The 72,089-nt window shown below is 50.9% G+C and overlaps 1 protein-coding gene across 1 annotated transcript; it reads right to left on the reverse strand.

Moving 5' to 3' along the window:
• Positions 1 to 18,548: 18,548 nt before the first annotated feature.
• Positions 18,549 to 40,086, reverse strand: LOC142490550 (uncharacterized). Its single transcript, XM_075592963.1, has 3 exons — positions 39,967 to 40,086; positions 39,624 to 39,722; positions 18,549 to 20,245 (listed from the first exon to the last, which is right to left on the reverse strand). The coding sequence occupies exons 2-3, from the start codon at positions 39,710 to 39,712 to the stop codon at positions 19,255 to 19,257; spliced, it is 1,080 nt and encodes a 359-aa protein (XP_075449078.1). The 5' UTR covers positions 39,713 to 39,722; positions 39,967 to 40,086; the 3' UTR covers positions 18,549 to 19,254.
• Positions 40,087 to 72,089: the final 32,003 nt, after the last annotated feature.

Consider the following 72,089-nt stretch of genomic DNA (forward strand, 5'->3'; position numbering starts at 1 on the left):
TTCATTCCAATCCCCTGAGTAAGTGTTACCTTCTTGTGTGTTATTTGTACTGTCTGCTGTGTTCACCTATCTAAGGAATATATATACTTTATTATATCTAAAGTCGTGTTCAGTTCAACCCAGTTATTTGGTGTATATTTTAACCTGTCATAAGTTACCGTGACATGCTTATAATAAACTGGTGGCAGTGGCGGGATTGAACTGAACCTGTATTACAGTTTACTGCGGGACTCTGTAATACAGTGGGAAGTCGAGAGGAATTGCGAGTTCCTAAGGCCAAAGATATTGAACACGCAACATATAACGCAAGTTGTAACACCACCAAGTCTTCCAGCCTTGAACCATGAGTGAGGGTGCCGGCTCATCTAATATCCAGACCCGAGCTCAGCTACGGGAAAAGTGCCGAGAATATGTACTGCCCTGGGAGAACCAGAAGGTCGCGCAGATGATGGAGGCAATCAGAGAGCACGAAGCCAGGCTTGCAGAGCCTCAGGATACGACTCAGCTTGTCCTTTTGCAGCCGCCCGGAGAGCAGGGAAGGAACCCAGTTCTGGGGCGGCAGAATCCCGGGGAGGGAGCGGGAGCACCTTCCGCGAGCAGTGCAGCAGGAGAGGTATTGGTCGCTGCGGCTACCAGTCCGTTCACCCCTGAAATGATGGCACTGATCACTGCGTGGGGTGACAGAGGGACACCGGAGGAGCGGCTGCAGTTCATCACTATGGCGGTGAACCGGCCCTTTTATTGCCCCCCTGCCCACCAGGACCGAGATACTCTCAAACTGGACCATCACAGCCTCACCAAGTTCGTGGAAGGTACTGATCAAATCAACAGTTTCTTAAAGAACTTTGAAACACAGTGCCGGCAGTACAAAGTGCTTCCCCAGCACCGGGTCGCACGTTTGGTCCCCTTGCTGTCCGGCTTGGCTAAGTAGACCATTATGGCGCTTCCAGAGGAGTATGCTGATGACTATGATCACTTAAAAGAGCTGTTATTATTTCAATATGATCTCACCACTGAAGCCTACCGGGCAAATTCCAGCTGGAAGAGAGACAGCCCCTGGAGTCCAATGTGACCTACGTTACCCGCATGGCATTGTACGGGCTCAGATGGGTGGAGGGCTATGAGGCAAAGACTTACCAACTCCTGCTGGATCTGATTTTCTAGGAGCAGCTAATGCAGCAGTGTCCACCGGCGGTGAGAGCTTGGGTGTACGACAAAAAGCCCAAGACTTACCAGGAGGCAGCGAGGCTTGCGGATGATTATATCGCCAGCCGGGTGCTGATGCCCGCCAAAGCAGCAGCCAAAGCGGCGGTGGCGGCCCCAGCTAAAAAGACTGTCAGTACTCCCCAATGGACTCAGAAGCTGCCTGCGGGCAGCAGTCCACAGAAGGCGGGAGAGCTCCGGCACAAGCGCCGGTGCTACAACTGCAACCGCACTGGTCACATTAGACCAGATTGCCCAGAACCCCTGCGTTCCAGCGGACCCCATCAGGGGCAATGCACCCCAGCAACGAAGCCGGTAGCCCGCGTGCGGGTGGCTTCCACCAAAGAATCCGGACCACTCATGGAAACAACTCCCAGCGAGACGTCCCATGCAACGCCTGCCCCGGTTTCATCGGTGCCTACAGCCAGGAGCGGAGGACATCCCAGCACAGCTCTACAGCAGACGGATGGCTGGAGAAGACACCTCACCACGGTCACAGTTGGTGACCGGCAAGCAATCGGCTTGATGGACTCAGGTGCTGCAGTAACCCTGGTCTGACCTGATATGTTCCGGACAGAGGAATTGCTCCCAGAACCTGGGATGCAGATTACTGTGGCCGACGGAGAGCCACGTTTCCTGCAGGTGGCCCGCATCTTTTTGGATTGGGGGGAGGGACAGGGTGTGCGGTAGGTGGGGTTTTTGTCCGGTTTGGATGCCGAAGTTCTTCTTGGCAACGATCTGGGACCGATGACCTGCACCTACAACCGGGTACCAAGACCCGCTGCGGTGGCGGCAGTCACCCGGAGCCAGACCGCGGCGATGGCGGCGGCTCCAGTCCCCCTGCCTTTGGGACCTACGTTAGCGGAGGGCGCTGAGGAGCCCAGGGAGGTAAGCCAGGATTAGTTGCAACCACAGACTGACTTACTGTTCCCTCTTACCCTGTCCCCTTCCCCTGACAATGACATGACTGGGGGGTGGCCAGAATTAGGAGCCCAGTTTAGGGAGGCAGTGAAGACAGATCCAACCCTGGCCGGCATGAGACTTCGGGCATCCGAGTCTCAGGCAGGGGAGGGCACTGATCACTGCCTATGGCACCAGGGACTCCTGTACAGAGAAGCGGGGATCCTGGGGATAGAGGAGGTATTGACCGGTAAGCGACAGCTAGTAGTGCCCCAGGGGTACCGACAGCAACTGTTACGGGTAGCTCACTCTATTCTCTTAGCGGGACATCAGGGGGTCAACAGAACGCGAGCCTGGTTATTACAGCTTTACTACTGGCCGGGGGCATCCCAGGATGTGGGCACGTTCTGCCGCTTCTGTGATGCCTGCCAGGGGGTAGGTAAGGCGGGCGATCGTGTGAAGGCACCCCTGAACCCACTCCCGGTAATAGGGGAACCCTTCCAGAAGGTAGCGATGGACCTTGTAGGACCCCTCATGATTCCTAGCAGGTCAGGGGAGCACTACATCCTCACAGTGGTGGATTTTGCCACCCGGTACCCTGAGGCGGTAGCGCTTGGCACCATAGATGCCAAGACAGTGGCAGCAGCATTGCTGAACATTTTTTCTAGGGTAGGTTTCCCTAGTGAGATCCTAACCGATCAAGGGTCGCAGTTCATGAGTGAACTGTTACAGTGTCTCTGGGATGCATGCGGTGTACAGCACTCGTGCACTACCCCTTACCATCCCCAGACAAACGGATTATGTGAGAGGTTTTACAGTACCCTGAAGCAAATGCTTCGGACCTTTATAGAGGCGGAGGGGAAAGACTGAGAGATTCATTTACAGCACTTGCTGTTTGCCTACCGAGAGATACCGCAGGAATCTACAGGCTTCTCCCCCTTCGAGCTACTATATGGCCGCAGGGTACGTGGACCTCTGGACCTATTACATGAGGGATGGGAAGGGGAGGCTACTGCTGCTGATGCTTCAGTGATACAGTATGTAGTATATCTCCGAGACCGGTTAGAGATGCTCATGGGGGTGGCCCAGGACCACCTCAGGGCTGCTCAGACCAAGCAGAAGCAATGGAATGACCAGCAGGCCTGTAGCAGGGAATTCATCCCAGGACAGCAGGTGCTTGTTCTCAAACCCACTCGGGAGAACAAGCTGATGGCTGCCTGGTCCGGACCATACCCGGTTATCCGAAAGGTGAATGAGTACAACTACGTTGTACAGGTAGCACCTGAGAGGCACAAGACATATCACATTAATATGTTAAAGGAATACAGAGCACAGAGTACGGGAGCAGTGATGGCAATTTGTAGCCCACTGCTGGAGGATCCGGCGAGCAATGCTCTGCTTGATCTCCTAGGGGAGGCTAGACAGGGAAACACTGTGGAGCAGGTAGAGATAGGGGCACAGTTGAGTGCAAGGCAGCAGGAGGAAGCCAGGGACATGCTAGCTAAGTATAGGGCTCTCTTCACTGACATGCCAGGGACCACCCATCTCACCAAACACCCAGTGCACACAGGGGATCTGCAGCCTCTGCATAAGCATGCTTATAGAGTGTCAGCAGAGGTCAAGACCAGTATAGAGAGGGAGATAGAGGAAATGCTGACCCTAGGGGTAATTACCCCATCCCAGAGCCCTTGGGCAAGTCCGGTAGCCCTAGTGCCTAAGAAGGACAAGACCACCCGGTTTTGTGTGGATTACCGCTTGCTCAACGATGGGACGGTTTCAGATGCCTATCCCATGCCCCGCATGGATGAGTTACTGGATGAACTCGCAGGGTCAAAGTATCTTACCACCATGGATTTGAGCAAAGGCTATTGGCAAATCCCACTGACCCTGGAGGCTAGAGAGATGTCAGCATTTATCACTCCAAGTGGCCTCTATGAATTCTTAGTGATGCCATTTGGGATGAAGAATGCCCTGGCTACCTTCCAACGCCTGGTCAATCATTTACTGGAAGGGATGCAGAGCTATGCCAGGGCTTACTTAGATTACATTGCTGTCTTTAGTAACTCCTGGGAATCCCACGAAGGACATGTAGCTGCGGTGTTAGCTAGGATTAGGGAACCTGGGCTTACCTTGTAGCCTACCAAGTGTATGGTAGGTATGGCAGAGGTCCTGTACTTAGGGCATAGGGTGGGTGGAGGGCACCTCAAACCAGAGCCAGCCAAGGTAGAAGCTATAGTTCAGTGGCCTGTTTCAAAAACCAAGAAACAGGTCATGGCATTTTTGGGCAGCGCAGGGTACTATAGGAAGTTTGTCCCACAGTACAGCGCCGTGGCCAAACCCCTGACTGATTTGACTAGGAAGCAACTGCCTGTGCTTATTAGAAGAAACAAATTTAAAGTGCGCAAAAAACCCTCTATTGTGAAAGGGAATATGCCCCATACACCTCAGTGATATAATTGTAATGGGTATTCCCTCTAGTATGACCCACCCAATCTCATATTGGCCCCTGTGGTCTATCCAGCCCCCATTACATGGTCGTGTCTGGTGGTGCACCTGTCGGCAACAGGACTCCTGAGTCCCCCGCATGATGGTGTTCGGGGATTGTCAATCCAGTCAGGCAGCTGAGGTAGTGTGTGAGAGTCCTACCTATATCACGTGCAGCGCCTCCACCTCATCAGGATCTCTGCGTCCGCAGGGAGATGGTCCTGATGAAGAACTCCTTCTTGGTGGTGACTTCCACTGGAGAGTAACTTCACACTCACACAGTGGGGTTGTCTTTGAACAGGGCATCTTTATTGATGACGGTATGGACAGACTGCCCCTTGCAGCGTGTAGCTCAGCCATACATCTCGCCGTACTGTCCCTTGAAAAGGTACGCCCTCCCAATGGAGTGGGATCCCCTCTCCCCGCAGGGAGATCACCCCTGTGCCAGGTCCCTGGACACAGTGTGGCCTTGTCAGGCTTGATGTAGAAACGGGCCACTAGTTACTGCACTACTTCATTTCCCAAGTCTCAACACAGACTTATTCCTTCAACTCTCTCCAACTCTCTCCCCCCAACACACTAACTTTGGGCAGTGCTGTGCCTTACATATCTCAGGAAACAGGCACATCTCTGATGTCACTGACTGGGGACTCAGAGTATGTAGCCACTCCCATCCATACATAGGGCACCTCACCAGGGTGTGAGGGCAAACCTCCATGATCACTGCTGGCATCCCTGTAACTTACCAGGTTTACTGCCAACAGGAGAGACAACTGCAGACCATTTTACAGCATGGCTACATAAGTATAACACAACCTTAAAAGGTTTATGGTCTGCAGCTGTGAACAAAGGAGTGAACAATCACCCCAGGTGCTGAAAAAGAAAAAAACAAGCGCAAACGCAAATGGTGAAGTATGTAAAAAGTGATTATAATATATAAAAGGTATGATATCTGCGTACTGCACCGACACACTTTATTCGAGCAAATACCCGGTATGTACCTGGCAGATACCTGGAATGCGCCGCTCCTCACCTCTGACAAGCCCCGTTGCATTTGCCTTCCCAGCCTGGGTTCATGCCTGGCTGATGGGCGGCTGATCTGTTAAATGATAATGATTAGGATTTAATAGGCTGCAATGCTTCGCGTGTCTACCAGATGGCATAAATTCATGAATTGTAATGCAGTATATATATATATATATATATACTGTGCAGTATTGCAGCCAGTGGGAATAAAATGCTTCAATCCCTGCCTGGAAAATAACTCAATGCACTCGGGCAGAAAACAGTCACAAACCTCAATACACCCGGGTATACCCGAATTCGTGGGACTAGCCGAGCTCGAATAAAGTGTGTCGCCAGTGTACATCAATGTGATCAAAAGTGGGCATATCGTGCACTTAGGTTAACAAGTTACCCGGCACCACCAGAAGCACAGGAACCGTTGAATTACAGCACCCGCCGTGTCATCCAGGTAAGTGGAATAGGGCTTATCCTCTGCCGTCTTAGGCCGTCACGGGTTGTCTTTAAGGGACCCTCCTTCTGGCTGTATAGAATCCACGAAGACGTCTCGGTATACCGTGCCCGCTGGAGCCGCCATCAGGCTCGTCTCTCTGGAGCGCCGTGCAGTTTTGCGGCTACGTCGCGACTTGCCGTAAGGCAATCACTGCCGCAAAAGTCGATGACGTCGCACGAAAAATAGTCCGGGAGAAAGTCTCTTAAACCTCACTTCAGAGGTGATATAAACAGTGATATAGGACTGTAGGGGCTATTCAATAAGTTATCCAACGCGTTTCATAGCAGAAGCTACTTCATCAGGGATAAATTGCATCTATAAAATCACAGGATATGTACCATAAGGCTGCAATTCAGCTTCAGTCTGAGCCAATACGATCTACGTATGGCAAACAATCACATATGTGTGAATAATGGAGATCTTAATTAAATCCCAGTTGTAGTAGAATTAACCCATCATGGGCAGCAATAACTATAAACATATTAGAAACCTACATAATAAACCTTTATTAATAAAATTAACAACACATATTAATAAAATGTGTATGTTCAAGTGAATCTCTGCAATAGAACAAACAAAAAATTAGTACATAAATTAAAATGCTTAGAGACAATACTTGCTTATTTATCATAAAATAACCAAAGCTCAGGGAATTCATGCACATAGAAAGAACCTAGCAAATTCAGTACAGACACCAAATATCGATATTATCATTCGGACCATTTATGCCAAGCGTCTCAAGTTTTTGTATCCAGAATGTCTCCTGAATGGAGACATCCTTTAGTCTATCTCCTCCCCGTCTATTACATGGAACATATTTAACATCCTTTAAAGGTCAAGGATGAGGAATCCTTGTTATGATGAATAGAAAAATTGGCGACTAACAGTGTGGGTTTGTAGAGCATTTTTTATATTCCTCACGTGTTCTTGAATACGAAGTTTTAAACTCCGTTTAGTGCGGCCTACATATTGTAGACCGCACGAACATTCCAGTAAATACACTACGTGAGTCGTGTTACAATTAATAAAATCAGTGATATCATAGATTTTTTATTTATTCCGTGATTTGAAAGTTTTTCTTTCAGGGTGAAGAAATTTGCATATTGAGCATTTTCCACATTGATAGTTACCTATTGGTTTTGACCCAAGCCAGGTTTTACCTAAGGTACTGTCCGAAACCTTCCCTATGTCACTTGGGGCTAGAGCATCCTTTAAACTCCGTGCCTTTCTATAAATGAATTTCGGATAGGGGGTAAGGTGACCATTCAGAATCGGATCAGGGGAGAGAATACCCCAGTGTTTCTTAATAACTCCCTCTATCTGTTTATGCAGAGTTATAGTTGGTAATAAATGCAACTTCCATCCTTCTAGTTTCGTCTAATTTTGTCTTTTTAGGTATTAGCATGTTTTTCTGTTCTATTTTCCTGACTTTCTCTAGTTCTACCATAAGCTTTTCATAGTTTTATCCCCGTTCCATAAATCTCAGAAACAGGAACTGTGCATGTTCCTCGAAATCTATTTCGCTCGTGCAGTTCCTCTTGACTCTCATAAATTGGCCTCCAGGTATGTTGTTTATCCATGATTTTTTATGGTTGCTGGAGGCCAAAAGAAGATTGTTAGTGTCCACTTTTTTGAAGAATGTGATGGTACGTACCCCAAATTCCTCTGAGGCAGACAAATTCAGATCCAAATAGCTGACATTCTCTGTGTGTGTGACATGAGTAAAGACCAGATTATACTCATTGTTATTTAGATATTCCAAAAATTGGTTCACAGACTCCTCATCACCCTCCCACACACAGAGAATGTCATCTATATAGCGACGCCACACCACTATTTATTCTTTAAATGGATTATTGCACCAGCTGTGAACCTCCTCCCAGTTCCCCATGTACAGGTTTGCGAAACTGGGGGCAAAACGTGTGCCCATTGCAGTTCCGCAAACCTGCAAGAAGAACTGGGAAAGAAATAGAAAGTAATTGTGGGTCAGCACAAATTGTATAGCTTTAGTATTGAAATTCCTATTTAGATCCTTAATTTGAGAGTCTTTCCTCAGGCACTCATCAACCACCGCCAAAGCCTTCTTATGAGGAATACTCGTATACAGAGCCTGTACATCGCATGTGAGCCATCTATAAGTTTTTTTCCACTTGAAATCAAAAAACAGGTTCAGTACAGCGGACGAGTCTTTCAAATATGAGGGTAATTTCCCTACCAAGCTCTGTAAGAAATAGTCCACATATTGTGAAAGGTTTGTGGTTAGTGAAGATATGCCCGAGACTATAGGTCTTCCTGGTGGGTTCAACAGGGACTTGTGCAATTTAGGGAGATGGTAAAAAAACGGTATCCTTGGTCAGTTTGTATATAGGAATGAATATTCCTTCGGTGTAATTACTGTCAGGGATAGTGCTTCATCTAAAAGTACTTTTAGGGAGGAAAGAAATTGGTTCGTCGGATCTGATGCTAATTTCTTTTAAAAGACAGGGTCACAAAGGAGTCGGTGTGCCTCTTGTTCATAAACAGAGCGATCTTGAAGTACCACACCTCCTCCTTTGTCAGCCTGTCTTATAATAAGTTGTTTGTTTTCTTGTAGAAATTTTAATGTGAGACCTTCTGCTTTGGTGAGGTTATGTTTGAACTTCCCCAGAGTTCCACTCTCAGTCAGGCTATTTAAGTCATGGTTAACCATGTTGAGGAATGTGTCAACATGGTTACCCTTAGACTGATAAGGATAGAATGCTGACTGTGCCTTAAATGAAGTGTGTACACAACCGGATTCTTCTTCTGTTATTGGTTCTAATTCAGGGGTTTCGAATAACGTGGATGTTGATTCTTTCTCTATTTTGAGGAAATGTCTCTTAAGTGTGATGTTTCTTACAAATTTATGCAAATCTTTAAAAAGTTGGAATGAATTTGCTCCACATGATTGAGAGAAGGTAAGTCCTCTGCTTAGGACTTTCTTCTGGTCACTCGTGAGGATCACTGAAGAGAGATTAAAGATACCTCTATCTACTGATACCGTTTGGTTCTTTAAAATCCTCTTCTTTTGGACCCTGGATCCTCCTCTTTGCCCTCTTCGGGTAGAGGTCTTTTGAGTTTTTCTCCCAGAGTCTCCTGTCTGAGGCTCTCTGTTTTTTTCTTTCCTTTCTCTGGAGTGCCATGTCTGTTCCTCACTAAATCTAAAAAAGAGGACTGGGAAGAAGAGGGGGGAGCAGGACGGACTATACATAAATGGTCAGGGACCCTAGCAGGTGCCCATTGGGGTTCGCTATGTTGATACTGTTGATATGATTGTTTCCTTCTATTGTAACTATAATTTTCATCATAGTTCCTTCCCTTATAATTGGGGTTCCTATAATGTCCTTCTGTCTGAGGGATGTCTGGATGACACGGCGGGTGCTGTAATTCAACGGTTCCTGTGCTTCTGGTGGTGCCGGGTAACTTGTTAACCTAAGTGCACGATATGCCTACTTTTGATCACATTGATGTACGCAGATATCATACCTTTTATATATTATAATCACTTTTGACATACTTCACCATATGCGTTAGCGCTTGTTTTTTTCTTTTTCACTGCCTGTGCTTATTACCTGGACTCCTGCCTGTGAAGCTGCGTTTCAGGCACTGAAAACTGCGCTTGCCCGTGCCCCCATCTTGGATGCCCCCGACTACACCAAACATTTTCTGATACAGACTGATGCCTCGAACTTTGGCATTTGGGCGGTGTTGAGCCAGGTGGGGGAAGACGGCAGAGAGCACCCCGTGGTGTACCTCAGCCGCAAACTGCTCCCCAGGAGGTGGCTTATGCCACCATTGAGAAGTAGTGCTTGGCCATTGTGTGGGCACTCAGAAAGCTCCAACCTTACATGTATGGGAGGGCTTTCACGGTCATCACCACAACCCCCTGAGTTGGCTACAGAGGGCATCATGGGAGAATGCCAAGCTGCTAAGGTGGAGCTTGGCCTTGCCAGAATTTGAGTTCACTATCACAAATCGGTGATAGGCTGGCAAGAGAATTCCCATGCGCTGATTGGTTGTAGTAGTTTCTGAATTGGACTCCAAAACCTATAAGAAACCTTGCGTCCAATCAGGACCCCAGATTCCAAGCGCCAAATTCAAGTTACGAAAAAGATGCTCTGTGAGAAATAGACGCGAGCCGTCTTCAGAGACTTTTACTCAAGAAATTCCGCTTTTCAGGGACGTAGCGGTCGCGCCTGGCATTGCATGCTGAATTGCGTTCCAGGACTTTCATGAGTACCTCCCGGTCACTGGAAAGAGCTCCTACAGAAGTCGGTTGTTAACATTTTGTTCCAAGGAAGATTTATTTTGTTAGCCCCGTTCCCAGTAAGTGTGTTTTCAGTGCAAATTGTGTTACATTTTGTGTATGTCTAATCGTGGAATAAATTACAATTTGTCTTGGTCAATAAAATGATCCCGGTATAAAAGGTGTTAATAACCCTGGTCTCCCGTGACAAGCTTTATTTTCTGGTGTTAGGAGTGGGATCTATTGAGCCTATGGTATAAAATCCTGCGGGGTCTTGTAACAGAGCGGGAAACGCGAAGAATGTGAGCTCTCAATACAACCGTTAACGTACACACGTTTCACAAGGCACGGAAAACATAGGTTCTCTTTGCCCCTTAGCTTAGGGCCCTCAGAAGAACATGGATAAGCGATCGGGTCGGTACCGGTACCGGTACCAAGATTGTTGCCCGGTGTGAAAACTATGGGTTGCTGACAGACGGTCGGTCAAAGACTTTACTGGAGGAGGACTTGGAAGCTCATGAAGCCCGCATTGCTTCACCATAGGGGAACATACACTCAGCACTGATCACACTTCAGCCAGGAGCGCAGGAGGTTATTCCAGCCCTGGAGGTGGAGGAAGGACATGGGGAGGGAGCGGGTACCAGCGTGGACATTGTTGGGGAACCGGTTTGAGGGAGTGCGGCTGTGGTAGCCCCAGTGGCTAATGGACTTGCCACCGGCGGAATCACCGCTCTCCTTGTCTCGTGGGGAGAGGGAGCGCCCCAGGATAAAAGGGTCCGGCTTCTTACAGCAAGGGACAGCAGCCCCGCACTCCCACCTTGTTAACGGGGAGCAAGCAACCCCCCGAGTGGACCACCACAGCTTCGGGAAGTGTGTGGATGACACGGCCAAAATTGATGGGTTTCTGCGGAACTTTGAAGCCCAATTTCGCAGGTACCGGGTGCCAGAACGGGACTAGGTTTTACGGCTTTACCCGTTATTGTCCGGCACGGCCAAGGAGACACTTCAGGGAATTCCCGCTGAGGATGGCAATGACTATGGACATGTAAAAGCTTCCTGCTCACCCAGTATGCCCTCACCCCCGAAGCATACCAGGGCATGTTCCGGTCAGAGGAAAAGCATCACCAGGAGTTTTACATACTCTTTGCTTCCCGGCTTTTCACAGAACACAGTGGGTGGAGGGGTATGTGTGACGGTGAAATGGGTAACCAGGCTCAATAATAATGGTTAAGCCCACTTGGTTACCCCTGATCCGTGTGCAAATGTCCTAGAGTGTCAGCTCTAGGACCCAGCTGTCGTTTATGTATCACTGAGACTGTATAGAAATGATGCGACAATTCAGTATTTTCTGTATTTTACCTTTCCTGGGGTGCTGGGCAGCGGCGCTCGTGAGGCTGAGAGTTTCAGGGTGGGTTTTGCGGAGAATCTTCAATCAGCTTGTTTCTATGAAGCGGGGTTCCCGAGTTATGGGACACCCCAAAGATGTACCCGGGAATCAGGTAAGATTCTCGCACATTTAAACACAGGGCTCCAGCAAAATCCCACCCTGGAAACGTTCTTGTGACTCACCGCCAGGGTTCCCTGCTTCAGCACAGGCTGGAAAAATAAAGTGAGCATGGGGATCAAGGTATCCCCAGGACGGTCCCTTGGTTCCTAGTATAGGATTTCCCAAAAGTTGGATCCGGGAATCGAGTGAGATTCTGGGATACAGCAAAGCACATTACTCCGCCAAACTCTGACCCTGAAAACGTTCTTACGACTCACCGCCAGGATCCCTGCTGCAGCATCATCCAGACCAGGTAAAGGGGCATGAAGGGGTTAATATAAACCTGCAACATACAGGGGGATCCTTAGTCTAAGGAGGGGTGCCCAGATACATGCCCAGGTACCCAGAACCTAGTATAGGGGTTCAGGGGATGCTCCAGTGAAGTGATAAAGCTGAGAGTGATTGTGTGTAAAAAGTTTAAAAGTTATTTCTAGAGTGTGCCAAGAATGAGGCGAGTGACTGTAGGCAGTTATACCCTAACTCCATCCCCGACACCGGAACGGGACTTACACATTTTATCACACAAGATACAGGACACGGTATATTTTATTAAAGGGATATGTTTAATAGGTATATATATATATGCTGATAACCTGTGAATGAACTGTGGGATTTCCAAGTCCTGGGTTCCGAGGGACCACGTGGCTACCAAGCTTGGTGCCTCTGGGTCTGTGCAGAGTCCGGACTTGGAAGCCTCAGGGATGCCAAGGAGTTAGACAGGAGGGGTACTGCAGTTCTGCCTGAGTACCCACATCCTGGGCTAACACAGGGCTATCCGGCCACCATGTGCCAGAACCCAGACTCTGTGGAGCCTGGCCAGCGGGTGGGCTCAATATGCAGAGAGGCAGAGGTGCCAGGTTGGCGCATGCCCCTTCAGAGACTGAGAAAAGGTGCCCTCCCGGCTTTACAATACCAGGAAATCGGTGATTGGCTGGCAGGAGAATTCCCACGCTCTGATAAGCTGTAGAGGTTTCTGAATGGGACACTAAAACTCATAAAAAGCATTGCAGCCAATGAGAAGCGCAGATTCCAAGCCCCAAACAGCAGCAGCAATTTCAAGATCTGACAAAGATGCTCTGTGAGTGTAAGGAATCGGGGAAAACGTCCCCTGCGGCGTGTTCCCGCCTTACCTGCATCTCAGTCCCCCGCTCTGTTTACAGAGCGCAAGCGCACACGCAGCTTTTCTACCCGTACAATGGAGCTTGGCTCCGCCCCCCGGTCATGTCGGTCATGTGATATCGTGCACCGCTCCCCAGCTGCAAGCAAGTACACACACCTGTCTCCTGTGCCTTGCAGCCAATCTCTGCCTCAGCAGAGGCCGCACCTCTGCTCCGCCTCTCAATCCCAGTCATGCACCTCTCCTATTTAAACTCTGCTCTTTCTCTTCCTCATTGCTGAGCATAACCTGTGTAGCCTTGTGTTCCTGCGTTCTGTTTTGCCTTGCCTTGTGCCTTGTTGCTTTCTCTCCAGTTGCTTTCACGTGTACCGAACCGGATTGACTATTGGACCCTCTCTTGATAACGACCCCGGCTTGCCTCTGACTACCCGCACCTCTCAATCCCTGACCATGGCTTTTGGACACGCTACTACTCTCCCGGCTCCAACCCCAGACCACGGCACAACGGACATCGACCATTCTAATGGCTCTGTCCCCGGACCTCGGCAAGAACTGTATCTGGACTAACCCTATCTCTCCAACCCAGACCCGACTACGCTGACTATCCACCCTCCAGGCGTGCCTCCGACTGTTGTGGGTGTGCAGATTCGTACTTTCCCATCGTAGTACCGGGGTCCCGCCTTGTTCATGGTGAGCGCAAGCGTTACAGTGAGAAACAGACGCGAGCCGGCTTCAGAAATTTCAACTCAGAAATTCTTCTAAGTCCCACTTCTGAAGAACGTAGCGGTCACGGCTGGCATTGCACGTCGAAATCAGTTCCAGGACTTTAGTGAGTACCTACCGGTCATTGGAAAGGGCTCCTACAGAGGTCATTTTTGTGAAGTTTATTCTTTAGCCCCGTTCCCAGTAAGTGTGTTAACGGTGTAAATTGTGTTACATTGTGTGTATGTCTTTTCCTGAAATAAATTACAATTTATTTTACCTCCTTGTTTTGCTCATTCAACGATCCCGGTATTAAAAGGTGTTGATAAACCTGGTCTCCCGTGACACCATCCCAATAGATTTGCCGTGTTGAGTGAAGATATTGGAAGTGTCGGGGCAGAATGTGCAAGGCTGGGGGAGACTAATTCCTCTAGCAGCCAGGGGAATAGTTCCTCCAGCACAGAGGGGACTCAGGATGCTCAGATACCAAGAAAGATTGTGGTGGTAGGGGACTCCATGGAGCAACAAAAACTTGTCAAAGCAAGTGGAAAAACCCCTATAGAATGAGCACTCACCTAAACGAGAGCTGATAAGTAAATTAAAACATAACCTTTAATGGTTGTATAATAAAAAAAATGGGATAGGACAAACCACAGATAACACACAACACACTAACGAATAGTCATACTTGGTGACCTCAGAAATTAAAAAGCGATTAAATTGGTCCTCTCAGATAAGGTCTCTAGTTATAGGTATAAGCACAGTATGAATATAATACCCTGCACCTGAACTATGGGAATGTGATGATTAGGTTAGGCAGTATCGCCTCCTAGTGGCTACAACATGAGCTGTAATGGAAATGCAAACCGAAAATCCAGCCGATTGACTAATAATTGTAGCCAAACTGATACATTTTGGTGAACCCCCAGTAAACATGTACACCAGATTAGTGCATATAAATGGTAAACACGAGATATAACGTGTCACACTATTTGCCCTTTGGACCCTGTATATAGTGTTATAACACCTTAGTATCCAGTCACGGAGGGTTGGCTAGTAATGCAGATGGGATAGAAGTATTGGTCGGAGCTTCCTATAGATCTAATCAGTATTAAATATTCCCTGTGAGAGAAAATGGATAAACGTAGTAACTGGCGACGCGAGTTGGTCAATCTTGATATAGATCAAGACAGAACCTAAATGTAGCATAAGGCTGCGGTCCCAGTGCACGCGCGCCCGGCGGGGGGGGGGGGGGGGGCGGCGCGTGCACAGTGCTGCACCCGCGCACTTGGTCCTGGGAGGGAGAAGTTGTGACGGAAGGGGGGTTGGGGGGGGGGTTGCAGGGGTGTGGCCATGACCTCACGCGGCTGGTTCGCCCTCATTGGGTGAACCGCCGGCGGGGGCGTGGCCACACCTCCGTCGCCAGTTCTAAACTCAATTTCATTGAGTTAAAAAAACACTGCCAGTACGGCGCGGCTGCACCTTCAGCGGGACATGAGTACTGGGCCCAGCCCCAATGAGGGGCGGCGCTTATACGCACAGCGCACGCCGAGGTCTGTGCTGTAGCAGTAAGTGGGACCGCAGCCTAAGAAAAGAATGGTGGCTAATTATAATGCTAATTGGTTAGCACCTGGGGTGTAATCATACAACACAGGTAAGTATTGTGATCCAAGCCCCTTTCTTCCGGGTCGTCATTGAAACCCAATTTGAGAAAGACACCAAACACCTTGATTGCACAGTCCCATATATACGTATAGACTGTGAGCATTGGACACTTGTGGTTAGAGCTATATATTATTCACATATAGTGTTAGTCACTAAATCACAGCGGCCTTTTAGTATGAGGACACACGAGTCTGTGTAAAGGAAATGCTGTGGTCAGCGGGCGTATTCATGGACATCTCAAAATGGGAGGATTCGCCATTCGGGTGATTCTGTCCCCTTAACCCTCACCGATCTGTCTGGGGCGAAGGGCGCTCAGAGAGGGCATCCTGGCAGGGGTTCCCAAGCGCGGACATTCGCGGGCGGCGCACGGTCGGTTTCCCAGGTTGTGTCCTCCTTCAGCAGAGAGTTGCACGGTGCACGGTCCCCGCGGTCCCCTACTGGTCCCGCCCCTCGTTCCCGTTCCGTCTCTGGACTCCGCCCCCACTCTCGGATCCGAAATGCACGACGCGGCGGGCATGACCGGGATTCCTGCCTCCCCTCAGGTCCTGCCTCCGGTCTCCGCCCCGACACTGACGCGGGTGCCGTGGCGCGTACGCGGCTCGCGCGACCGGATCGCCCTTCAGTTGTGCAAGTGACACGCCGTGCGCGCACAGGTCATTAGTAGCCCCACCTCCACTTACAAGTGGGCAGCTCAATAGGACACACCTGTGTATCCAGCAGCCTACCAGGGAAGGACTTCACTTCCTGCTCACCTCCCATTGGTGGGAGGCCCTATTTATACCCTGTTGGTGCAGTCAGTCATTGCCGAGCATAACGTAGGTGCCATTGATTGCCAGAGGAAGCCTTTGTAACTGCAGAGGTCTGCAAGGCTATAATCAAAGCCAGGAGCGGATTCCTTACAAGTAGGCATTTTGCCTGGGTACCAACCGCAGGAGCTCCGGCTAGTGTAGAGGACGCAAGAGTCCAGGTAGTGGTCCCATGGAGTCATGGGGAAGGCTCAGAGGAGCAAGGAAAGACAGCTTCCCAGCTTGCAGCTCCCCAGGGGCAGTGGAAGCGAGAGACGTTAGGGAGAAAGAGGCTCCCTGCTATGGATGAGCCAAGCAGGACCCAGTGGACTGATCGCCCGGTAGACACAGGAGATCAGCAGCCCCACCATCAGACTGATTACAGTGTCTTGATGGGGAGAGAAAGGTTAGACAGGGAGATCAGAGATGTGCAGCAGTACTCTAGGGATTTAGTGACTCGCTGCAGTGTCCTGACAGACCCCCTGATGTAGATGACTGACCAGAGGGCATTGGTGCTGGCAGCCTGGTCCCAAGATGATGGACCGGCATTTCCAGAACTACAACCCAGCATTCAGCAGCCCCAAGCCCCTGCAGTCTTTTGTGACCCCAGTTGTCATACCCAGGGATAGACACCTCGGTTGGAGGGAGGGGACAAGTGTGTGGTCACACCGGAACAGTGCCCTGATGGATGTGGACCATGGAGGGAACAAGGACACCCAGCAGGCTGAAGGACTGTATCAGCCAGAAATACTTTGTCCTACCTCAACAATCTCGTCTTTTGTCAGGTTTATCAAGCCACCGGAGATGGTGACTGTGCTGGAGCCTTCATCTTGAGGGGGGAGGTGGGATGGTAGCGGGTAACCTAGCAATCAAATAAAGGTTTAAGCCCATTTCAGTTACCCGTGATCCGAGTATAAGAGTTCAAGAGAGTTAGTTCTCGAGCCCGGTAACATTGTTTCTCGGATAAATTTAGGGCACATTGTCCCGGCAATAATTCCCCTTGAAAACATAAGCGCGACTCATCACTAGTGTTCCCTGCTTCAGCACAGCCCAGAAAGGTGAATGGGGCACAGGGATAAATAAGTGTCCCTGTAGCTGAGGGAATCTCTAGGTTAAAGGGGGGTACCGCAGCTAGTGCCCAGGTAGCCCAGAACCTGTATTGGGTTTGTGGATGCTCCAATCGTATATAAGGTTGTGAGGGGACTCTTAGAGTCCAGAATAAGTCCAATGTGTGGGGAATACAGGCTGATGGGAATAAAAGTGCATCTTTCCATTCTATTCTTCATACCCAGAGACTTAGGGAAGTATTAAACTATATTTTAGTAATTCTGTAATGTACTGTTGTGTACTGTAATGTGCTGGGACTTTCGGAACCGATGCCTGAACAGACTGTCTGGGCTAACCCATAGGCGCCAGCAAGTCTGCTGGACATCGGAGTTCAAAGTGGCCAGAGATGCCAAAGGTGTGAAAGTCATCTGGGCAGCATGGAAGGGCTCAAGTACCCAGGTCTGGAGAATAATGGCAGCCGTCCGGGCTGCCTTTTACTCTATCAGACATAGTGGAGCCTGCCCCAGCGGGTGGCATTGAGATAGCCAGGGACGGAGGGGGCAAACTCGCGCATGTCCCTTGGCAATTTCATATGTCCCACTAACCTGGCTATTCAGACCGGCTTGGCTCTGATTGGCTGCTGAGAAAGGTCCCACGCGATGATTGGCTGCTGAGTTTCATGAATGAAACTCCAAATACAATAAGAAACCTGTGAGCCAATCAGGTTGGGAGATTTTCTAGCGGTAGAGCGCGGGCGGGCTTTTCAAAGTTGCTCTTGCACAAATAGCAGAGCAACCGGCTTCTATTTCACGCCTGAAACGCCTGCCCGCCAGATTCTATGTCCCGACTTTTTGTGGCCAAGATCTCAAAATCGACCGTAGTGGACGTGGCTGGAAATTGATGCTGATTTCCATTCCAGAGGATCGGTGGTAGCTCGCAGTCAAAAGAGTCCAAGTTCTCAGAAGAGAAGGGACGCGGTGGCGTGTGGAACTTCACGCCAATTTGGGTACCAGGAGATTTCGGGCTAAGTCCCAGTCAGGGTAAAACTCTTATTTAGAGTTCCCTGCACCTAGGAGAGTCTAGTTTCCAACCCGCAGTAAGTGTGTTTTTTTTGTCTGTATTTTGTGTATAAGCGATGTTGTGCGAATAAACTTCAATTTATTTCATTATCTTGTTTTGCTCAGTGAATGATCCCGGTTAAAAAGGTGTAAATTGCTGGGTCTCCCGTAAGTGTGTGTACATTATTGTGTGTGTGTGTGTACTGTCACTGTGGGTGTAGAGGTGTGTGTGGTCACTGTGAAGTAGGAGAATACACAAACTGATGCTGAAATGCTGTTTTATTGCAAAGTAAAAGGGAAAAGCAGCGTACAAATGATCTTTGTGATTATACGGTTACAGACAGAGGAAGAAACCCTTCTCAGCACTGACAGTGTGACACAGACACAGATATTAGGTATACTGTCAGCACACGCATGGTTATTAGTAGCATGTTCTTCTCATGTGTATGTGTGCCACATGCTGAGTCTCACTCACTAAAGCACACACTCACATTAGTGCATGTTAGTACTAGTCACGTCAGTGACACTAGCGTGTGCTAAATCTCTGGCGTGGATTAGTGAGGGAGACCCTTTTATCTTCATTTTACAGTCTGTCTTATTGTAACAGTGATCTCTCATTTCTATCATTATTATTTAATGGAGAAAGCAGGAAATCAGGAGATTTAGGAAACCCCATAAAAGCAGCGTGAGATGTATATTGTCCTTATACAGAGAGCGCAGTGTTACAGGACATTGTCCTTATACAGAGAGCGCAGTGTTACAGGACATTGTCCTTATACAGAGAGCGCAGTGTTACAGGGCATTGTCCTTATACAGAGAGCGCAGTGTTACAGGAAATTGCAAAGCTCACGTGTAATGCGCAGAATTTATTAACGCCCCAGGCCCAACCTCCCAAGAATATTATCAAGTAAAGGACTATCTCTGGAGTTTCTATAGCAATCTAGTCCAGTTTCTTTGATCAATGTGTTCAAATTCGCCAAAACTTTTTTGGAATTGTTCTGGCCTCTATATCAACTGCCCGTGTCTCTCGTACCCCATACAATGGATTCCATGGAATAGCATCATCGGAATCTCTGGTCTCTATATCATCTGCCCGTGTCTCTCGTACCCCATACAATGGATTCCATGGAACAGCATCATCTGAAACTCTGGTCTCTATATCATCTGCCCGTGTCTCTCGTACCCCATACAATGGATTCCATGGAATAGCATAATCTGAATCTCTGGTCTCTATATCATCTGCCCGTGTCTCTCGTACCCCATACAATGGATTCCATGGAATATCATCATCTGAATCTCTGGTCTCTATATCATCTGCCCGTGTCTCTCGTACCCCATACAATGGATTCCATGGAACAGCATCATCTGAATCTCTGGTCTCTATATCATCTGCCCGTGTCTCTCGTACCCCATACAATGGATTCCATGGAACAGCATCAACTGAATCTCTGGTCTCTATATCATCTGCCCGTGTCTCTCGTACCCCATACAATGGATTCCATGGAATAGCATCATCTGAATCTCTGGTCTCTATATCATCTGCCCGTGTCTCTCGTACCCCATACAATGGATTCCATGGAATAGCATCATCTGAATCTCTGGTCTCTATATCATCTTCCCCTGTCTCTCGTACCCCATACAATGGATTCCATGGAACAGCATCATCTGAATCTCTGGTCTCTATATCACCTGCCCGTGTCTCTCGTACCCCATACAATGGATTCCATGGAACAGCATCATCTGAATCTCTGGTCTCTATATCATCTGCCCGTGTCTCTCGTACCCCATACAATGGATTCCATGGAACAGCATCATCTGAATCTCTGGTCTCTATATTATCCGATAGCGTCTCCCGTGTGAGAAGAGATCGTACTTCTTCCAGGAGACCTGCCAGTCTCTTCATGCGATTTCCCTGCTCATTCTCCTCTCTCTTGGTCTCCAACATCTGATCTTCTTCACTAGAGAAGAAGACAACAAACTGATGTCAGAAAATGTCACCCGGGGAGTCAGGGGGCAAATAGTTCCCACGCTCAGATTTAACCCATTCACTGACACAGGGGCAAGTAAAGAACTGCAGAGCATTGTAACTACACGCAAAGAGACATAATAACATGCAGAGATATATAATAACACGCAGAGCGATATAATAACAAGCAGAGAGACATAATAACAAGCAGAGAGACATAATAACATACAGAGATATATAATAACACGCAAAGAAATATAATAACACGCAGAGTGACATAGCACGCAGAGATATATAATAACTTGCACTTGCAGAGAGATAAATTAACATGCAGAGAGATATAATAACTTACAGAGAGATGTAATAACTTGCACTTGTAGAGAAATATAATAACATGTAGAGAGATAATAACACGCAGAGAGAGTTGATAACACGCAGAGCGATATAACACGCAGAGAGATATAATAACACACAGAGAGATATATAACACGCAGTGAGATAAAATAACACACAGAGAGATATTATAACACACAGAGAGATATAATAACACGCAGAGAAAGATAATAACACGCAGAGAGAGATAATAACACGCAGAGAGATATATGTCACGGTAGCTAGTGATAGGTTATAATATACACCAAATCTCTGGGTTGAATTGAACACGACAGCCCATAGCCAGGCAACAACAGTGGGGCTCTAAACTGAGAGACCCCCTGAGGCTCTGCCAGGGTAATGGGGAGATCTGGATGGCTCACTTGCTGCCTTCCCTCCCCGGTTCCCACTGGCCCACCCAACCCTCTACCAGGCAATACTACCCTAGAGCTGGGTGCTAACGGGACTAGCCCTTCTCCCTGAAGCTGTGTCCTCATTACCGGAGGTGAGCTCAGGGTTGCTGGTGCAGATGCACCTACCTTAGCTCCTGGTCGGTAGGTAACCCTGGGGTGGTCTAACTTTGCCACAACCCCTAATACCTCCAGCTCATAGCAAGGCTGCAACAGTGGGGCTTGTGACGATAGCCTATGACAGGTTGCAATTTACACCAAAAATATATAAATATATATATAACTGGGTTTGAACTGGGACGAGACTTAGATATGATAAAATATAATTTATTCCTTGATAAAGGTGAACACAACAGATTATACAAATAACAGGCAAAATATGGACACTTACTTAAAGATGGAAATGATGAAACAGTCACATCTGGACTGGCAGTTCATACAGCAATCTTCATCACGCCAAGACATTGCATAGCATTTCTCTCAGCAATCAAGATGGTATAGAAGAACACAGGATAAAGGGTGGACAACAGTTTATAAACCTTTTGTAACCCTATCCTTAACATTAAGTACAGGTGATTGGTTTGCAATTACCTCCAGCCAGTCTCAAACGTGGGAACACATTTTGATACATGCCCCCCTGCTAGTTGGCACAGGCGCAGTAGAACTCTGGGGTCTCATTTCTGCAACCCCACATTTGCATCAGGAGTGCCAGCCAGTCTACTAAACGAAATTCCTAACAGGAAACCCCTTGTTGTAAGGTGTGAAATGGGAAACTTAAAGCCTGCTCTGGTTTGGGTCGTCTCCGCCCTCAGGTAAACAGTGAGGGTGACAAAATCCTTTGAACAATACTTAAGTCCTAGACATTGGGTCGCCTCTCGGACCATATGCTGTCCTGGTATGCAAAGGAATTTCCTCTGGTTCCTGTCCATACCTTGGGACACAGTATTAAAGATAAAATACAAACCTATTAAAATATCTGGTTCCGTTGGGTCCAAACTGGGTCCAAACTTCCCAGTTCTCAATGCCGGAACTGGGACACCCTATGGTCCAATTTGTGACTTGCTACGACCTTCGGAACCGGAGTTACACGAATACACTTTAAACCGTTTCTTATTTTATTATAAAAATCTCCGCTAAAAAGAAATCTCAGCGTTTCACTAAATCCCCATTGAAAACAACGGGCTCCGCCGCCGTGGGTTTCAATGGAGCAACTCCGCCGTTGTAGTCAATGGAGTTTCCTGCGATAGACTTTCAATGGGGAACCGCCGCCATTGAAGTCTATGAGAAAATCCACAAATCTTTACATTCGTCCACACTCCGTCTGGTTGGTCTGAGGGGGCTGGGAAGGGGCATGCATTAAAGCCGGAACCTTGGCTACATGCCACCCAAATCCCATCCCTCTGGGCATTCCGGAACCGGAGATATGGACTTACACTTTTCAACATTTTACACTTAGTCATTTTTCCACCACGCGGCTTTTCCCCCATTAGAATCAATGGCAAAAGTCCCAAACTTTCAAGGGGGTCCATACTCCGTCGGGCTGGTCCAAGAGGGTCAAGGATGGTTCTGCAGCCATGCCGGAGCAGTGCATACAGGTACCCCAAATCCTGGCCCTCTGGACCCTCCGGAACCGGAGATATGGATTCTTACTTTTCAGCTTTTTACACTTAGCCGTTTTCTTGAGCTGTTTCTGCCGCCGCCATTGGAACCTATGGCGCGACCCGCTCTTCTCGGTTCGATCCTTATCGGGGGTCCAGGATTCAGGGACCCGATTGTGGTCGAGTGGGGGGAAGTCTAGGAACTAGGGGCAAAAATAATTTTATTTCTAGGTGCTCTAGAACTGTTTATTCCCACGCCACTTGTCGTTGAACTTGGCTAATAAGTGATCAAAGCTCTCTTTTAGAAAAAGTATCCGCTTTGCGGTTTTGCGGTTTGGACGGCAGCCAACTCGTTCCTGGAAATCTCCTTCGAGGAACTTCCATTGAAGTCAATGGGCCCATTGACTTACAATGGGAAACCGCCGCTCCTCCTCTCGGACGCCACCTGCTGGTCTTCACAGGAAACAGGACCAAAACAGCAAGATTCGCCATTAGAATGCACTGAGCCCTAATGGCGGCCTATGGGAACCTGCAAAATGGTGCCTGAAAAGGCGGGAAAATGACACAAAGGGCTATAATCATTAAAGAACTATTAACCCTTGTACTCCCGGATGGATCCTAGTGTGTGTGTGATGCCGACACTGATATAACAATAAAACAGGGGAACAGGGGAATATACATTTTCATGTTATAACAAGGGTTAAATCACATTTCTGGACCTCAGCCCAGTTAACCCCTTGTCTCCCTGGTGAGGTCAGGGGGTGGCCAATTGAGGGGTAACCCCTTTAATCCCGGGCCAAATCCTCTCCATCGTCACAGGGCTCTTAACTGAGAGTCCCCTTGCTGCTCCGCCAGGGTAATGGAGAAGCCTAGCTGCCCTACAAGCTGCCCTTCCTTCCCCTCCCCTGGTACCCGTATCTCCTGCCACCCCCCGGTCACCCCTATAGTGAAACAACAGGGTACAGTCATAGGAAAAAATAAGTCAGGGTCAGTCTGCGACTTGGTCTGGCTTACCTCGCTGGTCCCCGCAGAGACCGCCGCCTTCGTTGGTCCTGATTGCAGGGGGACTGGAGTGGCCGCCGCCGGCATCAGTTTAGCCGGGAAGCAACGGGCAACTGCCGCAACAGCTCCCGGGTTTGGCACAGGTAAAACGGTGCAGGACAAGGGTCCCAGGTCCTCCTGGAGAAACACGGCTCCATTCAAACCCGGTAACATTACCCCCTCCCGCAATCCCTGTCCCGCCCCCGACTCAGAAAGGGCTCCGGCACTTTGCCGGAATCGTGGCTCTTCCGCCGCCGCGGGCCAGCCCCGGGTAGCTGCCGCAACAGCACCCGGCATTGGTACAGGGTCGCTGGAGTGGATCGTGGGGCTCCGGTCATCGCTGGGAATCGCCGACTCCGCCAAACAATGTGAAACACCCACCTCCCGCACACCCCAACCCTCCCCCCAAATAAAATTGCCGTTGGCAGGATGCCGGAATTGCGGCTTCTTCTCCGCCGCTGTCGGTTCTTTGCCGGGATCAGATGGATGGCCGCCGCTCTCCGCCGCTGTTGCCGATGCAGCCGGCCAGGTTCTCAAGGGGACGTCCCATGAAGGGTTGTTGCCTCGGCTGGGTGGGAGCTATCGGAGGATGCCGTTAACGGGGTCATCTTTTCCGCAGCTCGGGAGCGCTGGCCCTGAGGGGCTTCTTCACCCGACCGCGCTTGGTCCGGGCACCAGGCATTATTGTGGCCCGTTTGTTGGCAGTGCCGCAGCACCTGCCAGAGCTTCTCCGCTGCCGGTGGACTACCCCATGCAAGGGGCTGCTGAGTCCAGAGTGGAGTTGCAAGAGCGGCGGGTTCTGGGAGGGGGTAAGCGGGTCAGTGCTGCACCAACGCCGTGAACTGGGTCCACTTCGCCAGGAACCACATCTTGCCCAACGCACACACCAGTGCTAGCTCTTTCAGGGAAAATGGACGGGCCGCCGCAACGGCCGTTACCTCTCCTGGTGCAAGACTTCCGTGGTCTCCGAGACCACCCGCTCCCTCCCCAAGTTTCTGTCGTCCCGGAGCTGGGTCCATTCCCTGCTCTCCGGGCGGTTTGATAGTTACGGCGGCTGCAGCGGTGGATCTTTGCTCAGCCTGCCGGGTTTCATGCTCACCGATCGCTGCCTCTCTCAGCCTTGCCGGCTGCTGGTCCCCGCACCGACTTGATGCACTCCTCCGGTCTCGGTGCCCGGCTCCAGTCACACGGATGGCCGGCACTTTGGTTCTGGAGGCAATGCTTCTCACAAGTAGGGGAACAGTGAGGAGGTGCCATATCTTGTGTTATATGTTGTACACTGTGTGTCCAATATCTTTAGCCTTAGGAACTCACAATTACTTTCGAGTTCCCACTATATTACAGAGTCCCGCAGTACACTGTAATAAAGGTCCAGTTCAATCCCGCCGCTGCCACCAGTTTTATTATACGCCTGTGACGGTAACTTTGTGACAGGCTATAATAATACACCAAAAATACCTGGGTTGAACTGAACGAGGCTTAGATATGATAAAATATAATTTATTCCTTGAAAAAGGTGAACACAACAAGATAGCACAAATAAACAAGATATTGACACTTACTTCAGATGGAATGATGAAACAGTCAAATCTGGACTGGCAGTTCATACAGCAATCTTCAAAATCACAAAAGACACGAAAGACATAGAGCATAGGCTGAGCCTCATTTTTATACCATCTCAAACCCATCTCTTAACCCTAGGCGCCTAGCTGGCTAGCAGGCTCCTTTGAAGTAGAATCTTTAAGTGTGAAGTATGACACTTACAAACCACTCAACTCCTTTGTTCCTGGCCCTAGTGTAAACAATCAGGACGGTTAACCTTTGATCAGAGAGCTTAGGCTAAACCATCCGGCTGCCCTTCCTGACCTATTAGCATAGCAGATGGGAACTGCATCCTCATCTCAGATCCAAAATACTATACACAGTTTAATATCTTCACATATTAATAAGTTCCGTTCTGGTGGGCTCAGTGGGTCGAAACCTGCCAGTCGTTTATGCCTACAGTGACTCTACATAGTGGCCAAATTTCAACTCTCTGCGACCCCCAGAACCGGAGATACATAAATGCACTTTAAAACATTTTTAAAATACAGGATTCGTCCCTTTAAAAATGAATCTCTGCTTTTCACTCTTTCCCCATTGAAAACAACAGGCTCCGCCGCCATAGGCTTCAATGGAGCAACTCCGCCGTTGCAGTCAATGGAGTTCCCCGCCATAGACTTTCAATGGGGAAACCGCCGCCATTGAAGTCTATGGGAAAACCCACAAATCTTTACATTCATCCATACTCCGTCTGGTTGTTCGGAGAGGGTTGGGAAGGGCCATGCATTAATGCCGGAACCTTGGCTACATGCCACCCAAATCCCAGCCCTCTGGTCCTTCCAGAACCGGAGATATGGACTTACACTTTTTACTATTTCACACTTAGCCGTTTTACCGCCACGCGGCTTTTCCCCAGTGGAATCAATGGCCGGCGCCGCCATAGACAATGCATGGGCGCACGCCGCCATTGGATTCAATGGGGCCTCCGCTCAGCCATTAAAGTCAATGGCGCGACCCTCCTTCTCCGCTCGACCCTTTACGGGGGTCCCTCATTCCCGGACCCGGTGGGGGTCGTGTGTGAGGGTCCCTGGGGGCAACAAGAATTTTATTCCCAGGTGCCCTAGAACCCAAGATTCCCACGCCAATTGTCGTTGAACTTGACCGAAGTGATTAAACTCTTTTTCAAGACATTGTATCCGCTTTTGCGGTCTGCGGTTTGGATGGCTGCCAACCTGTTCCTCGAGGCCGGCGTCGAGGAATCCTCATTGAAGTCAATGGCCCCATTGACTTACAATGGGAAACCGCCGCTCCTCCTCTCGGACGCCACCTGCTGGTCGTCGCTGGAAAACAGGTCCAAAACCGCTACTTCTGCCATTGGAATACATTGAGCCCCAATGGCGACCTATGGGACTCTGCAAAATGGTGCCTGAAAAGGCGGGAACATGGAACAAAGGGCTATAAAAACTGAGTTAACCTTAACCCTTTCCCTCCCGCATTAATCCCAGTGTATGTGTTGGTGCAAACACAGGAACAGAAACAATACATTTGAACAGGGGAATATACATAAGGATGCTGAAGCAAGGTAAAAACACATTACTGGACCACAGTCCAGTTAACCCCTTGCCTCCCAAGTGAGAGCAGGGGGTGGCCAAATGGGGCGTAACCCCTTTAATCCCGGGCCAAACCCCCTCTCCCTTGACACACCACACAGCTATATACCCAGCAATAAAGCACATCCCTACAAATCATCCTCACACATCCTCTTTCTATCCATGCTTCTCGTCCTTGCTTCTGGGGATATCTCTCCCAATCCTGGTCCCTGGCTTATTCCTACATGCGCTCGTCCTCGCCTGCCAATTGCAACCTCTACTCCTGGTGTCAACCCCTCCAACCTCATACCCATCCCCTGCCACCCTCCCTCCTCTCTCCCTTTCTCATGTGCCCTTTGGAATGCTCACTCCCTTTCTAACAAGTTCCTCTCTGTGCATGACTTCTTTCTCTCTCACTCTCTGCTCCTATTTGCTATAACTGAGACCTGGCTCACTCAGTCTGACTCTGCTCTGGAAGCTGCCCTCTCCTATGGTGGCCTTTCCTTCTCCCACACTCTGCGCACTGATGGCAGGGGTGGAGGCATGGGGATCCTGCTCTCCTCTCTCTGCCGTTACCGAACCCTTCCTATTCCTCCATCTCTTGCTTTTCCCTCCTTTGAGGCTCACACTGTCCAGATCTTCTCTTCTCTCCCTGTCCATGTGGCGGTCATCTATCGCCCACCTACCTCTACTCATCCCCCTTCTGCCTTTCTCTCTCACTTTGAATCCTGGCTCTCTTTCTTTCTCTCCTCAGACTCCCCTTTTCTTCTCCTTGGGGACTTCAATTGCCACATTGATGACCCCTCTCTCCCTTGGGCTTCCCGCTTTCTTTCTCTAACCTATTCTTTTGGCCTTCAACAGTGGACTGCAGCCAGCACCCACAAGGATGGCCACTACTTAGACCTGGTTTTCACTAAAAACTTCTCTCTCTCTGATTTCTCAATTTCCCCTTTTCCTCTCTCTGACCATCACCTCTTCTCATTCTCTCTATCTCGCTTCTCCCCTTCTCCACCTCCATCTACCCCCCGGCTCTGCAGAAACCTGCGCTCTATTCACTTACCTGACTTTGAGTCCACTTTACGGTCTTCCCTCGCCTCTCTCAGCTCTGCTACAGACCCTGACACCCTGGTCATGAACTACAACTCTGCCTTATCCTCCTCTCTTGATCTACATGCCCCGCTTTCTCTCTGCCACCCTCGCCCTTCTAACCCTAGACCCTGGCTAAATTCCCACACGCGCATGCTGTGTTCCTCCACTCTTTCCTCTGAACGCCTCTGGAGGAAATCTTATACTCTCGCAGACTTCCTTCACTACAAATTTATGTGTAGCCCCCTGTAAACAGCATGGGCTACTAAATGTTCCTGCTACTGTGGTAAGTCCTGTTAATGGCAGGCCCCAGTAGTAATCATGGGTTTTCCCCCTTGAAAGCCCTGCCTGCTTGATTGATGCAAGCCTGTCTCTGCTGTAGGCCTATGCAGAGGGGAGGTCTTGCTGATGTCATGAGGGACGGGGCTGACCAAAACTTAGTTGCAGTTCCTGTGTGCTCTGGAGTCAGTTGCTCTGGGTGTGTCAGTTGCTCAGGAGTTATGCTTTGGAGCTGAGTGGTGCTGGAGAGAGCTGAGAGACAGAGAGACAGAGAGAGAGTTAGCTAGGTTCCTGAGGAGTAGGGCCTAGTGAATTATAGGTGGACCGATGCCTCTCACCCTGCTTAGGGGGTGAGGAAAGAGCTAGCCCCACCCTGAGCGCCCGAGGCTGAGGGTGGAGGCAGGGAGCAAAAGACACCCTTCAGACCATCCTGAGGAGAACGATCTGGTGGGAGAGGAGAAGGAGGCAAAGCGTGTACCTTGTACCTGTGTTGCTGTATACTGTGGCTGCTATTTACTGCACTGCCCAGAGTGAGTACAATAAAGACCCTGTTGCTTTTACCACCTGCGCTGTGTGATTCTGGAGCATTCACCCCGGGACCAAGGGGGTTCTTCTATAAGGGTCCTTTCCCACATCCCTGGGAATTATAGGAGATGGAGGCACTGCACCACTAAGATATCATGGAGGCCAATACCCCAGAAGCCTGGTCCTGTCTCCCCAATAACACCGCGGGACGCTGAGGCCCTCCTGTTCCTCACAGGTATGCACCACCCACAACCATGTAATCTGCCCTCACGCACCCTAGATACACCAGTTGAGTCTAGGGGGGGGGGAATACGGGTTACATTTGGAGGTGCTGCTGAGAGGCCAGAACAGGTCAGGCTTACAGCGAGGCGGAACGGGCAGAGTGAGATGCACTCTCCGTGCAAGTGCTGGAGAAGGAAGGGCGCAATTGCACAAACCGGGGGTAGTCAGGGGAGCGGAGACTCTCGCACAGTACGCCCTGGGCACCCTTAGGAGGTGGCGTTAGGAGGGGTGAGTAGCTATAGCTGTTCTAGTCCCTTGAGGCAGATAGCGTGAGGCAACTGGGGGGGTTAGCCTGGTAACCAATCCGGGGACCATGGCCCAGGGTCCGCGCTATGAGTGGCCAAAAGTAGGAGACGCCCGTACCGATGGAGATGCTGGTACCTAGCTATCACCCACACAGACGCACAACAGAGCACTTGCACAGTAGACATCGAGTACAGTGCATGGAGGAGAGGAGTTCCGCTAAGCCTGGGGTAGAAGCCACCTCATTTTAGTGAGTCACAGTATGAGAATGCAGAGCACACATTTGGAGGAAAGTCAGTGTTTAGGTACGAGATACCCGTTAGACATTGAGAGTAGGGCACATGCACATTTGGAGCGAGTATCCAAGATGGCGGCCATCCCTACATGTGCTCCGCGGAGCAGGAGAGGCGATCTAAAATGGCGGTTCCCGCCAAGCCTGGAGTGAGCACGTGAGTTGTGCAAAAGGACCGTGAGAGACATGTGGCGGGAAATGTGTAAGAGTCTGGCGCCAAACCCAGATTTCTTGCAAAAGGAGCGGTGCGAAAGCCGAAAGCCCACCCACCTGTGCCGTGACTGGTCAGAAAGCCAGGCCACGTCACCGTGAAGGAGAGAAGGCCCCGCCTCTGGATTCCACCAGAGGGAAGAGGCCCAAGGAGAGCCAATCAGGAGTGTCCTCCCCAGCGAAGGGAGGGACCGGAAGCCAGAGCGAAGAGCGTCACTTGTGTCTGGCATTCGAGGAGCACGGAGCTGTAACACTGAGCTGTTCCAACCCTGAGAGAACTATGTCTGAGCTGAACACTTCTGTCTTCCAAGTACCCGGCGGCCTGCTGGTAATTGAGATCGCGGAGCAAGAGTACCTGAGGTGCCTGTGCGTCCACTGTGGGGTACCCGGCGAGGTACCGAGCACCACGGCACGATGCTCCCTGTGTGGCACATTCTACTTATAGCCTACCGAGCCGGGGCCAATGACCGAGACCCCACGGGGTGCCTCTCCGGGAATGATAGCAGAGGTGGCGGAAAGCACAGAGAGAACAGCCCTGGTTCCCCGTTACAAACAGGCGGGAAGAACCCAGGCCCAACCGGTTGTCGAGCCGAAAGAGCCGTCGAAAGAGAAGAGCGCGACCGCAGTGGAGGTACCGGAGCACGCCAGCTTCGTACCTATACCCACTGGTTGTATCGCAGAAGAACCCGGTGACTCCCGAGCGGAGGAGCCGATCCTGATATCCTCGGAGGAAGAGGTTGGTGTGCCATCGGTGGCGATGCGCCTACCGGCGAACCACACACGCGGCATCAAGGAGGAGCAGCCGAGCGCGGACACCGTCCGACAGCGAGCGCTGGTGCAGCCGGAGGCCCGAAGCAGTCCCACGGCCGTGGTGACTCCCAGTGCGGAGGAGATGGCGATCGGTGCGACCCTCGAGGAGCCTGATCTCATCAAAGAGCAGCGCAGCGGTAAGGAGACTCCACCACCCCCTTATCCCCTCCATGAGGAGACCGCAACCATGGCGGACGAGAAGGAAAGGCTTGAGGCCTACTTGTTCGGCCGTGCACCGGATGCTCCGCCAACGCCCATGCCGGTCCTCGACGCACTTCCGGTGCGTGACCATGGAGCGGATGGCGATTCTGCGGGCACACCTGATTACGTCGTTTCCGGTTCCACCGGAAAGAGAAGGCCGAGAGAGCTGTTTTCTTCACGAAGTATCGATACAGCCCTTGCCCTGGCCACCCTACGGAGCCGAGGCCCATCAAGAGAAGCGAGAAGCCTGGCGGAGAGAGAGTCAAAGAAAGCGTCCATTGGTCGCGAGATTGCCCGCTTGCTGGACATTGAGTTGGACTTTCCCCCAGCCCCAGCCCATAGCTCCACTGCCCCGGCCACTGCCCCTGCCCCGTCACGAGTGGTACCACCGGGACCTACCAGGGATAAGTTGTGTAAATTCCCCAAATACTCCAAGGACTTGCGGGATTGGAAAGTGAGCGATGAGGGATCTGATGGGGAGATACCGTATTCAAGTGTTATACCTGTGCCTAACCCTGTGCCGTTTTCTCCTGCAGCTAGAGGGAGAGCCCGGGGGTCACACACTCCAGTAGAGGCTGGGCCTTCCAGGAAGGTGGTTCACAAGATAAACCCTACCGTGTACGTAAATGCCAAGGAAAGGAGAGATTGCTCGCGATCTACTGATGCGGGTATGTCCGGTGTATCATCTCAGGTAGAGTCAGAGGTAGAACGCACTAGTCATTCCACAGAGTACGAGCACCGTGACAAGTGGTGGGCACCCCTATTCACCGGCTACCACGAAGGGATGGACCGTACGCGGTTCCTATTAATTAAGAATAATGTTGTTGACCATTGGTGGGTGGCTGGTTCTTTCACTCAACAGGAGGTGGAGGATGAATTGGATCAAAAGTACAGGGAGATAGAGCAGAAACTCGTTGTACCAAGAGGCCCCAGTATTTTGTATGATGAAGTAGCTCCGGAAGAGCCTGTGTGTTGGGTACTGCCAAGCAGGGCGGGTAACAGAACGCTCACTAAGTTGAGTAGAGCTGACAGAGCCATAGTGGCTAGATACCAGCAGTCACAGGGCTATGAGTACCCTTATGTGCCTGAACCTATCATGAGAGAGATTGAAGAGAACCGAGACAGTTGGTTAAGGGAGGCCGTCCAGGAATACTTACGAACAAAGTTTGGTAAGGCGGGCTACCACAATGAAGACAAAATGAGTGAACTGGTTCGCATATGGAGCATAGGTAGATGTATCTACATGCATGGTGTAAGCTATCGACCATAACATGGGTCGGTCCAGTCCTTTTCTGTAACGATCACGGATTATAATGGCAGGAGAGTAAGGAAGCCAGATCCCAAGCATTATTACTAAGTTCTCCACGTTGGGAGTAACTGGTTTCAGTTGCGTAACAATACTACCTCAAAGATGTTATGATAATATGTGTATAACCTGTGTTTGTTCCCCAAGTTGTTCACTGCAGGATGATACTGCCAAAGCTAGGTCCAAGTGGGGACCATTGGATTCCACCATAGGGAGAATGTAGCCCCCTGTAAACAGCATGGGCTACTAAATCTTCCTGCTACTGTGGTAAGCCCTGTTAATGGCAGGCCCGAGTAGTAATCATGGGTTTTCCCCCTTGAAATCCCTGCCTGCTTGATTGATGCAAGCCTGTCTCTGCTGTAGGCCTATGCAGAGGGGAGGTCTTGCTGATGTCATGAGGGACGGGGCTGACCAAAACTTAGTTGCAGTTCCTGTGTGCTCTGGAGTCAGTTGCTCTGGGTGTGTCAGTTGCTCAGAGTTGCTCAGGAGTTATGCTTTGGAGCTGAGTAGTGCTGGAGAGAGCTGAGAGACAAAGAGAGAGAGAGTTAGCTAGGTTCCTGAGGAGTAGGGCCTAGTGAATTATAGGTGGACCGATGCCTCTCACCCAGCTTAGGGGGTGAGGGAAGAGCTAGCCCCACCCTGAGCGCCCGAGGCTGAGGGTGGAGGCAGGGAGCAAAAGACACCCTTCAGACCATCCTGAGGAGAACGATCTGGTGGGAGAGGAGAAGGAGGCATAGCGTGTACCTTGTACCTGTGTTGCTGTATACTGTGGCTGCTATTTACTGCATTGCCCAGAGTGAGTACAATAAAGACCCTGTTGCTTCTACCACCTGCGCTGTGTGATTCTGGAGCATTCACCCCGCGACCAAGGGGTTTCTTCTATAAGGGTCCTTTCCCACATCCCTGGGAATTATAGGAGATGGAGGCGCTGCACCACTAAGATATCATGGAGGCCAATACCCCAGAAGCCTGGTCCTGTCTCCCCAATAACACCGCGGGACGCTCAGGCCCTCCTGTTCCTCACAGGTATGCACCACCCACAACCATGTAATCTGCCCTCATGCACCCTAGATAAACCAATTGAGCCTAGGGGGGGTGGGGGAATTAGGGTTACATATGCTATCCTGTCTAAACTCTGCCCTCTCGCAAGCTAAACAAGCCTACTTTTCTTCACTAATCAACATGCACAAGTCTAACCCACGCCGACTGTTCTCTGTCTTTGATACTCTACTCAAACTACCCTCAGCTGCCTCTCCTTCCTCCATCTCCGCTCAGTACTTTGCTGACTATTTTAAGGAAAAAGTGGAATCCATACGTCAGAACATCCCCTCTGTTTCTTCCTCCCATCCTACACCTCTTCCTAATTCTCCTCCTGCCTTCCTTGACTCTTTTTCCATTGTCTCAGAGGAGGATGTGTCGCTGTTGATTGCCTCTTCTCCCTCTACCACTTGCCCTCTTGACCCCATTCCCTCCCATCTCCTAAAACCTCTTGCTCCCACTATAATCCCTATGCTCACACACATTTTTAACTCCTCTCTCTGCTCTGGAACCTTTCCATCCTCCTTCAAACATGCAACAGTCATACCATTACTCAAAAACAGCAAACTTGACCCTACCTGTCTTTCTAACTATCGACCTGTCTCCCTCCTGCCTTTTGCTTCTAAACTCCTTGAACGTCTTGTATTCTCTCGCTTGCTCCATTTTCTCAACACCTATTCTCTCCTAGACCCTCTACAATCTGGCTTCCGCACTGCTCACTCCACGGAAACAGCCTTCACTAAAATAACTGACGACCTCCATGCTGCCAAAGACAGAGGTCATTACACTCTGCTCATATTACTCGACCTCTCTGCAGCATTTGACACTGTGAACCACCCTCTTCCCATTCTCCATACTCCTTGTATTCGGAACAAAGCTCTAGCCTGGATCTCATCCTACCTCTCCCATCGTACTTTCAGTGTCTCTTCTGCTAACACCACCTCCTCCTCTATTGATCTCTCTGTGGGGGTACCCAAGGGCATTGTCCTGGGACCTCTTCTCTTTCTCTGTACACACTCTCTCTAGGTGACCTAATAACATCTTTTGGGTTTAATTATCACCTCTATGCTGACGACACACCAATATACTTTTCAACACCCGACCTTACACCTGCTGTACAAACCAAAGTTTCTGAATGTCTCTCTGCTATATCATCCTGGATGGCCCTCCGCCGCCTTAAACTCAACATGGCTAAAACAGAGCTCCTTATACTTCCTCCCAAACCTGGCCCTACTACCTCCTTCCACATTACTGTTGGAACTACAATCATTCACCCAGTAGCCCAAGCACGCTGTCTAGGGGTCACATTCGACTCCTCTCTCACATTCGCCCCTCACATTCAAAACATTTCTAAAACCTGTCGATTTTTCCTCCGCAATACAGTAGCGACATCTTTTATTAGACTAAATGCCGGCGGCATGCCGGGATCTACCCCGGCTGCCGCCAGTAATAACCGCGCGCCGCCGCGTTTCCCCCACGCACCCCCCCTCCACTTCGCGCGCAATTTACCCCCCCTTCCGGACCCCGAACCCGGCTCCTGCTCTGCCCCTCTGCTTCCCCGCACCCCCGCTTACCTTACTTTGATCTCCAGGGGTGTCGGGGAAGCCTGGGGAAGCCGGGGAAGCCGGGGAAGCCGGGCGCGCATGTGACTGTGACGTCACAGTGCGCCGCCACGCGCCGCGGCTCCCCGCTTCCCAGACGCATGCAGCCGGCGGCTTTTACTCGAATAAAAGCTGCCGCTGCTGTATAACTAAGATACGCCCTTTCCTCTGTTGCTCGACTGCTAAAACTCTGACTCAGGCCCTCATTCTCTCCCGTCTTGATTACTGTAACCTCCTGCTGTCCGGCCTTCCTGCCTCTCACCTGTCTCCCCTACAATCTATCCTAAACGCTGCTGCCAGAATCGCTCTGCTCTTTCCTAAATCTGTCTCAGCATCTCCCCTCCTGAAATCCCTCTCCTGGCTTCCGATCAAATCCTGTATCACACACTTAATTCTCCTCCTCACTTTTAAAGCTTTACACTCTTCTGCCCCTCCTTACATCTCAGCCCTAATTTCTCGTTATGCACCATCCAGACTCTTGCGTTCTTCTCAAGGATGTCTTCTTTCTACCCCCTTTGTATCTAAAGCCCTCTCCCGCCTTAAACCTTTTTCACTGACTGCCCCACACCTCTGGAATGCCCTTCCCCTCAGTACCCGACTAGCACCCTCTCTATCCACCTTTAAGACCCACCTTAAGACACACTTGCTTAAAGAAGCATATGAATAGCACTGTGGATATTCTGAACACATGGCACACAAAGCTTGGCCCCCTGCAGACGCACTTACCAGAACTCCCTCCTACTGTCTCTGTACGTTCTCCCTACCTACCAATTAGACTGTAAGCTCCTCGGGGCAGGGACTCCTCTTCCTTAATGTTACTTTTATGTCTAAAGCACTTATTCCCATGATCTGTTATTTATATTATCTGTTATTTATTTGATTACCATGTGTATTACTACTTTGAAGCGCTATGTACATTAATGGCGCTATATAAATAAAGACATACATATAATAAAAATAACACACAGAGAGATATAATAACACGCAGAGAGATATAATAACACGCAGAGATATATTAACACACAGAGAGATATAATAACACACAGAGACATAATAACAGGCAGAGATATAATAACACGCAGAGATATAATAACACACAGAGAGATATAATAATAAGCAGAGAGATATAATAATAAGCAGAGAGATATAATAACATGCAGAGATATAATAACACACAGAGAGATATAATAATAAGCAGAGATATATAATAACACGCAGAGATATAATAACACACGGAGAGATAATAACACGCAGGGATATTATAACACGCAGAGATATAATAACACGCAGAGAGATATAATAACACGCAGAGAGATATAATAACACGCAGAGAGATATAATAACAGGCAGAGAGATATAATAACATGCAGAGAGATATAATAACATGCAGAGAGATATAATAACACTCAGAGAGATATAATAACATGCAGAGAGATATAATAACACGCAGAGAGATATAATAACACGCAGAGAGATATAATAACATGCAGAGAGATATAATAACACGCAGAGAGATATAATAACACGCAGAGAGATATAATAACATGCAGAGAGATATAATAACATGCAGAGAGATATAATAACAGGCAGAGAGAAATAATAACATGCAGAGAGATATAATAACATGCAGAGAGATATAATAACACGCAGAGAGATATAATAACATGCAGAGAGATATAATAACACGCAGAGATATAATAACACGCAGAGAGATATAATAACATGCAGAGAGATATAATAACACGCAAAGAGACATAATAACACGCAGAGTGATATAATAACACGCAGAGAGATATAATAACACGCAGAGAGATATAATAACACGCAGAGATATATAATAACACGCAAAGAGACATAATAACACGCAGAGAGATATAATAACACGCAGAGAGATGTAATAACACACAGAGAGATATAATAACACGCAGAGATATAATAACACGCAGAGAGATATAATAACACTCAGAGAGATATAATAACACGCAGAGAGATATAATAACACGCAGAGAGATATAATAACACGCAGAGAGATATAATAACACGCAGAGAGATATAATAACACGCAGAGAGATATAATAACACGCAGAGAGACATAATAACACGCAGAGAGACATAATAACACGCAGAGAGATATAATAACACGCAGAGACATATAATAACACGCAGAGACATATAATAACACGCAGAGCTGCTTAGCTCGGTACCAGAGACTCAGCAGCCGGACACTGAAGTTAGGCCGGGGCCAACTTCCAGAGCTGGCTGAGTCCCAAGCAGCCATCGGGCCCAGGACTGTGGTCCCGACTCTCTCCTCTTGGTGGCGCCCTGACAGCAGTCACCCCACCTCCCCTAATTGGGCTCTCCTTATTGGCTGCTTAGCTGTAAGGGCTTATTCATTATTATTATTCATAGCTGCTTAGCACTAATGTTCCTTAACCCCTGAACTAAGTCACACTCTGATACACACACTAACTAATAAATTGATACACACCGACACACAATAAACACACTTTAAAATACTGGTGCAGTGTTTAATAAGAGCACACTGATACACATACAGACACACTGATACACTGGCACACATATAGACGCACTGATACACATACAGAAACCCTGATACACTGACACACATACAGTCACATTGATACACATACAGACACACTGATACACATACAGACACACTGATACACTGACACACACAGACACGCTGATACACATAAAGACACACATACAGATACACTGATACACATACATAAACACTGATACACTGACACACACAGACACACTGATATACTGACACACATACAGACACACTGATACACTGACACACACACATACATACACTGATAAAATGAAACACATACACACGCTGATACACATACAAACACACTGATACAGATACAGTAACACTGATACACTGATACACATACAGACACATTGATACACATACAGACACACTGATACACATACAGACACACTGATATACATACAGACACACTGATACACATACAGACACACTGACATACATACAGACACACTGACATGCATACATAAACACTGATACATTGATACACTGACACACACACACACACACACACACTGATACACATACAGACACATTGATACACATACAGACACACATACAGACGCACTTATACACTGAAATACAGGCACACTGACACACATACAGGCACACTGACACACATAAAGACACACTGATACACATACACTGACACATATACTGACAAACTGATACACATACAGACACACAAATACACTTACACATACAGACACACACAGACAGACACACATACAGGTACACTGATACACATACAGACACACTGATACACATACAGACACACTGATACACTGACACACATACAGACACACTGATAAACATACAGACACACTGATACACATACAGACACACTGACACACATACAGACACTCAGATACACATACAGACACACTGATACACTGATACACATACAGACACACTGATACACATACAGACACACTGATACACTGACACACATACAGACACACTGATAAACATACAGACACACTGATACACATACAGAGACACTGACACACATACAGACACTCAGATACACATACAGACACACTGATACACTGATACACATACAGGCACACTGATACACTGACACACATACAGACACGCTGACACACATACAGACACACTGACACACATACAGACACACTGACACACTGATACACATACAGGCACACTGATACACATACACTGAAACACATACAGACACTGATACACATACAGACACACTGATACACATACAGACACACTGATACAAATACAGACACACTGCCACACATGCAGACACACTGATACACATACAAACACACTGATACACATACACTGATACACATACAGACTGACACACATACAGACACAATGATACACATACAGACACAGTGATACACATACAGACACACTGATACACATACACTGATACACATACAGACTGACACACATACAGACTGACACACATACAAGCACATTGACACACAAAGACACACTGATACACTGATACACATACAGATACAATGATACGCATACACTGATACACTTACACACATACAGACTGACACACTGATACACAGACAGACACACAGACACACTGACACACTGATACACATACAGACACACTGATACACATACAGACACACAGACACACTGACCCACATACAGACTGACACACTGATACACATACAGACACACTGATACACATACAGACACACAGACACACTGATACACATACAGACACACAGACACACTGATACACATACAGACACACTGATACACATGCAGACACACAGACACACTGATACACATACAGACACACAGACACACTGATACACATACAGACACACTGATACACATACAGACACACTGATACACTGACACACATGCTACCAATTACAGCGCTTTAGATAATAACCTGCTCTAATTCTATCATTGCCCCCGTTACTAGTTTTACATATCTGGGCATTTGGTTTGAATCCTGTTTAACATTTGGGTTGCACATTAGGGCTTATTCATAGCTGCTTAGTCCGAATGCCAAAACTTGATGCTCTTTAACCACTGCACCAAGTCACTAACACACAAATATAGACAATGACGCATTGATATATACAGTACATACACATTAACACACTGTCCTCAGACACATACAAATGCACAGTACATACAAACTAACACAATAATACACACACACATTTCTAGTCTCATTCACACAGAGACACACCGATACACACATAAGGCTGCGTATGGAACAGGCACAGGAGGGTTAATATCAGTTATAAGGTTAATATCAGATACGCATCACATGAAGGATCCCCAGCTACAATCCTACACACAGCACCAATAAATCTCTATTCCTTTCTCTGTCCCACAAACTCCATTTCTTACGTCTCATATTTGGCCGATTCCACCAATGTGACGATGGAGATTATCCCCAGGAGAAGCGCGAGCAGCAGAGGTCTCTGGGAGAGAAGCATCTTTACAGATCTGTTAGAGAATGTTACAGGTTATCACAGGTGTAATAATACGCTCAGCACGGGACAGACCAGACATATCTGGGGGGCTGCACCCCAGGGATACAGTGTTACTTACAGTATAGTATCTAGTTATTACACGTGAGGAGTATTAGTGGGGTTTGTAGTGCAGAGAATATTTATAGACATTACATATAAAAAGATCAACGTAGTAAAAATTACAGTTAATATATAACATTAGAAATAATTGTACTTACAGCTGGGTGGAGATGGAGCTGAGATGAGTAACCTGTGAATATCACCTGGTCTGTGTTACTATGGAGGGTGAGGTGAGTGTTATATACAGAGCCTGATGGGAATATGTCACTATAGAATCAGCAGACTCTGTGTGAGAAAGAATTCACATTATTTTATGGGTAAATATTTCATTTCTCGGGCAGAACATTTCATGTCACATTGTTGAAACCCAGTGACTTAGCCCGGCGCTAAACAAACAGTGTAAAGTGGTTAAGGTGTTAAATACACATAAATGGTGAAATAAGGTGTAACATAAAACGAATTCTCAACCATCCTATGGGGAATCTGTATAGCTTCCCCTCAAGGTAATGTGGAAGCAGGTATTTGGAAGGGAGCGATTTGTAGCAGGAACACCCCAAAACAATAAAAATACAAAAAAAAAATACCTCTTGTACTGTAAGTAGGCAATTGATAGAGCCAAGATCTTCTCTGTATCTGACTCCTTACCATTATACTGCACAATATTTGTTTGTATTTTTATTGTTTTGGGGTGTTCCTGCTACAAATCGCTCCCTTCCAAATACCTGCTTCCACATGTCACATTGTTGGAAACTAACAAATATCAGAGTTTACTGACTGCCTCATGTGATAAAGAAGGTGGAAAATCTAACTTTTGTTTACCGCAAATTGTGTGTTAATTCTTTCTCAGCCAAAATAACCCACAGGTCTGTGTGTGCAGCAGGGAGACGTATGACACAGGTGTGTATGTGCAGCAGGGAGACGTATGACACAGGTGTGTGTGTGTGCAGCAGGGAGACGTATGAAACAGGTGTGTGTGTGCAGCAGGGAGACGTATGACACAGGTGTGTATGTGCAGCAGAGTGACGTATGACACAGGTGTGTGTGCAGCAGGGAGAAGTATGACACAGGTGTGTGTGCAGCAGGGAGACGTATGACACAGGTGTGTGTGCAGCAGGGAGACGTATGACACAGGTGTGTATGTGCAGCAGGGAGACGTATGACACAGGTGTGTGTGTGCAGCAGGGAGACGTATGAAACAGGTGTGTGTGTGCAGCAGGGAGACGTATGACACAGGTGTGTATGTGCAGCAGAGTGACGTATGACACAGATGTGTGCAGCAGGGAGACGTATGACACAGGTGTGTATGTGCAGCAGAGTGACGTATGACACAGGTGTTAGTGTGCAGCAGGGAGACGTATGACACAGGTGTGTGTGCAGCAGGGAGACGTATGACACAGGTGTGTATGTGCAGCAGGGAGACGTATGACACAGGTGTGTGTGTGCAGCAGGGAGACATATGAAACAGGTGTGTGTGTGCAGCAGGGAGACGTATGACACAGGTGTGTATGTGCAGCAGAGTGACGTATGACACAGGTGCGTGCAGCAGGGAGACGTATGACACAGGTGTGTGTGTGCAGCAGGGAGACATATGACACAGGTGTATGTACAGCAGGGAGACATATGACACAGGTGTGTGCAGCAGGAAGACGTATGACACAGGTGTGTATGTGCAACAGGGAGACATATGACACAGGTGTATGTGCAGCAGGGAGACGTATGACACAGGTGTGTGTGCAGCAGGGAGACGTATGACACAGGTGTGTGTGCAGCAGGGATACGTATGACACAGGTGTGTGTGTGCAGCAGGGAGACGTATGACACAGGTGTGTGTGTGCAGCAGGGAGACGTATGACACAGGTGTGTGTGCAGCAGGGAGACGTATGGACACAGGTGTGTGTGCAGCAGGGAGACGTATGACACAGGTGTGTGTGCAGCAGGGAGACGTATGGCACAGGTGTGTGTGCAGCAGTTAGACGTATGACACAGGTGTGTGTGCAGCAGGGAGACGTATGATACAGGTGTGTGTGCAGCAAGAAGACGTATGACACAGGTGTGCGTGTGTGCAGCAGGGAGACGTATGACACAGGTGTGTGTGTGCAGCAGGGAGACGTATGACACAGGTGTGTGTGCAGCCGGGAGACGTATGACACAGGTGTGACGAAAGGGGGTAACCAGGCTCTCGAATTAAGGTCATACCCGTTTTGGTTACCCCTGTTCCGTGTATAAGGGTCCAAGAGAGTTAGCTCTTGGGCCCAGTAACATTGTACCATTCCAATGTACAGTCTGTAATAAAAGTATTTCCTGTGTTTTCCCTTTCCGGGCACGCCAGCGAGCAGGGATTGCTGGGGGATGAGTTTCCGGGCGTGCCAGCGAGCAGGGATTGCTGGGGGATGAGTTTCCGGGCGTGCCAGCGAGAAGGAATTGCTGGGGGATAAGTTTCCAGGCGTGCCAGTGAGTGGGGATTGCTGGGGGTTGAGTTTCCGGGTGTGCCAGCGAGCAGGGATTGCTGGGGGATGAGTTTCCGGGCGTGCCAGCGAGCAGGGATTGCTGGGGGATGAGTTTCCGGGCGTGCCAGCGAGCAGGGATTGCTGGGGGATGAGTTTCCGGGCGTGCCAGCGAGCAGGGATTGCTGGGGGATGAGTTTCCAGGCGTGCCAGCGAGTGGGGATTGCTGGGGGATGAGTTTCCGGGCGTGCCAGCGAGCAGGGATTGCTGGGGGATGAGTTTCCGGGCGTGCCAGCAAGCAGGGATTGCTGGGGGATGAGTTTCCGGGCGTGCCAGCGAGCAGGGATTGCTGGGGGATGAGTTTGCGGGCGTGCCAGTGAGCAGGAATTGCTGGGGGATGAGTTTGCGGGCGTGCCAGCGAGCAGGGATTGCTGGGGGATGAGTTTACGGGCACGCCAGCGAGCAGGGATTGCTGGCGGATGAGTTTCCGGGTGTGCCAGCGAGCAGGGATTGCTGGGGGATGAGTTTCTGGGCGTGCCAGCGGGCAGGGATTGCTGGGAGATGAGTTTCCGGGCGTGCCAGCGAGCAGGGATTGCTGGGGGATGAGTTTCCGGGTGTGCCAGCGAGCAGGGATTGCCGGGGGATGAGTTTCCGGGCTTGCCAGCGAGCAGGAATTGCTGGGGGATGAGTTTCTGGGCGTGCCAGCGGGCAGGGATTGCTGGGAGATGAGTTTCCGGGCGTGCCAGCGAGCAGGGATTGCTGGGGGATGAGTTTCCGGGTGTGCCAGCGAGCAGGGATTGCCGGGGTATGAGTTTCCGGGCTTGCCAGCGAGCAGGGATTGCTGGGGGATGAGTTTCAGGGCGTGCCAGCGAGCAGGGATTGCTGGGGGATGAGTTTGCGGGCGTGCCAGCGAGCAGGGATTGCTGGCGGATGAGTTTCCGGGCACGCCAGCGAGCAGGTATTGCTGGGGGATGAGTTTCCGGGCATGCCAGCGAGCAGGGATTGCTGGGGGATGAGTTTCCGGGTGTGCCAGCGAGCAGGAATTGCCGGGGATGAGTTTCCGGGTGTGCCAGAGGGCAGGGATTGCTGGGGGATGAGTTTCCGGGCGTGCCAGCGAGCAGGGATTGCTGGGTGATGAGTTTGCGGGCGTGCCAGCGAGCAGGGATTGCTGGGGGGTGAGTTTCCGGGCGTGCCAGCGAGCAGGGATTGCTGGGGGGTGAGTTTCCGGGCGTGCCAGCGAGCAGGGATTGCTGGGGGGTGAGTTTCCGGGCGTTCCAGCGAGCAGGGATTGCTGGGGGATGAGTTTCCGGGCGTGCCAGCGAGCAGGGATTGCTGGGGGATGAGTTTCCGGGCACGCCAGCGAGATAGGGATTGCTGGGGGATGAGTTTCCGGGTGTGCCAGTGGGCAGGGATTGCTGGGGGATGAGTTTCCGGCCGTGCCAGCGAGCAGGGATTGCTGGGGGATGAGTTTCCGGGCGTGCCAGCGAGCAGGGATTGCTGGGGGATGAGTTTCCGGGCGTGCCAGCGAGCAGGAATTGCTGGGGGATGAGTTTCCGGGTGTGCCAGTGGGCAGGGATTGCTGGGGGATGAGTTTCCGGGCGTGCCAGCGAGCAGGGATTGCTGGGGGATGAGTTTCCGGGCGTGCCAGCGAGCAGGGATTGCTGGGGGATGAGTTTCCGGGCGTGCCAGCGAGCAGGGATTGCTGGGAGATGAGTTTCCGGGCATGCCAGCGAGCAGGGATTGCTGGGGGATGAGTTTCCGGGCGTGCCAGCGAGCGGGGATCGCTAGGGTATGAGTTTCTGGGCGTGCCAGCGAGCGGGGATTGCTGGGGGATGAGTTTCCGGGCGTGCCTGCGAGCAGGGATTGCTGGGGATGAGTTTCCGGCGTGCCAGCGAGTGGGGATTGCTGGGGGATTAGTTTCCCGGGCGTGCCAGCGAGCAGGGATTGCTGGGGGATGAGTTTCCGGGCATGCCAGCGAGCAGGGATTGCTGGGGGATGAGTTTCCGGGTGTGCCAGCGAGCAGGGATTGCTGGCGGATGAGTTTCCGGGCGTGCCAGCGAGCAGGGATTGCTGGGGGATGAGTTTCCGGGTGTGCCAGCGAGCAGGGATTGCTGGGGGATGAGTTTCCGGGCGTGCCAGCGAGCAGGGATTGCTGGGGGATGAGTTTACGGGCACGCCAGCGAGCAGGGTTTGCTGGGAGATGAGTTTCCGGCATGCCAGCGAGCAGGGATTGCTGGGGGATGAGTTTCCGGGCATGCCAGCGAACGGGGATCGCTAGGGTATGAGTTTCTGGGCGTGCCAGCGAGCGGGGATTGCTGGGGGATGAGTTTCCGGGCGTGCCTGCGAGCAGGGATTGCTGGGGGATGAGTTTCCGGCGTGCCAGCGAGTGGGGATTGCTGGGGGATTAGTTTCCGGGCGTGCCAGCGAGCAGGGATTGCTGGGGGATGAGTTTCCGGGCATGCCAGCGAGCAGGGATTGCTGGGGGATGAGTTTCCGGGCGTGCCAGCGAGCAGGGATTGCTGGTGGATGAGTTTCCGGGCGTGCCAGTGAGCAGGGATTGCTGGGGGATGAGTTTCCGGGTGTGCCAGCGAGCAGGGATTGCTGGGGGATGAGTTTCCGGGCGTGCCAGCGAGCAGGGATTGCTGGGGGATGAGTTTCCGGGCATGCCAGCGAGCAGGTATTGCTGGGGGATGAGTTTCCGGGCGTGCCAGTGAGCAGGGATTGCTGGGGGATGAGTTTCCGGGTGTGCCAGCGAGCAGGGATTGCTGGGGGATGAGTTTCTGGGCGTGCCAGCGGGTAGGGATTGCTGGTGGATGAGTTTCCGGGCGTGCCAGTGAGCAGGGATTGCTGGGGGATGAGTTTCCGGGTGTGCCAGCGAGCAGGGATTGCTGGGGGATGAGTTTCCGGGCGTGCCAGCGAGCAGGGATTGCTGGGGGATGAGTTTCCGGGCATGCCAGCGAGCAGGTATTGCTGGGGGATGAGTTTCCGGGCGTGCCAGTGAGCAGGGATTGCTGGGGGATGAGTTTCCGGGTGTGCCAGCGAGCAGGGATTGCTGGGGGATGAGTTTCTGGGCGTGCCAGTGGGCAGGGATTGCTGGGAGATGAGTTTCCGGGCGTGCCAGCGAGCAGGGATTGCTGGGGGATGAGTTTCCGGGTGTGCCAGCGAGCAGGGATTGCCGGGGGATGAGTTTCCGGGCTTGCCAGCGAGCAGGGATTGCTGGGGGATGAGTTTCCGGGCGTGCCAGCGAGCAGGGATTGCTGGGGGATGAGTTTCCGGGCATGCCAGCGAGCAGGTATTGCTGGGGGATGAGTTTCCGGGCGTGCCAGTGAGCAGGGATTGCTGGGGGATGAGTTTCCGGGTGTGCCAGCGAGCAGGGATTGCTGGGGGATGAGTTTCTGGGCGTGCCAGCGAGCAGGGATTGCTGGGGGATGAGTTTCCGGGTGTGCCAGCGAGCAGGGATTGCCGGGGGATGAGTTTCCGGGCTTGCCAGCGAGCAGGAATTGCTGGGGGATGAGTTTCTGGGCGTGCCAGCGGGCAGGGATTGCTGGGAGATGAGTTTCCGGGCGTGCCAGCGAGCAGGGATTGCTGGGGGATGAGTTTCCGGGTGTGCCAGCGAGCAGGGATTGCCGGGGTATGAGTTTCCGGGCTTGCCAGCGAGCAGGGATTGCTGGGGGATGAGTTTCAGGGCGTGCCAGCGAGCAGGGATTGCTGGGGGATGAGTTTGCGGGCGTGCCAGCGAGCAGGGATTGCTGGCGGATGAGTTTCCGGGCACGCCAGCGAGCAGGGATTGCTGGCGGATGAGTTTCCGGGCACGCCAGCGAGCAGGTATTGCTGGGGGATGAGTTTCCGGGCATGCCAGCGAGCAGGGATTGCTGGGGGATGAGTTTCCGGGTGTGCCAGCGAGCAGGAATTGCTGGGGATGAGTTTCCGGGTGTGCCAGAGGGCAGGGATTGCTGGGGGATTTGTTTCCGGGCGTGCCAGCGAGCAGGGATTGCTGGGTGATGAGTTTGCGGGCGTGCCAGCGAGCAGGGATTGCTGGGGGGTGAGTTTCCGGGCGTGCCAGCGAGCAGGGATTGCTGGGGGGTGAGTTTCCGGGCGTGCCAGCGAGCAGGGATTGCTGGGGGATGAGTTTCCGGGTGTGCCAGTGGGCAGGGATTGCTGGGGGATGAGTTTCCGGGCGTGCCAGCGAGCAGGAATTGCTGGAGGATGAGTTTGCGGGCGTGCCAGCGAGCAGGGATTGCTGGGGGATGAGTTTCCGGGTGTGCCAGCCAGCAGGAATTGCTGGGGGATGAGTTTCCGGGTGTGCCAGCGAGCAGGGATTGCTGGGGGATGAGTTTCCGGGCGTGCCAGCGAGCAGGGATTGCTGGGGGATGAGTTTCCGGGCGTGCCAGCGAGCAGGGATTGCTGGGGGGTGAGTTTCCGTTCGTGCCAGCGAGCAGGGATTGCTGGTGGGTGAGTTTCCGGGCGTGCCAGCGAGCAGGGATTGCTGGGGGGTGAGTTTCCGGGCGTTCCAGCGAGCAGGGATTGCTGGGGGATGAGTTTCCGGGCGTGCCAGCAAGCAGGGATTGCTGGGGGATGAGTTTCCGGGCACGCCAGCGAGCAGGGATTGCTTGGGGATGAGTTTCCGGGTGTGCCAGTGGGCAGGGATTGCTGGGGGATGAGTTTCCGGGCGTGCCAGCGAGCAGGGATTGCTGGGGGATGAGTTTCCGGGCGTGCCAGCGAGCAGGAATTGCTGGGGGATGAGTTTCCGGGTGTGCCAGCGAGCAGGGATTGCCGGGGGATGAGTTTCCGGGCTTGCCAGCGAGCAGGGATTGCTGGGGGATGAGTTTCCGGGCGTGCCAGCGAGCAGGGATTGCTGGGGGATGAGTTTCCGGGCATGCCAGCGAGCAGGTATTGCTGGGGGATGAGTTTCTGGGCGTGCCAGTGAGCAGGGATTGCTGGGGGATGAGTTTCCGGGTGTGCCAGCGAGCAGGGATTGCTGGGGGATGAGTTTCTGGGCGTGCCAGCGGGCAGGGATTGCTGGGAGATGAGTTTCCGGGCATGCCAGCGAGCAGGGATTGCTGGGGGATGAGTTTCCGTGTGTGCCAGCGAGCAGGGATTGCCGGGGGATGAGTTTCCGGGCTTGCCAGTGAGCAGGGATTGCTGGGGGATGAGTTTCTGGGCGTGCCAGCGGGCAGGGATTGCTGGGAGATGAGTTTCCGGGCGTGCCAGCGAGCAGGGATTGCTGGGGGATGAGTTTCCGGGTGTGCCAGCGAGTAGGGATTGCCGGGGTATGAGTTTCCGGGCTTGCCAGCGAGCAGGGATTGCTGGGGGATGAGTTTCAGGGCGTGCCAGCGAGCAGGGATTGCTGGGGGATGAGTTTGCGGGCGTGCCAGCGAGCAGGGATTGCTGGGGGATGAGTTTCCGGGCACGCCAGCGAGCAGGGATTGCTGGCGGATGAGTTTCCGGGCACGCCAGCGAGCAGGTATTGCTGGGGGATGAGTTTCCGGGCATGCCAGCGAGCAGGGATTGCTGGGGGATGAGTTTCCGGGTGTGCCAGCGAGCAGGAATTGCTGGGGATGAGTTTCCGGGTGTGCCAGAGGGCAGGGATTGCTGGGGGATGAGTTTCCGGGCGTGCCAGCGAGCAGGGATTGCTGGGTGATGAGTTTGCGGGCGTGCCAGCGAGCAGGGATTGCTGGGGGTGAGTTTCCGGGCGTGCCAGCGAGCAGGGATTGCTGGGGGGTGAGTTTCCGGGCGTGCCAGCGAGCAGGGATTGCTGGGGGGTGAGTTTCCGGGCGTTCCAGCGAGCAGGGATTGCTGGGGGATGAGTTTCCGGGCGTGCCAGCGAGCAGGGATTGCTGGGGGATGAGTTTCCGGGCACGCCAGCAAGATAGGGATTGCTGGGGGATGAGTTTCCGGGTGTGCCAGTGGGCAGGGATTGCTGGGGGATGAGTTTCCGGCCGTGCCAGCGAGCAGGGATTGCTGGGGGATGAGTTTCCGGGCGTGCCAGCGAGCAGGGATTGCTGGGGGATGAGTTTCCGGGCGTGCCAGCGAGCAGGAATTGCTGGGGGATGAGTTTCCGGGTGTGCCAGTGGGCAGGGATTGCTGGGGGATGAGTTTCCGGGCGTGCCAGCGAGCAGGGATTGCTGGGGGATGAGTTTCCGGGCGTGCCAGCGAGCAGGGATTGCTGGGGGATGAGTTTCCGGGCGTGCCAGCGAGCAGGGATTGCTGGGAGATGAGTTTCCGGGCATGCCAGCGAGCAGGGATTGCTGGGGGATGAGTTTCCGGGCGTGCCAGCGAGCGGGGATCGCTAGGGTATGAGTTTCTGGGCGTGCCAGCGAGCGGGGATTGCTGGGGGATGAGTTTCCGGGCGTGCCTGCAAGCAGGGATTGCTGGGGGATGAGTTTCCGGCGTGCCAGCGAGTGGGGATTGCTGGGGGATTAGTTTCCGGGCGTGCCAGCGAGCAGGGATTGCTGGGGGATGAGTTTCCGGGCATGCCAGCGAGCAGGGATTGCTGGGGGATGAGTTTCCGGGTGTGCCAGCGAGCAGGGATTGCAGGCGGATGAGTTTCCGGGCGTGCCAGCGAGCACGGATTGCTGGGGGATGAGTTTCCGGGTGTGCCAGCGAGCAGGGATTGCTGGGGGATGAGTTTCCGGGCGTGCCAGCGAGCAGGGATTGCTGGGGGATGAGTTTCCGGGCATGCCAGCGAGCAGGTATTGCTGGGGGATGAGTTTCCGGGCGTGCCAGTGAGCAGGAATTGCTGGGGGATGAGTTTCCGGGTGTGCCAGAGGGCAGGGATTGCTGGGGGATGAGTTTCCGGGCGTGCCAGCGAGCAGGGATTGCTGGGTGATGAGTTTGCGGGCGTGCCAGCGAGCAGGGATTGCTGGGGGGTGAGTTTCCAGGCGTGCCAGCGAGCAGGGATTGCTGGGGGGTGAGTTTCCGGGCGTGCCAGCGAGCAGGGATTGCTGGGGGGTGAGTTTCCGGGCGTTCCAGCGAGCAGGGATTGCTGGGGGATGAGTTTCCGGGCGTGCCAGCGAGCAGGGATTGCTGGGGGATGAGTTTCCGGGCACGCCAGCGAGATAGGGATTGCTGGGGGATGAGTTTCCGGGTGTGCCAGTGGGCAGGGATTGCTGGGGGATGAGTTTCCGGCCGTGCCAGCGAGCAGGGATTGCTGGGGGATGAGTTTCCGGGCGTGCCAGCGAGCAGGGATTGCTGGGGGATGAGTTTCCGGGCGTGCCAGCGAGCAGGAATTGCTGGGGGATGAGTTTCCGGGTGTGCCAGTGGGCAGGGATTGCTGGGGGATGAGTTTCCGGGCGTGCCAGCGAGCAGGGATTGCTGGGGGATGAGTTTCCGGGCGTGCCAGCGAGCAGGGATTGCTGGGAGATGAGTTTCCGGGCATGCCAGCGAGCAGGGATTGCTGGGGGATGAGTTTACGGGCGTGCCAGCGAGCGGGGATCGCTAGGGTATGAGTTTCTGGGCGTGCCAGCGAGCAGGGATTGCTGGGGGATGAGTTTCCGGGCGTGCCTGCGAGCAGGGATTGCTGGGGGATGAGTTTCCGGCGTGCCAGCGAGTGGGGATTGCTGGGGGATTAGTTTCCGGGCGTGCCAGCGAGCAGGGATTGCTGGGGGATGAGTTTCCGGGCATGCCAGCGAGCAGGGATTGCTGGGGGATGAGTTTCCGGGCGTGCCAGCGAGCAGGGATTGCTGGGGGATGAGTTTCCGGGTGTGCCAGCGAGCAGGGATTGCTGGCGGATGAGTTTCCGGGCGTGCCAGCGAGCAGGGATTGCTGGGGGATGAGTTTCCGGGTGTGCCAGCGAGCAGGGATTGCTGGGGGATGAGTTTCCGGGCATGCCAGCGAGCAGGTATTGCTGGGGGATGAGTTTCCGGGCGTGCCAGTGAGCAGGGATAGCTGGGGGATGAGTTTCCGGGTGTGCCAGCGAGCAGGGATTGCTGGCGGATGAGTTTCTGGGCGTGCCAGCGGGCAGGGATTGCTGGGAGATGAGTTTCCGGGTGTGCCAGCGAGCAGGGATTGCTGGGGGATGAGTTTCCGGGCATGCCAGCGAGTAGGTATTGCTGGGGGATGAGTTTCCGGGCATGCCAGCGAGCAGGTATTGCTGGGGGATGAGTTTCCGGGCGTGCCAGTGAGCAGGGATTGCTGGGGGATGAGTTTCCGGGCGTGCCAGCGAGCAGGGATTGCTGGGGGATGAGTTTCCGGGCATGCCAGCGAGCAGGTATTGCTGGGGGATGAGTTTCCGGGCGTGCCAGTGAGTAGGGATTGCTGGGGGATGAGTTTCCGGGTGTGCCAGCGAGCAGGGATTGCTGGGGGATGAGTTTCTGGGCGTGCCAGCGGGCAGGGATTGCTGGGAGATGAGTTTCCGGGTGTGCCAGCGAGCAGGGATTGCTGGGGGATGAGTTTCCGGGTGTGCCAGCGAGCAGGGATTGCCGGGGGATGAGTTTCCGGGCATGCCAGCGAGCAGGGATTGCTGGGGGATGAGTTTCCGGGCGTGCCAGCGAGCAGGGATTGCTGGGGGATGAGTTTCCGGGCATGCCAGCGAGCAGGTATTGCTGGGGGATGAGTTTCCGGGCGTGCCAGTGAGCAGGGATTGCTGGGGGATGAGTTTCCGGGTGTGCCAGCGAGCAGGGATTGCTGGGGGATGAGTTTCTGGGCGTGCCAGCGGGCAGGGATTGCTGGGAGATGAGTTTCCGGGCGTGCCAGCGAGCAGGGATTGCTGGGGGATGAGTTTCCGGGTGTGCCAGCGAGCAGGGATTGCCGGGGGATGAGTTTCCGGGCTTGCCAGCGAGCAGGAATTGCTGGGGGATGAGTTTCTGGGCGTGCCAGCGGGCAGGGATTGCTGGGAGATGAGTTTCCGGGCGTGCCAGCGAGCAGGGATTGCTGGGGGATGAGTTTCCGGGTGTGCCAGCGAGCAGGGATTGCCGGGGGATGAGTTTCCGGGCTTGCCAGCGAGCAGGGATTGCTGGGGGATGAGTTTCAGGGCGTGCCAGTGAGCAGGGATTGCTGGGGGATGAGTTTGCGGGCGTGCCAGCGAGCAGGGATTGCTGGGGGATGAGTTTCCGGGCACGCCAGCGAGCAGGGATTGCTGGCGGATGAGTTTCCGGGCACGCCAGCGAGCAGGTATTGCTGGGGGATGAGTTTCCGGGTGTGCCAGCGAGCAGGGATTGCTGGGGGATGAGTTTCCGGGTGTGCCAGCGAGCAGGAATTGCTGGGGATGAGTTTCCGGGTGTGCCAGAGGGCAGGGATTGCTGGGGGATGAGTTTCCGGGCGTACCAGCGAGCAGGGATTGCTGGGTGATGAGTTTGCGGACGTGCCAGCGTGCAGGGATTGCTGGGGGGTGAGTTTCCGGGTGTGCCAGCGAGCAGGGATTGCTGGGGGGTGAGTTTCCGGGCGTGCCAGCGAGCAGGGATTGCTGGGGGGTGAGTTTCCGGGCGTTCCAGCGAGCAGGGATTGCTGGGGGATGAGTTTCCGGGCGTGCCAGTGAGCAGGGATTGCTGGGGGATGAGTTTCCGGGCACGCCAGCGAGATAGGGATTGCTGGGGGATGAGTTTCCGGGTGTGCCAGTGGGCAGGGATTGCTGGGGGATGAGTTTCCGGCCGTGCCAGCGAGCAGGGATTGCTGGGGGATGAGTTTCCGGGCGTGCCAGCGAGCAGGAATTGCTGGGGGATGAGTTTCCGGGTGTGCCAGTGGGCAGGGATTGCTGGGGGATGAGTTTCCGGGCGTGCCAGCGAGCAGGGATTGCTGGGGGATGAGTTTCCGGGCGTGCCAGCGAGCAGGAATTGCTGGGGGATGAGTTTCCGGGTGTGCCAGTGGGCAGGGATTGCTGGGGGATGAGTTTCCGGGCGTGCCAGCGAGCAGGGATTGCTGGGGGATGAGTTTCCGGGCGTGCCAGCGAGCTTGGATTGCTGGGGGATGAGTTTCCGGGCGTGCCAGCGAGCAGGGATTGCTGGGGGATGAGTTTGCGGGCGTGCCAGCGAGCAGGAATTGCTGGGGGATGAGTTTCCCGGTGTGCCAGTGGGCAGGGATTGCTGGGGGATGAGTTTCCGGGCACGCCAGCGAGCAGGGATTGCTGGGGGGTGAGTTTCCGAGCGTGCCAGCGAGCAGGGATTGCTGGGGGATGAGTTTCCGGGTGTGCCAGCGAGCAGGAATTGCTGGGGGATGAGTTTCCGGATGTGCCAGAGGGCAGGGATTGCTGGGAGATGAGTTTCCGGGCGTGCCAGCGAGTAGGGATTGCTGGGGGATGAGTTTGCGGGCGTGCCAGCGAGCAGGGATTGCTGGGGCGTGAGTTTCCGGGCGTGCCAGCGAGCAGGGATTGCTGGGGGATGAGTTTCCGGGCGTGCCAGCGAGCGGGGATTGCTGGGGGGTGAGTTTCCGGGTGTTCCAGCGAGCAGGGATTGCTGGGGGATGAGTTTCCGGGCGTGCCAGCGAGCAGGGATTGCTGGGGGATGAGTTTCCGGGCACGCCAGCGAGCAGGGATTACTGGGGGATGAGTTTCCGGGTGTGCCAGTGGGCAGGGATTGCTGGGGGATGAGTTTCCGGCCGTGCCAGCAAGCAGGGATTGCTGGGGGATGAGTTTCCGGGCGTGCCAGCGAGCAGGAATTGCTGGGGGATGAGTTTCCGGGTGTGCCAGTGGGCAGGGATTGCTGGGGGATGAGTTTCCGGGCGTGCCAGCGAGCAGGGATTGCTGGGGGATGAGTTTCCGGGCGTGCCAGCGAGCAGGGATTGCTGGGGGATGAGTTTCCGGGCGTGCCAGCGAGCAGGGATTGCTGGGGGATGGGTTTGCGGGCGTGCCAGCGAGCAGGAATTGCTGGGGGATGAGTTTCCGGGTGTGCCAGTGGGCAGGGATTGCTGGGGGATGAGTTTCCGGGCACGCCAGCGAGCAGGGATTGCTGGGGGGTGAGTTTCCGAGCATGCCAGCGAGCAGGGATTGCTGGGGGATGAGTTTCTGGGCGTGCCAGCGAGCAGGGATTGCCGGGGGAATGAGTTTCCGGGTGTGCCAGCGAGCGCGGATTGCTGGGGGATGAGTTTCCGGGCGTGCCAGCGAGCAGGGATTGCTGGGGGATGAGTTTCCGGGCATGCCAGCGAGCAGGTATTGCTGGGGGATGAGTTTCCGGGCATGCCAGCGAGCAGGGATTGCTGGGGGATGAGTTTCCGGGCGTGCCAGCGAGCGGGGATCGCTAGGGTATGAGTTTCTGGGCGTGCCAGCGAGCGGGGATTGCTGGGGGATGAGTTTCCGGGCGTGCCAGCGAGCGGGGATTGCTGGGGGGTGAGTTTCCGGGCGTGCCTGCGAGCAGGGATTGCTGGGGGATGAGTTTCTGGGCATGCCAGCGAGCAGGGATTGCTGGGGGATGAGTTTCCGGGTGTGCCAGCGAGCAGGGATTGCTGGGGGATAAGTTTCCGGGCGTGCCAGCGAGCAGGGATTGCTGGGGGATGAGTTTCCGGGCATGCCAGTGAGCAGGTATTGCTGGGGTTGAGTTTCCGAGCGTGCCAGTGAGCAGGGATTGCTGGGGGATGAGTTTCTGGGTGTGCCAGCGAGCAGGGATTGCTGGGGGATGAGTTTCTGGGCGTGCCAGCGGGCAGGGATTGCTGGGAGATGAGTTTCCGGGCGTGCCAGCGAGCAGGGATTGCTGGGGGATGAGTTTCCGGGTGTGCCAGCGAGCAGGGATTGCCGGGGGATGAGTTTCCGGGCGTGCCAGCGAGTAGGGATTGCTGGGGGATGAGTTTCCGGGTGTGCCAGCGAGCAGGGATTGCTGGGGGATGAGTTTCCGGGCGTGCCAGCGAGCAGGGATTGCTGGGGGATGAGTTTCCGGGCATGCCAGCGAGCAGGTATTGCTGGGGGATGAGTTTCCGGGTGTGCCAGCGAGCAGGGATTGCTGGGGGATGAGTTTCAAGGGTTTTTTTTGCGGAGGAACCGCTGACAGAATGTGCCTAGGAGGTTGGGGTCCGGAGTTGTCAGATCCCCTATAAATGTACCCAGGAATCATGCCTGATTCTCGGTTACATGTAGGCACATGGTACTGCAAATCTTGGCATGCAGAATGCATCATTGAATGGTTTGGATATGCAGAGCTGTGGAAAAACTGGGCAGTCCAGGACAGGCAGAACAGGACTGTCAGAAGGGCAAAAGCCAGATGCAAGATTTCCAGCCATAGTCCCAGAGTACAAAGCAAGAAACACCGATTGTTGCTCGGATGTAGCAGAGAAACGTTCTGGAAGGGTAATTATATTACTCAGATAGGCACGTAGAAGTTTATGAGAATTTTTTACTCCAGACGGCATCCGGTCACAGGGTAGCAAGGAGAGAGACTGGGGGGGGACTCACAGAAAGGCACCGATACAGTTCTGCTGTCAAAGTCCAGACCCGTTACACCTCGCTAGTTATCTGTGACAGTTGGGGTGAATAAGTAGCTTTCTGCCGTGGTACTGGCAATCAATCGAAGATCAGCACCCCTGAGCAGATGAGCTTTGGAAAGCATCAGTTCAGACGGCTGGAAATCCGCAGAGTAAGCGGTAGACGCAGAAGAGGAAGCGTAGAGAAGAATGCCCGTGCCCACAGTGGGAGCACAAGAAGCAGGGACGGGCACTGCAGGCAAGGCAAGGAAGTCCAAGGGGAGTGCTTCAGTCTTTGAAGATGGCACCAGGAAATCAGGAGAGGGCACATCAGGCACTACAAAGGGGCCAGTGGGTAGTGAATCTGTCTTTAAAGTGGGAGATGGTTGTGTAGAAAGCCAGTGCATCAGAAAAAACAAGTCCTGTTTGGCATAATAAACTGAGGTTTAGGATAAACTCCTTCAATGTAAGCATATAGCATAACGAAGCCCTAATAGGGTTAGGGGACTAGTACCTAATGCCAGCGGCACCATAAGTAAATAGTACAGACCAACGTCCCATATATCAGAGAAAAAAGGGGTACAGCGACCCACAAAGTGAACTCACTCAGTTTCTCCTGGAGGATCCAATCTCAGAATCTTCATACTGTAGGCATAGTGCAATCTCCCAGGTGATGGCAGGAACAAGTGGGAAAATAAGGCAGTGCACTGCCCAAAGTAACAGAAGGAGGCTCACGGTTTCAAGCAACAATTAATAGATTTATTACATAAAAAGTGGACAAAAGGGAGAGCTTGGATCAGTACCGATTATATCAGGTACAGCAGGAAGCTGGGTGAACAGAAGTCTTGGTGTTAGAACTGGGCACTTCAAACATTGAAGAAGAATCAGGGCAGCACAAAGTTTACTTCGGAATGGACGTCCCAGACTCAACGGCTTCAGGAGACACTGTGGCAGAATCAGTGCAGTACACATCCGTTTTGAACACAGGGACCTTTGAATCAGAAGGTACATCGGATACTACAGAAACCTCCATGAGGGGTAACCCTGAGTTTGAAGCAGCAGTTATGCAGTCAGTAGCGGATACCTCAGATACTGTGGAAGAATCAGCGAGACACGGTGTTGTCTTAAGAGTGGGAATCCCAGACCCCGAGGCCACATGAGGAGCTGCAGGGGGACTAGAGAGAGGAAAACTATTCTTTGCTGTGGGAATGTTAAAGTCATCCACGGTTACAACAGGACCTGCAGAACAGTCAGAGAAGGATGTGTTTGTTCCTGAAACAGATGTCTAGCAAGCAGCAGTGGTCGCACCAGGTACTGCACAGGAATCAGAGAATGGTACGCTGGTCTCTGAAGTGGGTATTTGAGAATCAGCCAGGGCTAGACTAGGTACTGCAATTGAATCAGAGAAAGTTACGCTTGTCTCTGAAGTAGGAGTCAGAGGATCAACAATAGGTATACCAGATCCTAGGGGGACTGTCTTGTGAGGGAGACATTGGGATTTGTCTGTGAGAAAAATGCTCACAAGGGGACTCACATCTAGAATGTACAGGGAAGTGGTCTGTCCGGAGACAAAAACCGAGACCCGGTTAAGTTATATTTGACAGTGGTAGACTGACCTAGGGGAGACGCTAGAGGACGAGGACTGGGAGCAGATCACACAAGCAGCAGCTAAAAGCTCCATATGTACCACACTAAAGGAGAATGCGTATAAGGTCCTGATGCGATGGTACTTCACCCCAGCTAGATTGGCTAAATTTGTTAAGGGCTACTCTCCGCTATGCCCAAAACAGTGCGGGGAGGTGGCAGACTTGCGACACATGCTGTGGTCCTGCACAAAAGTGGTCCCGATTTGGGAACAGATTAGAGATTGGTTACAGCGGATTCTCGGTCGGGAGATCCCCCTGGACCCGTGGCTGTTCCTTCTGGGCAGGCGGATTCAGGGCATGTCAAATGCGACGCACAAATTAAGCGCGCATTTTGCAACAGCCACTAGATGCGAGATCGCAGCATTATGGAAGCAAACAGAAGTCCCAGTCATCCCCAAGATTCAAAATAGAATTTGGCACGTTTGCCGGATGGAGCACAATTAACGAGTTTGGTTAATGACACCGGCACAAACTTTCTAAAAGTCTGGTCGCCTTGGCTGGCACAGACAGATATCCCCGGGGTGGATGCCACCGCAATCTTGCTTTAATAGGTTCAGGCGCGTTCTCCATTGGGGGTCAGAGACCCGACGACAAATAGCAACGAACAGGTAGTCGACAGCCCCCTATGTAGTAGCCCCCCAAGACAAAACAATAGGGAAAACACTGGGTGCCCGAGATAGGAGCAAGGGGTGCTATTCGAAAAGACAAGAAGCCCTGAAGAGATGACCGGTCATCAGGAATACCCGGAGAAGACCACCCTCTCCCCTCCCCCTCCCCTTCCCCCCCCCTCCCTCCCCTGTCCCCCCCCCCACCCTCCCCTTCCCCCCCCTCTCCCCTGTCCGTCGTCTGGTTTGTCTTGTCTGTCCTGTCGGTGTTGTCCTTGTTTCGTATTGTGGCAGTTAACGTTGCCTGATGTATGTTTAAAAAAAAAAAAAAAAACATTATTGGGGGGAAGTAACACAATGGGATGTGATACAATGTACAAATATGTGACCCCAATAAAGAACATTTGAAGTTGAAAAAAAAAAAATGCTCTTAGCTGTAAATAGTGAAATATCTCACTTCTGGGGATGTTTTTCTCTGTGGTGAAGTATTCGAACTGTCTGACTTTATGGTCGAGATTCTGGCTCAAGTCTATTATTCTAGATAATCCTGCTCCTGACCTGTACATGAACGCGTATTTGGATAGGCCTGGGGTGAATTCCGTGTTCCCCCCACAGTGGCGTCATCAGGGACCTATTAGAAGTTAGTTTGTATTTGAATTTCAGGGTCTCCCATAATTTTAGGCAGTGGGCTATTGTGGGTAGAGAGTCCTACAGTACCTCTTTGCATTTTTGGGGAAGCCACAGCAGCATCTCTAGTTTTGTTGGGGGGACTGTTGCTGCTTCCAGCAGCACCCAGCCCCTTAGCTCAGGTTTGTCGTGCCAATGTATCAATTGCCCCGCTTGTGCCGCCCTGTAGTAGGAGATCAGGCATGGTAATGCAGGAGGTCTGGCTCTTGTTTGGTGCGTGAGCACTCTCCTATTGATTCTTGGCCTTTTATTATTCCAGATGAACATTTGAATATGAGCTTGAACATTTAAAATGTCACCTTGGATAATGGGGATGGGCAATGTCTGGAAGAGATATAGTAACCGTGACAGGACTGATTGGATTCTACCTATGAGAGACATGTTACATTTGGTCCATGTGTGTAGGTCGCTATGTCATTGTTTTAGTAGTCTGGGGTAGTTTGTTTGGTATAGGGAATTATAATCTTTGATAATGTATACCCCCAGGTATTTCAGAGCCCTAGGTTGACATTTGAAATCAAAGTTAGTCTCAATTAGTTTACACGTCTCCTTTCTTAGATTTAGAGCCTCCGATTTGGCGTTATTCATTTTAAACCCGGAGAGTCTGTTGAATTGGTCTAGCTCACTGAACAGATTCAGGAGAAACGTGAGGGGTTTGGATAGCACGAGGATGACGTAGTCCGCAAACAACGCCATTTTAGATTCCAGGGAGACCACTTTTGTTCCTGAGATGTCTGGAGTTTCCCGTATATGGGCCGCTAGTGGTTCCATACACATTGCAAATAACAGCGGTGATAGGGGGCAGCCCTGACGTGTACCATTTTTTTTTTTATATAACTTGTATTTTATTGATCTACATATGCATGGTATACAGAAAAGACTTCGTGACCATCGTGTACAAAATAGCATATTCATTACAATCATTAGAATATATACACTGGCGACACAGTTTATTACACTGCGGCCAGATCCGCAAGCCGGGAGATTTCCCGGCTTGCTAGTGGCCGCCCCTCGGTGTGCCGCGCGTCATAGACGCGCGGTCACGCGTCTTCGGGAGCGTGCGCCCCCTGCACGCGCGTCCAGGGGCTCCCCGAGGGAGCCCTGGTGTCCCGCGATCGCGGGACAGCGGCAGGGGGTTCCGGGGGACCCGGCGGACCCGGCAGCGGTAGGGAGAGCGCCCCGATCGGAGGGCGCTCTTCCGCTGCTTCGGCGCGCGCCCGTCACTCTCGAGCGCGCGCCAGGCTACTGCTGCGGCACAGAACGGGCAAATGCTCGAATAAACTGTGCCGCAGCAGTACAGGCATACCCCGGTTTAAGGACACTCACTTTAAGTACACTCACGAGTAAGGACATATCGCCCAATAGGCAAACGGCAGCTCACGCATGCGCCTGTCAGCACATCCTGAACAGCAATACCGGCTCCCTACCTGTACCGAAGCTGTGCGCAAGCGGTGAGACTATAGATTCTGTTACAAATGCGTTATTTACAACAGTTATGCACGTGTATGACGATTGCAGTACAGTATATGCATCGATAAGTGGAAAAAAGGTAGTGCTTTACTTTAAGTACATTTTCGCTGTACATACATGCTCCGGTTCCATTGCGTACATTAATGTGGGGTATGCCTGTAATTGGTTTGTGTATATCAGGGTCACACGGCTTTTCGAGCCCTACTTAGCCGTGTGAATTGGGGTAATCCAAGGTGTGGGGATAAGGGGGAAAAAAGGGGGGGGAGGGGGGGCCGAAGGAGGACTAGGGGTTAGGAAGGGGAGGGGGGATGGAGCTGTGTTTGCTTCATCGAGCAACAATCGGTTTGTAGGAGACAGAGCGATCTGTCTCTAATATAGTTGTAACGGGTATTCCCCCCCACCCAATCGCAGATATAGTGTGGGTGCGGAGAACATACAGTGTTACCTGGTGTGGTGCTTTACCTGTTAGGCTCACATGAGGGCTGAGCTTCCGCCACGGGGAACCTGGGGCAATTATATTAAGAGTAATCCTGTACTCGGTGCAGCGCCTCCACCTGCGGCGGTTCCCATACAAATAACCATGAAGACACTCCCCCCGTGGGAGGCAGGAACGGCGCGCAGCCCACAATGAAACCGCAGCAGGCAATGGTGATGAAGCACACGATTTATTCAAACATCAGGGTAAAAGAGTCTGGCGGATCCTCTTACGCGTTTCAGCCCGTGGGGCCTTTTTCAAAGAGTGATCCAGCAGTGCACAAGCTGCCCTAATATGAGATGTCTGATCTACCTGCGACCAAACAATGATCAGCAGGTGCCTCAGCAAACCCGTCACACAGGGAATACAATCACAAGACGTAAAAGGGTTAAAAAAATACACACACAAACTGCAGAAATATGGCATAGGTTAAATGAGTACAAATAGAAATATGCATACTAAACCTACTAGCACTCTGCAACTAATATACAGAATAAAAACAATGTGGCATATCCAGACTCAATAAATAAGTAAATCAAAACGAATACAATACTATATGATATTTGCTGAAATAAATATAGGACAGAGGATGAAACTAGATGTAAATTAATATAATAAAGTATATAACCTAATTAGAAATAAATAAAGAAAAGGAGGGGGGGAGAGTGGGGGGGGGGGGGGTGGAGGGGGGAGGGGGAGGGTGGGGGGGGGATTACATAATCAAAATGATATAAAAAATGATATAATCAAGAAGTCATAAAATGATGTATGTTCCTTTAAGGAGGATGTTTTTGGTCTTGAAATTAAATCCTTATTTCAAGAGAGCTGTACAGATGACCCTATCGACACCCCTTTCTTTGGTCATGTAGACTCTGGTTTAAAGAGGAAATCTTTATTCATCCCCCATAATTCTAAGGGTCCCAGTATATCAACCTTTGAAAGGTTGGTAGAGAGGGATCTTAGAATTTTGGCCGAGGGCTTCTCTTTTTCATCGCCTAAATTTGATAATCTTTCCAGAGATGAGAGAAATGATCTTGATATCTTAAAAAATGACAAATCTATCGTCATAAAAAAGGCTGATAAGGGGGGTGCCATAGTGGTTCAGTCTGCCCTTAAATATAGGCAAGAAGCACTAAGGTTACTTAGTGATGGTGATTTCTATTTGAGACTGAAGACTGATCCAACTAATGATTATATCAAAGATTTACAAGATCTGTTGGCATTGGGAGCTGTTTTATATGTATTGACTGCTAAAGAAAGAAATTTTTTGAATTGTTTACATCCAGTGATACCGGTTTTTCACCATCTCCCAAAGATCCATAAATCCCTCGAGGACCCCCCTGGATGTCCTATCGTTGCGAGTATTGGATCTTTGGGAGATGGTGTCTCCAAATACGTTGACAGATTTCTTCAGCCCATGGTGCATACCTTGCCTTCTTTCATCCAGGATACTACGGCCCTTCTTATAGCACTGAAGGATATCATCTGGAGGGATGGGTATAGATGGGTTACCATGGATGTCACGTCTTTATACACCATTATTGAACACCAACACGGTTTATTGGCTATTAATCACTATCTTGAAGAATCTTCACTTTCCATGGCACAAATTTCATATATCACAGACTCCATTTTATTTTTACTCACGCACAATTATTTTTTGTTTGATTCACGGTTTTATCTTCAGAAACGGGGCACGGCTATGGGGAGCTCCTTTGCTCCTTCATATGCCAATCTTTTCTTGGGTTTATGGGAATCCACATATATTTATGGTAGCACTAATCTTTTTCTTTCCAATATTATCTTCTATAAGAGATATATTGATGATTTGATTTTTATTTGGCACGGTGAGTTAGATAGTTTACACTCTTTCATTCACGAACTTAACACTAATGATATAAATTTAAAATTCACATTCCATACAGATACACACTCTATTGATTTTCTTGACGTGACACTCCATGGTGACCCTAATACTAATATTAGAACAGATGTCTTTATCAAACCTCACTCCAGAAATTCCTATCTGCATGCTAACAGTAGCCATCCTAAATCTCTTATTAGAGGCATTCCTAAGGGCCAGTTCCAGAGGTACAGACGACTTTGCTCTGACAAAGAATCTTTTGAGAAACATTCCAAAGAACTCAGTTCTAAATTTTTGGCTAGGGGCTATGCTCCTAATACTGTAAAAGCAGCATATATGGATGCTAAATCCATGGAACGTAATACTGTAGTTTGATCTATCAAAAGAAACAAAAAAATACTAAATTGATGGATAATCCTCTGTTTATTACTCAATTTAATGGGCAAATACAACAAATACGTTCAATTGTAAATAAACATTGGGGAATTCTCAAATTAGATTCAGATTTGGATTCCATCACAAAAAATGGCCCTAGATTCGTTTTCAAAAAAGCCAAGACATTGGCCACTTCAGTGTCCAGAAGTTTATTTCAATCATGTCCCCCCAGTTCAAAGGGACATATACCTATAGGATTTCACAAATGTGGATTGTGCAAGTGGTGCCCATTTGCTGTTCCCACTAAGAGAATACACACAGTGCAACCCAAAGATAGACATAAAATTAGATCTTTTATCAATTGCAATAACAGCTATGTTATATATGTCATCATATGTGGGTGCAAGAAGAGATATGTCGGTCGCACTATTAGACCACTTAAAGTGCGCATTTCTGAACATGCGAGGCTAATTCGGAAAAAAGATATCACACATCCAGTGCTTAGGCACTTTTCTGAGTGCCCACAAGGAGGTATATCTAACTTCAAATTCATTGGCATTGAACATGTCCCCGCTAACATTAGAGGTGGAGATAGAATTCAACTTCTCAATAGGAGAGAAATGTATTGGATTTTCTCTCTCCATACATTGCATCCAAATGGTTTAAACGTGGACTGGGAATTGCAACACTTTTTGTAGTATACACAAATTTATCGTTCCTGGCGCTGTGGATAAAGTCCAAAAATACCGTGAACCAACAAGGCAGTCTCTAGTACAGGCTTCCTTAGGCAGGATAATGGTCTTGATAGTGGTATTTCAGACAGGGGAGTTGTGGTCCTTATGTATGATGTTCAGCTGTTTCTGAAATAACAGAAAAGACAACAGGGCACACCAATTGCGTAGTGTGTTTCTTCAATTGTCCCCCTATCTAAAATCCTAGAATCCTACTTACAGGATATGGGCTAGCAACATTCAGTTAAGAGAATCTGTGACATCCGTCCCTTTCCTTCAGATCATCTCACGGATCCCACGTGGTCTGGTCTGCTGGAATCTCCCTCACTCAGTGTCGATTTTTCACTCCAACACTCCCACAGGTTCAAGAGTGGGAGGGGGGGGGGGGAGGGGGGGGGGGAGGGGGTGGAAATTAAACAATACTAGTGTGATATCGTACAGGATTTAATAGCTCAAGAAAAAACGTTAAAATCACACTTACATAAATACAGGGTATCAAATACCGCACAAACTGCCGTCCGCAACCTGCACTGCTCCTATAGACTGCCGAGGAGAGAATCGCCGCACGCTACACTCGATACCGGAACCTCGAGTGACGTCAGCGATGCCGCAAACCGGAAACTGGAAACCGGAACTCTCCTCGCGTCAGGTTTGCGGCATCGCTGACGTCACTCGAGGTTCCGGTATCGAGTGTAGCGTGCGCCGATTCTCTCCTCGGCAGTCTATAGGAGCAGTGCAGGTTGCGGACGGCAGTTTGTGCGGTATTTGATACCCTGTATTTATGTAAGTGTGATTTTAACGTTTTTTCTTGAGCTATTAAATCCTGTACGATATCACACTAGTATTGTTTAATTTCCACCCCCTCCCCCCCCCCCTCCCACTCTTGAACCTGTGGGAGTGTTGGAGTGAAAAATCGACACTGAGTGAGGGAGATTCCAGCAGACCAGACCACGTGGGATCCGTGAGATGATCTGAAGGAAAGGGACGGGTGTCACAGATTCTCTCAACTGAATGTTGCTAGCCCATATCCTGTAAGTAGGATTCTAGGATTTTAGATAGGGGGACAATTGAAGAAACACACTACGCAATTGGTGTGCCCTGTTGTCTTTTCTGTTATTTCAGAAACAGCTGAACATCATACATAAGGACCACAACTCCCCTGTCTGAAATACCACTATCAAGACCATTAACCTGCCTAAGGAAGCCTGCACTAGAGACTGCCTTGTTGGTTCACGGTATTTTTGAACTTTATCCACAGCGCCAGGAACGATTAATTTGTGTATATAGTATTGTTTGTACAGATTTGGAATAATCTGCTGTTTTTTTGTTCCTTAGGCTGCTTTATATTTATATCACATTATTGTCAATCACATATTTTTTGATATAACCACCTTCACTTTAATTAGTGTGTAGGTCAGCGCTTTTTAGAGGGCTTATATTGATTTGTTTGTTTACTTTTTGTAGTATAACCTTTTATGACTTCTTGATTATATCATTTTTTATATAATTTTGATTATCTAATCCCCCCCCACCCTCCCCCCCATCACCCCCCACCCTCCCCCCCACCCCCCCACCTCCGCACCCCACCCTCCCCCCTCCCTCCCCCCTCCCCCCCCCCCAGCCTCCCCCCTCCCCCCCTTTTCTTTATTTATTTCTGATTAGGTTATATACTTTATTATATTTATTTACATCTGTTACATCCTCTGTCCTATATATATTTCAGCAAATATCATATAGTATTGTATTCGTTTTGATTTACTTATTTATTGAGTCTGGATATGCCACATTGTTTTTATTCTGTATATTAGTTGCAGAGTGCTAGTAGGTTTAGTATGCATATTTCTATTTGTACTCATTTAACCTATGCCATATTTCTGCAGTTTGTGTGTATTTTTTTAACCCTTTTACGTCTTGTTGTTGTATTCCCTGTGTGACGGGTTTGCTGAGGCACCTGCTGATCATTGTTTGGTCGCAGGTAGATCAGACATCTCATATTAGGGCAGCTTGTGCACTGCTGGATCACTCTTTGAAAAAGGCCCCACGGGCTGAAACGCGTCAGAGGATCCGCCAGACGCTTTTACCCTGATGTTTGAATAAATCGTGTGCTTCGTCCCCATTGGCTGCTGCGGTTTCATTTTGGGCTGCGCGCCGTTCCTGCTCCCGCGGGGGGAGTGTTTTCATGCTGCAGATCTTCACTGGCTGCGCGCCGTTCCTGCTCTCGCGGGGGGAGTGTCTTCATGCTGCAGATCTTCACTGGCTGCGCGCCGTTCCTGCTCCCGCGGGGGGAGTGTCTTCATGCTGCAGATGTTCACTGGCTGCGCGCCGTTCCTGCTCCCGCGGGGGGAGTGTCTTCATGCTGCAGATCTTCACTGGCTGCGCGCCGTTCCTGCTCCCGCGGGGGGAGTGTCTTCATGCTGCAGATGTTCACTGGCTGCGCGCCGTTCCTGCTCCCGCGGGGGGAGTGTCTTCATGCTGCAGATCTTCACTGGCTGCGCGCCGTTCCTGCTCCCGCGGGGGGAGTGTCTTCATGCTGCAGATCTTCACTGGCTGCGCGCCGTTCCTGCTCCCGCGGGGGGAGTGTCTTCATGCTGCAGATCTGCACTGGCTGCGCGCCGTTCCTGCTCCCGCGGGGGGAGTGTCTTCATGCTGCAGATCTGCACTGGCTGCGCGCCGTTCCTGCTCCCGCGGGGGGAGTGTCTTCATGCTGCAGATCTGCACTGGCTGCGCGCTGTTCCTGCTCCCGCGGGGGGAGTGTCTTCATGCTGCAGATCTGCACTGGCTGCGCGCCGTTCCTGCTCCCGCGGGGGGAGTGTCTTCATGCTGCAGATCTTCACTGGCTGCGCGCCGGGCGGCTGCTGTTCCTGCCATTCCAGGACAGAGAGGGGTACATCGGGTGCGAGCAGAGCCAAGTTTGCCACCGGTTCTCAGATTGCCGGTGCTGCTGGTTATTCTTACTACCGGCCGCCCATCACTTTTCAGAACCGTGAGTCTACAATTACAATTTCACTGGTGCTCTAAGGAGAGCGATTTGTTTATTGCTAAGACTGTGTCACTCGGCTGTTTTGGGATCTGGTCAGCATTACATTTACCTATTATCAGGATGCAGCTGTCTTCTATAGACTCTTGGAAGCGCCTGGATAGTTAACCTCTTGGTTACCTGGTTTCATACATACAAATAACCAGCACACCGTATGTATAATAACCAATAATGCTTTTACTATCGTGACTGTACTCAAGCATAACACAATAATCAACAGGTGTCCCTCCCTAGAGGAGACACTAACTCACGCGTCTCGCAGGATGCTACCTTCCCTTACACTCCCACAAGATGATCCCACCCAGAGTCCAGGAGCCCCACACAGTATTACCCCACCCTTCAAGTGAGATGTGTATGTGTGACTGCGCAGCCACTATGTCCCGTGTGAATGTGAGAGGACTCGTTGGTGCACTTGTAGATTACCTGCCGGACACTCCGGTGCCCGGGCCTGCCAAGCAACTTCACAAAGGATCCTGATATCGGCTTTATACAGGAACCACCGTCCGGGCGATCCCACCTGGATGGCTGCTGCAGCGACAGCGAATGTCTGAGCCCAAACCTCTGGATGGACGCGCGGCGTCCGCTGTGTCCCTAAGTGACTCTGGATAGTAAGTGACAGGGTCCCTAACCTGGGGCCTGTCCCTGACACAACTCGCACTACTGGGTGACTCAGGGCTATCTGGGGCCTTGGGGGCTGCTGGCCTAGTGCAGGGAGTCACTGATTCCTGCACCCTACCTCCTTCCCCTAGCTGCTCCTGACGTTGACTCACTAGCGTGCTGCAAGCCCGCAAAATGTATCTCTTTGCTCCTGCAGGGCCATCCTCCAGCCCTATTGGCTCCCTGGCATCACATGGGGCGCTGCTGAGGCTCATGGGACTTGTAGTCCCTTCCAAGAGCCTTCCCTGGTAGGTTAGGGTTCGCGCGCTCCTTTCTGCGCAACTCTTACGGGCCACCTGCAGCTTCCTAGCCTCTTCCCTACTCTGCTCCACGCATGCGCGATCGCGCCGCATGCGCACGCACTTGCAATGGCGGCCCCCGCTAACCGGGTACGCCGCCGAGCCTCCTAGGGCTCTCACCGCTCCCTGCTCCGGCCCCCACCTTTGGAAGCAGCCGGCGGGTCCGTCGTTGGCTCCGGCGGCACCCGCGACCGCGCTGTCCCAAAGGAGGGGGGTCTCTAGGAGCCGCTGGAGGCCAGGGCTACATAGTATTTACTAGGTGAGACTGAATTCCTGTAGATTGTGAGTTATAGTGTGTTATATATATATATATAGTGTGTGGTTTAATGATTTTGTGGGCTCTCACTCCCATAGGAGAACGCATCTAACACTATCATAGCCAAATTGTGTTACGCTCAACCCCGGGGATATCTGTTTGTGCTAGCCACGGCATCCAGACTTTTAGAAAATTGTCGCCAGTGTCGTTAACTAAACTCGTTAACTTTTCCATCTGGCAAATAAACCACATGTGATTCCGAATCTTTGGGATAATTGGGATATCGGGGCGTTTCCATAGTGCTGCGATCTCGCATCATGTTGCAATTGCGAAATGTGCAATTAATTTGTTATGTGATTTTGATAGATCCTTTAGAGGTCTGTTCAGAAGGAATAGTAAGGTCAAAAATCCTTTGAATCCAATTCCTGATCTCTTCCCATATTTGGGATATCCGCGGGCAAGACCACAGCATATGCAACAAGTCAGCCATTCCCCCACATTGTTTAGGGCACAATGGGGAGGAGCCTGGAACAAACTTAGTTAATTTGAGTGGGGTGAGGTATCATCTCATAAGAACCTTATATGCGTTCTCCTTTAGTGTGGTGCAGATGGAGCTTTTTGCGGTAGCTAAGAATATGGTGTTCCAATCCTCATCCTCTAGGGTCTCCCCAAGGTCTATTTCCCATTGATTTCTAAATGACGGGGTTCGCTGATTTGAAGCTAAAGAATCGATTACCTCTCCGTATATCGTTGATATAAGGTCCTTAGTGTCGGTTTCAGCCCGACAGAGCTTTTCGAATTTCGTCAGAGGGGGATACGGGGCCAATTTGTTGTAAAATGCTCTGATCTGGAGGTATTTAAAGAATTCTGCATGGGGTATATTTTTTTCTAATCTGATATGATGGAATGTTTTGATTTTTAGATAATAACCCTCCAGGTCTTAAATTCTATTGTATCCTTTTAATCTCCAGATTGAACTATTACAACCTATTAGGCCGGGTGTGAACCTGTTACGCCGGAGTAGCCCGCAGACCAGACCTGTCCCTAGAACTGAGGTGGCAGGTATGAACACACACACCGACAGAGCGAGGGACGTGTCCGGGTTGTGGTATTAGATGGTGCCCGGCCAGATGGGGTGTATTGCGTGAATACTTGCCGGTACCGTTTTCCCAGAAGAATGGTCGTTGCCGCGATCAGGGGTAGGAGACGTATGGAAGGATCGAGGTGAGAGCCGAGGTCGAAGGGAGCCAGAAGGTACAATCCGAAGTCGAGAGCCAAAGGGGGTAGTCTGCCAAGCCGCGTCAAAACCGAGCGAAACAAAGAACAAGCACCGTGAAACACCCATACAAAAACTATGACGAGCGAGGAAGCACAGGACAGAGAGGGTATATAAAGAAGAAAGTTCTTGGAAGCCCACCTGGAAAGATCTTTTTTTAATGTCCAAATTAGGTTGGGATAATTTGCATTGTAGATGTTTTTTTTGCATCTTTTGTGATGTGAATCCCCAAATATCTTATAGAATGTTTTTGCCAATTAAAGTTGAAATTCAATTTCAATAGTTTCTCTGCATGTCTAGGGAGATTGATGTTTAGAGCTTCAGATTTGGATTGATTTATTTTAAATCCAGAAACTTTTGAGAATCTGTCCAGTAGGTCAAATAGGTTTGGTAGGGAGGTGAGGGGTTTTGATACGATTAATAGGATATCATCTGCGTACAGGGCCGCTTTATGTGTTTGCGAATATGCGTTTAACCCTGAGATATCCGGATTGTCTCGGATATGCGCCGCCAGGGGTTCGATACATAGGGCAAACAGGAGAGGAGATAACGGGCACCCCTGTCTTGTGCCACTCTGAATTTGAAATGGGAGTGAGGGGAAGCCCTGATGTATGAGCTTGGCTGTTGGGCCTGAGTACAGCGACATAATCGCCCCACTCTCCCGATCTCCGAATCCGAATGCCGCGAGCATCTCTTTCTGGTATGGCCAGTCTATCCTATCAAAGGCTTTTTCTGCATCCAGACTTAATAACATGATTTTTTTGTTGTTGTTTTTTTCCAATTCTAGCAGATCAATAAATCGTCGGGTATTGTCCGCTGCCTGCCTCCCTTTGATGAAACCGACTTGATCTGGATGTGTAGGATTAGACTTAATCTGTTGGCCAGTAATTTAGCATAGATTTTAATATCTGTATTGATTAAGGATATTGGCCTGTAACTTTTGCAATTCAGCGGGTCCTTACCAGGCTTGTGAATTAGTGATATTGACGCACGCAGCATGTCTCCGGGGATTGGGGCTCCCGCTAAAATAGGGTTAAACATGTGGAGCAACCTTGGAGCAAGGGATTTAACAAATTTCTTATAATATAGCCCCGAGAAACCATCTGGCCCGGGTGCCTTTGAGGATTTAAGTTCTTTAATGGCTTGAGACACTTCTTCCAGAGTGAAATCAGCCCCTAACCTATTTCTGTCGCTCTCTGTCAATCTCTCTAGTTTTGAGCTGGATAAGAAATCTCTCAAAGCCCTGCTCATTTTACTATTATGTGCCACTTTCTTCCCATTATACAGGGAACCATAGAATTAACCAAATTCTTCTACTATTTTTGGGGGGTTGGCTGTGTGTATACCAGATTTTAAGCGTATAGCTTGGATATTAAACTTGGATTGCCTCTCTTTCAGCGCTCGCACCAGCATCGTATCCGGCCTGTTAGCTTTTTCATAGAATTTTCTCTTAGACCAACTCAATGAGTTATCGGCCCTGGAAGTCATTAACATATTCAATTCAATTTTGGTATCTTTTAATGCCTGTGTCGTTTGTGCATCTGGTCTATTTTTATGAGATACTATGAGGGAGTGTAGTTTGGTTTGGAACGTCTTAATTTTGGCTTCTCTCTCTCTTTTCCTTTTAGTTGTAATGCTGAATAATAGTCCCCTTAGTGTTGCTTTATGGGCTTCCCATAAAATCATATGAGATTCTACAATGCCTGTGTTTAGTTGAAAAAATTGTTCTATGTCTTGACCTATTACATCACAGATTTCGGGTATCTTTAGGATTGATTCGTTGAGTTTCCAGTTCGCCCCCGGCCTACTAGCCTGGATATTGTTGCACCTTAGCTCTATTTGTGCATGGTCCGACCATGAAATATCATGGATCTCTGAGTGAGAGACCGTAGGAACCAGTTGACATGAATCGATTCTGCTATATGTGGTGTGGGGGTGAGAGTAGAATGTATAATCCCTGTCCGTTGGGTGTATCTCTCTCCACATATCCACTAATTGGTTATCTTTTATGCCTTTAGTTAAAGAGGAATGTGCCTTTTTGCTATCTGAATCTTTGCCACCCGACCTGTCTAGTGTCGCTTGCATCACAATATTAAAATCGCCTGCGAGAATGATATTACCCTTAGCTACTGATTTTAGTATTCGGAAGAAATTATTAAAGAACGCAGCACCCTGCACACAGGGGGCATATAGGGAGGCTAATGTGATATGTTGTTCATGTATTGTGCCTACTAAAATGATAAATCGGCCTTCCGTACCCTTTTTAGTTGTCTGGGCTACGAATGGCACCTTATTACTTAACAATATGGCTACGCCGCACTTTTTACCGGAGCTGATGCCGTATAAAACTGGGAGAAACCCTTGTCTAAAAATTGGGGTGAATTGTTTTTACTAAAGTGGGTCTCCTGTAGGAACAGCACATCTGCCTGTTTCCTTTTATAGTCTGAGAAGGCTAATCTTCTCTTTATTGGGCTGTTGAAGCCTTTCACATTATGAGATATTAAAGTTAACGCCATGTTTTACAGTAAGTGAGGAGTACTGTGCTGTATCCCATATACTCACTGATGATGCTAAAGCTGAGGTTGCTCATCGTTGTGCTTGGTGTGTCTTTGTCCGCTAGGATCTTCTGTGTGGCTCCTTGTTCCCGATATCCGGGAGGGGGTGGGGGGAGGGGATAGGGGTGGGTGGACCAAACAGGGAAGGCTCCAAAAGTGTAGCCAGGTCACCCTTTGCCCCCTGCGACCTCCCAGGGAGCCTCCGTGGCCAGGACCGATGTCGGGTACTGCCGGAGGCCAGCGGCAGACCTGACGGCCATTCCGGAGGGTGGGGGCCGAGGAGGGAGCAGCGCCTCTTCTCCGCGAGCGGGCCGGTTGCCGGGGACGCGATCGGGCCGTCGCTAAGGCTGCGGTCGCGTCTCTAAGGTCCCGGCGGCCGGCGAAGAGGGCGCCGCCATTAACCAGCCAATCGCGCATGCGCAAGGGAGCCCCACGAGTGTAGGAACAGGCCAGGGAGATAGCGCATGCGCGAGAGGGGCACGACAAAGCCCGCGAAGCTCTAGCCTACCAGGGAAGGCTCTTGAAGAGGACTACAAGTCCCATGAGCCCCAGCAACGCCTCCCGTGACGCCAGGGAACCAATAGGGCTGAAGAATCTCCCAGGAGAGGAGATTAATACATTTCGCGGGCAGAGAGCACATTGGCAGTTGGTGACTGGATCAGCTAGGGGAAGGAGGTAGGGTGCAGGAGTCAGTGACTCTCTGCACTAGGCCAGCAATCCCCTAGGCTCCAGATAGCCCTGAGTCATCCTAGCTGAGTATTGTAGGGACAGGCCCTAGGTTAGGGATTCTGCCCTATTATCTATTTATTAGTTAGTGAGTAACGCATATTGATTGTTGCTAAAAGGGAGCTGGACTATCTCCACGGAGACAAAGCTAGCAGTGACTGCGGCCTGCCGGAATCATACAGACCCTAGCCAAGGTACAGACGGTGCAGAGCTGCGGTGATATTATCCACGCCGGAATTCACCCCACGCGTAGGAGGATATCCCGGCGACTCAACCCCAGTGGTATAGCAGCACCCGTGGCTGGAGCCAGGGCAGGTAACCCACAAACTCACGTGCACCAACAAGGCCTATCACCAGACATAGTGGCTGCGCAGTCACACACACACATTGGTATATGACTTGGGAGTGCGAGACATTGGGTTGGGGTAACTGGACACGGGGTGGGATCACTCGTTGGAAGGTTAGCGTCCGCCGTGACGCATAAGGTTAGCGTCCGCCGTGATGCATAAGGTTAGCGTCCGCCATGACGCATAGGTTAGCGTCCAGCGAGACGCCGTAGTCAGGTTGCCCTTAGCGAGGGACACCTGTTGTTATGTGTTGATGTTATATGCCTTCTATGCATGTTAGTAAATGTATTAGTCATTATCAATTCCGTTGTATGTGGTTATTGATTGTCCTGCGAGGAACCACTCCCCCTCTGGTGGGAGCCATCGCAGGTGGAGGCGCTGCATCGTTGTAAGTGAGTAACCCTAGTATAAGTACCCCAGGTTCCCCGTGGCGGAAGCTCAGCCCTCCTGTGAGCCAACAGGTAATGCACCACACCTATGGTAACCTTGTATGTTCCCTTGAACCCCACA

Source organism: Ascaphus truei, chromosome 3 (genome assembly GCF_040206685.1).
Source record: "Ascaphus truei isolate aAscTru1 chromosome 3, aAscTru1.hap1, whole genome shotgun sequence".
NCBI lineage: Eukaryota > Metazoa > Chordata > Amphibia > Anura > Ascaphidae > Ascaphus > Ascaphus truei.

Coding starts and splice junctions, on each gene's coding strand:
- LOC142490550 (XM_075592963.1), bottom strand. CDS start 39,712: ATGCTTCTCTCCCAGAGACCTCTGCTGCTCGCGCTTCTCCTGGGGATA. Junction 20,246..39,623: donor GAATCGGCCAAATATGAGAC/GTAAGAAATGGA, acceptor CTTCTTCTCTAG/TGAAGAAGATCAGATGTTGG.